Raw genomic sequence first — 72,089 nt, forward strand, 5'->3', positions numbered from 1 at the left:
AGTTTTTATGACAGCCTAAAAGATACACTAGCAATATATAAAAGAGTAAACTGTAATTTTACCCCCTGAGGTTAGGGGTCATTGGCATGTCTACCCCCCCCCAGGAAATAATTGCAATTTTACCCCCCACTGTTTGGGGTTATGTCGCAACCTTACCCCCCGGAGTCAATTTTGCTTAACAGTCAACATAACAAGGGTTGAGTCAAAGGGTAAATAGGTAATTTTGCCAAATCATTATTATTATTATTATTATTATTATTATTATATACATAAAACCATCTCCATCCCCATCGCTACCAAACAAACCCCAATCTAATTCAAATAAACCCAGATCCAAATCTGAACTCCGTCACTCAGTTCATGGCGGTCACCGACTTTAAACCCTAGATCCCTTCTTCTTGATGACCTGCAATTGTCACGGGAAAGGACGCCTATTCAGAAACAAGATGAAAACATAACATATTCAGAAAATTCAGAGAAACTAACAACAGCAAGTCGAGGAACTTGAACAGGAATCCACGAACCACGTCCTCCGAACCGGGTCACAGCCTCCTTAACCAAGCCGAAAGGAGGGGATGTATCGATCCCAACTCGAGGGGACGGAAGTGTTCCAGCCATGTTGCAGATGAAGCAATGGTGATGAATGGGGAATTTATTTATTAATTTAGTATGAGTTTGAGAGGAGTTGAAAAAAGAAAGAGAGATGGTTGTTGAATTATGAAAATGAGAATGATGGAAGAAGATGCAGGTAATAATAATGTTGGGATTGTAAGCTGGTCCCAGCGTTAGTGGCGGGTTGAGACTGTGATTTGATTTGAGTCTGTTATATCAGGTATTAATTCCTGTTCGGGTCTGTTATATCATCGTCATCTTCTCCATGGATTTGTTGGATTTGTTGGTGATTAGTTAGGGTTTTGAATGGAGAAGGAGGTGGTGGTGGTGGTGATGAACTGATGATGATGATGAACCTGATGATGATGATGATGATGATGATGATGATGATGATGATGATGAACTTGTTTCGTTGATTTTGTGATTTGTGTTGTGGATCTGGATTTGTTGTTGTTGTTAGGGCAATTAGGTTTGATGATTTGTGTAAATTTGATGTTGAATGAATTATGAGAGTAATTGTTTGTAGGTGATTTGTGGATCTAGCTTCCAACACCCAGAACTGATGATGATGATGATGATAATGATGATGATGATGATGATGATGATGATGATGATGATGAATGAACTGATGATGATGATGATGATGATGATGATGAACATGATTCTTGATTTTTTATATAATTTTAATAAGACAGGGGCAAAAACGACTTTTCACACATTATAACAGTCAAAACAAACGTTGACTGACAGAATTGGGTGTCAGGGGGTAAGGTTGCGACATAACCCCAAACAGTGGGGGTAAAATTGCAATTATTTCCTTAGGGGGGGTAGACATGCCAATGACCCCTAACCTAAGGGGGTAAAATTGCAGTTTACTCTATATAAAAATAAGGTAGCAATTTTTAACCTGCTTGCAGTATGTTTCTTCTTCAGCCTGTATCAAGCAACCATGAACATAATCTTTGTTCGAGCTATCGTTTCTAATCTCCAATCCCTCATTGTTCAAAACATTTATCTCAAATTTTACTTCTTTCAATTTTTTTAAACACAGCTTGTCTATATTCTTATTTCTATAAGTTTCAACAAACCGAGTTCATTCTGGCCCGTTTATCCTCTTACTTTTACGACCGATGCTCTGTACTGCAATCTTATACTTAAGTCCCGTATAATCAACCAACTTTATTACTTCACACTTTCTTGGTAATTGGTTACTCATTATCCTTGGAAGTACCTATGTATATAAAACACACAACATTTAATATATCTTTAATTTTATATACATTTTTTAGCATACAATTGTGATTTGAGTTAATTTGTTCTAAGAATATACCTTACCAATCCCTCACTTAGGCATGTCAATTCAGAGACATTGATAATTATCATAAACTCCATCTAAAAGTAAAAAAATACAATAACAGTTAAATACTAAAACATAAAATCAATTGTATCTGAAAAGCATTCTATTTAAGGTATAAAAAAAATATCCAACACCCTGTAGGACCAAAGTTACATGTTGTGTACTTCAATATGATCCCTACAACCAACAACATGAGTCTAACACCGTGTAAGATGAAATTTATATTGTTGTATAAAAAAAGTATTATATGACATTAAAGTTTTCAAATATCCATGTTTGTGTCAACTTCAAACTTCAATTTTTTTCAGCAGCCAAGGCTATATTCACTTACAAATCAGACATATGAGTATTATAAACTGGTTGCAGAATATTTTTTCAAAATTAAGATTGATAGAACAAATATATCAATACTACATGGCAGTTCATACAATAATTCTAAAACCATTCGTAAAATATACAACCAAATATTTATAAAAACAACATTATTTCAGATTCTTATTTAGATAGAATGAGTCAAAATGTAACTAAATAAGTTGATATAAATCTTATTATAAAATAAAGAAAACAAGTTCATATAAGTTTATCTATTTTAACATCAGTATATTATGATTTTGATGTCTGTATAATTTGAAATGAAGAAACTGAAAGGAATATGTCAAAACATAACTGTAAAATACACAAGAGAACAAAAAAAAATAACTAATCTAAAACTTTAAACTTCTGATTGTCAAGTCTAAAGAAGAAGAAACTGTAGAGTTTTTTCGCCGGAGAAGAAGAGAGAAGATTGTATTGGGATTGTTGAAAGTAAGATACTTATCTATTAACTTGTAATTGTTGATTTATTTAACTTATAATAATCTTTAATATCGAGATTTAAAAACTATTTTTAATTAGGGGAAATGGACTGTATCACCCTAAACTAAGCAAAATTGGCCAATACCACGCCCAACTTTTAAATTGGCTCCCACCACCCCTAACTGGACACTTGGATTGCTATGTCACCCTGTCGTTACTTAGCCACTAACCTGGTTAGTTTTTTATCCTATGTGGCATGCTGACGTGGATCTTAAGCATATCATTTTAGCTATTTATATTTAATAAATAAAAAAAGTAATTAAAAATAAAAAACTCTTATATATACACACAAATCAGTTTAGGTGTGTATATATGTTTTTTCACCCATCTCTCTCTCTCTCTCATACACACTTAGCACCACCACCATCCGCCCCACCCTACACCACCATCCTGTCATCTACCCCACCACCATCCTCCGTTGCCATCCACCCCACCACCATACTCCCCTGTTCAAGAACCACCATCCTCCTCTGTCATCTACCTCACCACCATACTCCCATGTTCAAGTACCGCCACCACCACCACCATGGCTCCCTTATCAACCACCAACAGGCACAGCAGCTACTTCAACCACCACTACGGCCACCACAGGAAGTGGTCTTTTTGGCTTTAGTTCTGCAACGGCAGCGGCAACTACTTCGACAGCCACAACCACCATCACCGCCACAGGAAATGGTCTCTTTGGCTTCCGTTCTCCGGCAGCAGCGATGGAGTCAAAACCAGGCAAAATCGTTGCTTTTTCTTTAGGGTTTTGATTTTCGGGAAAATGGGGATGAGGGTTGAATTTAGGATTTGGATTTTGGGCGGATTTGGTGGATCGAGAGTTGAATATAGGGTTTTTATTTTGGGGAAAAAAAGGGATGGTGATGGTGATCAGGTAGTTGCAGTGAGAATGAAGTGGTGGTGGCTGTGGTGACAAGGTGGTGGTGGTGGCGGTGGTGCAAAGGTGGTGGTGGTGGTGGTTGCGGTGAGAATGAAGTGGTGTTGGCTGTGGTGAGAAGGATGTGGTGGTGGTGATGGTTGTGTTGAGAAGGCGGTGGGGAACGATAAGTGAGAATGGTGGCGGTAGCAGGGGAGGGTTTGGGCGGTGGTTGCAGGTAGGGGGAATGTGGTGGTGGTGGAGTTGATAGCGGCGGTGGTTTTAGAGAGATAGAGACAAAGAGAGGGGAGAGAGGGAGATTCAGTGGAGTTTATAAAATCAGATCATCTTTATAATTTAAATCTTTTTATGTTTTTAAATTAAATCAGATTAAAAAGACAATAAAAATACATATTTGAAAAAAAAAATACACGTGCCATGTAAGCATGCCACTTTGGATAAAGGGTTGGCCACGTAGGATTACAATGACACGTAAGATTAAAAAACAAACAGAGTTAGTGTTTAGTTAATGCCGGGGTGACATGTACACCAAACTGTCCAGTTGGGGGTGGTGGGAGCCAACTTGAAAGTTGGGCGTGGTATTGGCCAATTTAGCTTAGTTTAGGGTGATACAGTCCATTTCCCCTTTTAATTATGTAAATATATGAATTAATAGATAAGTTTTTGTTATTTAACATTAAATTTATATTGAAGCAATGGTTGATGTCGTGCTAAAATTACATTATTTTGAAGAAAAATGGGTTAAAGTATAAATTTTACAAAACTTAATTTCAACTAACCAGTGTAAATGTAACATCTGTATTAACTCCATTTAATATGTTTTTCATCTCCATTATTGAATATAAGCTCCAGAAAACATATTCGGAAGTTTTCTCACATAACTTTCTTATCAAAATCAGAAAGGTTCTATTGCATAATATAGATTACACACTATAAAACCAAGTATTGTTTCTTTGAATTTATTGTTTGTATTATAAATGTTAGATTAATCATTGTTTGATGTTATGAGTATGTATTTCTCACCGATGGCGTTTCATATTCTTTGTTGAAGCAAATAATAGTTGCTATAATCTGGTGTACTTTTATCGATTAAGTACTGCATTAACTTAAATGAAGTTACTGATAGCATTCTCTGTCACAATTTGTGCATGCATCTTCTTGATGTTGTCTTCTACATTACGATTGATAAATCAACCATATAATTTTTCATTGATGTTCATTTGCTTAACTGTTGTGAGAGATGATGATTTTCGTTTTGTGCTTTGTTTTTGTAATACCTTAAGTGTGTGATTATACAAATAGTCCGGTTAATATTTGGTACTTTTGTTTTTTAAGTGCTGATTTAGTTTAAGGGATGTTAGGGATGTTTATTTTATAATGTTTGTCTATGACTTTTGTTGGATGTTGTTCATCTTTATAACTTGTAAGTTTAAATTCTTTATTGCAGATATGAATCCATCCAATCAAATACCATCCTTTTTAAAATGCCTTAATAAAGATGATTTTATATTCCTGGTATGTTTTTTTAACTTTCTTGCTACTATTAGGATTGTACATTAATTTTTGATGTAAGATGTTTGTTAACTACTATCACAGAACACACCGCTTGATTTTGAGAGTCTGTTGTGGGGCAAGGAGGTATCGTATGATCAAATTGTCGAACTACTTGATGGTGACAAATCAAGGTCAGTACGAGTAAGGAAGAGAGATGATCATTGTATATTTACGGATGGATGGACAAAGTTGGTTAGAGATTGTTGTTTGAAAACCAAAGATGCTGTATCGGTAAAAGCTATTGGAAGTTTGTCATTCGTTGTCTCATGTTTTAAAGAAAATGTCTACGAGAACTCTTACATTTCAGCAAATATTAGACCTGAACTTGGCATAACTGTAAGTAACGATATATTATTATGTTAGTTACTGTAAACATTTTTTGCTAGCTTAATAACTTGCTAACATCTGTTTGTCCTTTTAACATCTATTTCCTTATAATCTTAACATCTGTTGACTAACCATTTTAACTTCTGTTGACTAAGTCTTTTAACCTTGGTTGACTAACATCTGATATTTAAGATCTGTCCACGTTGCAACCTCTGCTGGACATAATGGATGACAGTTGTTACGAAACCTCTGTTGGATAGCAACAGAGGTATGTAACAGTTGATAGCCAACAGTGAACGTTGTGTGTAAATACCGTAACTCCTGTTGAGTAATTCTCATTTTAACTTTTGTTGACTAACCCGTTGTAACTTCTGTTGATCATTAGTTCATATCAAATTTGTAAGTCTGCACTAATTATTCGTTTGCTTCTTCTATAGCTAATTGCTGACAAATTTTGGAAAGAATTCTATGGTAAAAATTACGAGTATGGGATGGCAACTATCTATGTTGGCGAAAGGTTTTGGAATGTGATGATGAAAGGATGGACTGATGGATGCAGATTTACTGATGGATGGTTAAAATTGATTGAAGAAGTTCCGATAGCAGTTGAATCTTGGTTGGTTTTCACCATGATTGCATCTAAAACCTTTGAGCTTTCCGTTTTCCATCCCGAGACTGGAACTGAGGTTTCCTTCAAGAAAGCTGATGTTGTTGTTTTGGATGAATCAGTTTATGGAGATGATGGGTTTGACTTATTGGCTGTGGTATAAAATTTTGATGATAAAATACATTGTTTGATAACATGATGGTGATAAGTAATTTTTATTATATTATGCTAATAACTTTTGAAATCCCATGTTGTAGGCTAAACACAAACAAGTTCTGGATTCCGGGGAAGTTGCTTTAGATGATGATGATACTGAAGCTTCGGTTGGTAATTCTAAGCAGTTTATGAGTTTTGAGGATATTTTTTAATGTATATATACACATGTAATATTTACTTATTATTATGATTTAAAATATGGTTTCTTATATATGTTCATTCTTATAAATATAGTCTGCTGATGATGGGCTATTTGATTCAAAAATTGTGCATCTGGTTGATGAGTCAGATGTTAAAAATGTTGTAAGTTTATAATTTCCTACGGATATATTTTATTGTATAATAAGTATAACAAGGTTTTTTAAAATTTTGTTGTAGCCTGAAGATCATTCTGTAAAAATACCTGATGATGTTAACGATCCTCAACTTCAGTCTAAATATTTTTCTGTTCGTGACATTCCTGCCTCTTCAAGTGTTGTATCTAATGTAAGCGTTTATTAGTTTTATACTGTCCATTTTATTATTGTCTCCATATATTGATATTCTTCTGTATGATTGAGTCTTAAACTTCAAGCTGAGTTGAGAAGATAGTTTGTGTTGATAAAGAAAGTTACAAAATTTCAAGAATTTAGAGTTGTTATATTCTAAATTAATTTACTTAGGTTGAAAAGATGCACAATCTTCGTGGCAAGACAATTGTAGAGGATAACCAAGCTGTTGATAGACCGTGTAAAGTTCAAAAGGTTCGTTTAGTATCATCCACTTCAGAATCAGTCTTACACTTCACCACACATGCTGAAGACAGGCTTGTAAGTTTTTGTAGTCGTTACTTTGTTTCGTTATTTCAACAGTTTCAGTTATATATCAATATTTTATAAAATTCATTATTCAATTTTCTGTTTTTTAGCATCTGCCATCAGATATATCTTTTGGTGATGAACTTTCGTTAGAATTTCACAAGTCTACTCAATTGCTGAAGTTAACAAAAGTTGCGCATTTCGTGACAAAGATAAAGTCCTCTTAGTTTGTCTTGCGTTGATTGAAGATTTATAGAGAACGTTTCATGTCATGATTGTTTGTGGTTGTACATTTGGTTTGTCGGTGGTACTAATTTTGCTTCTTAGACATGTTTTATATGTAGTTATGTCTATAAACAGGTTTCATTGTCAATGGGTAGGTGCTCCTTTTTTTTGATAGGACAATAGAAATAATCATACGTAACTGATATATTAACCGATAATCTATGTTTATAGTTGTTTTTTAGCTATAATAGATAACACGTTTTGGTACAATATCTATATACCTATCTATACTTTCTATCAATATGTGTTATGCATGATTTTCTAAGAAACTACCCGTGTTTGCACACGGGTCTTACCGCTAGTACTATATAATAAAAGAAACCAATGGGGGGACACATGTCATTCATTGAAGCCATCTATTTTTTAGTTTTCTCATCTTTATCTCCTACTTAATTATAATTAATATTAATTAAAATATAATTATAAATAAAAGTTAATATAAATTTAAACAATTCGTATAGGAGATAATATAGTCTTTTGAAATATTTATTAGATTTCAAAATTATTTATCTTGAAATTAACAAAAGACGCACACTAAATATAAATTAATATAATGTAAAGAGTTAAATGTCATTTTAGTCCATGTGGTTTGGGTCATTTTGTCAGTTTAGTACAAATGTCTTATAATACACAGGGTTTATAAAGATACAACAAGATATAACTTTTTATTGATTGATATATAAAATTACATGTGCTCAACTCATACAATATACGAGATTCTTAAAAATGTAACTTTTTTCATTATTTAATATATAAAATTAAATTTACTAAACCCATACAATACACAGGGTTCTTAAAGATATAACTTTTTTATTATTTAATATATAAAATTACATTTATTGAACCCGTGTAATAAACGAGGTTTTTGAAGATATATTTTTTTATTATTTGGTATATAAAATTACATTTATTCAACCCGTATATTACACGGGGTTCTAACCTAGTATAATATAATATAATAGTAATGGGCGGGTTAATAATTTGTGAAATCATCAGATCAGTTTTGAACGTGCAAACTGCAAAGGATGCATCTAATAAGTGTTTGCTAAAAGGCTGCTTGAATAAAGTTGGTGAAAAATCTTTTCAAGAAGTTGATTGAAAACACAGTTGTCTAGAGCAACTTTGTCTCACAAAACTTGTAGATGTGTTCGTTAAAATCTAACTCATACTTTCCTAAATAACTAAACAATACTAAAAATATTTTGCAAGAAATAGAATGTCATTTGATCACATCATATTGAAAAACCCTTAGCCTAGTTTGCAAGAGTTATTTGTTCATAGCCGTAAAATATGAGTTCAAACATTCACAAAAAAAAAAATTACCATTTACAACTAAATAGACAAAGACATCACTTCATGATGGGTTTAACTTTCCAAAATAATCTACATACAAAATAATCTTTATCTTGCTTATATCAAGTTTGATATGTTTTATAAAAGATATTCGCAATCTATAAATTTAAATTTGAAGGATTGTTATTTCTTGAGAATTGAGATAAATCCTTTACTCAACTTGAATGTATACCGAATGTGTACATGCTTGACATTGACGTTTTGTAAAAATGAGGGATGGTCGGTCCACAGTCAAGTCATACATTGACCATGGTTCTTCGCGTGGTTCTTTCAATTCACGGTCAAACCATGGATTTACTGTCTGTCTCTTTTTTTTTTTTTTGATCGGCAAACCACTATATATACTCCGGTATCTGTCTCTTGTCCTTAAGTTACTCCACTTCGATTTTATTGGAGCCAACTGGCAACTTGAATTCTCTAGTTTGTACTTCATCTTAATTTACCGGATCTTTACATGATTAATTAATGGTGAGAACATGCAAAAAATTTAGCTTTTATTATGATTATTTGATATTTGGAGTGTTTTGTGCTTTTACCTTCATTAACAGTAAACTATGAATATACCATTTTCAAAATTTTATATTCATATATAAAGTGTTACAATTTTTTTCAACATGTGAATTGTCACATGAAAGAACACCTTATGGCCCAACCTCCTTGTGGCCCAGCCTCTAATTATATAAATGGAATAGGGTGGGCCCGAGGTCTGCCCACCGTTATGTGCCTATGATCCGATAAGTCCCATCTCAAGATTGTTCCTTGCATGAATGGCCACACAGAATATCAATTATCAAATATTAAAATAGGAATGAGATCAGTATGGTACCAAAAAATACAGAAACCAAAGTAGAGCACAACCCTAAACCAAATACCATACCATACCGATGATAATCGGTCTCCGTATTTGATGTCGCAAATATACCCAAACAGACTAATACCAATACCCATAGTCGTTGAAAACAAATACCAATACTGATACCGAAACATACTGGTACCAGTATCGGTAATATGCCGGTATTCGTCAAGAAATCTCATCTCTATATTAAATCAAACATTTTAAATGAAAATATCAAATAAAGACAAAAGAATTAAAATTGTTAAATTATCAAATATTCTATTAAATTAAATTATATATCAAATATTCAAAATGAAAATAATTTTCTAAAAAGTGTATATGTTTTGTTGATTGAATAGGAGGAAGGACCACAAAGGTGAATAGTATATGGTGTTGCATAATAAATACATATGGCCCTCATTTTGAGTTCAATAGACAAATGGTCAAAAGCATCTCCACATTTAATTTAGCCTGAATATAATTGTCCTGAAATTAATGATTATATAACAAGGATCACTCTGTTTGTTTCTTCCTACCCTACTTTTGTTAGTATGTGATGCTTCTCACAGATACTAGGCCCCATTTGCATTCATTGCTGGTCCAACTCCAACTCCAACTCCAAACAGCAACTTAGAATAGATACATCACTTTACAAGATTAAATGTTTTATACCCATTTTATAATTCACATTGTAACAAATATATTTATAATCAATATTGTATTTACCAACTATATACATAAATTCAGTCCAAAGAGGAAACTTACATGTCAGCTGTTTTTTACTGTTCTTGATCTTGAGCAAAATTTGATCTCACCGAAGATGGTCAAAATTAGTCCAACTAATGGTCAAAAGCTAGTCCAATTCCAGCCTGATCATCGAATACTTCATTTAGTGACATGAAAAATGCTTCTATTGGTGTTCTTTAAGCATCCGGAAATCTCAAATAAGAAAGGTTTAGTCAATTTACGGCACCTCCTAATTCTGGTTCGATTTGCTCTTCTTCAAAACCATTGATATGATGTCGATCGTTTCACGCGTCACAACATTACCACCCAAAAGCCAATCCAAAGCCTTAGAAGCCGCATCTTTCTCAGCTTGTTTCTTGTTGTTACAAGGACGGCCCATGATTTGCACGCCATTGAATTCACAAACGGCCATAAACTGGTTGTTTGACAAGTTAGTCTTATAGATTGGTGTACTATAGCCTGCTCTAGCAAGTAATGTTTGGAGTTGACTTTTGGAATTGTCACCTCCTGGTCCACTTTCTGTCGCAGAAACTAGGGGCGGTGGCAGCGGTGGTGAGGCAATAGAAGGTACTGAATTGCTACGTATCACCTGGTGGTTGTATACAAACCTACCACTGCATTGATCTCCTGAGAGCAGCAATTGTATCGCAGATAAAAGCTCATGGTGGGCTTGCAGGTTCATTTTTGGATTCATTAACTGAGACAAAAAAAAAAATTAGAAAAATGTGATCATAGCTCTAAAGGTAAACAACGGTCTGATTTCTGTTTTACGTACTTTAGTCTGGAATAACTCATCGAGCTCTCGTTTTAAAGTTCGATATGTTATTGCTATTGCGGGTTCCATGAAGAACTCAAAGTATCCTCCCAACATTTTCATGTGTCCCTCCTGCTTAGAATAAAGGTTAGATTATCGTTGTAATAATATATTTTAGCAATCATGCAAAATTTAAAAATAAAAGAATAGAAAAAGTAACATGACAAAGGGGATATAGACTTACAACATCACCTATTGAAATGCTTCCCCCAAATAAAAGCAGCGTTGAATCAGATACAGCTGTTGAATCTTGAAGGTAAACAGAGTTGACTTTGACCTTTTTGTTGAAGACCAGCCATGGGTATGGTATTTTAAAATCACGTGCATTAACCGATTTCTGCAAGTAAGAAAAACATATCGACTTTATAGATGATGATGCACATCGTTTATCACATAAGAATACAGTTTGAAAAAATGTATAAAAAGTGGTGAACTTACGGAATGTAGAGACACCTGACCGTCTTCCATTGTTTTTAGTGATAACGAGTTATCCTTGTGCTGGAAACGTATTCATGTTAGTAGATATAATTATTTAAAGATAAGATTGATAAATAAGATAGATAAAAATAGAATATTTTGATATAATGAATGCATATAACTACCACAACAGAGCAGACTCCTGGATACAATCCCGAACAGATAACTGCACGGACGAGATTTTCATCATAGCTATAAGTGTTGTAACTGCTCGCCTTGTTGTCAATAAGACGGATACTTTTAAGCACAGATTGAAATTCCCTTCGAAGAGAATCAATAGCTTTCATTGATTGTGGAGAGAGAAAGTTTTTCCAACAGTATTTATGACCGATTCGCTTTCGTTCAGCTACTTTCCAACCGTTGTATGCCCGTACAAGAGCAAGATGATCACTAAATCCATGGGAGAATTGTGCTTTAGCAGCCTGTGCCAACTGTAAAAGGCATAAGAATTATAATACTATGTAATAAACATTTATTTTTGTAATAAAACAGGAAGCGTAATTAACCTCTTTTATTTCCAAAGGTGCCAGAAAAGGATCCCTAACAGTAAGACCAGCCACGATGGTCAATATCGGGTCAAGGCAATTTAAAAATGCACCCATTACAAGCATCTTTCCATGTTTCGGCTCCATTGGAAGCATTGCCAAGTAGCCACCTGCAACGACTCTAGTTTAGAAAAAAATATTATATATACGATAGATGGAGGTGACAAGATGGGTGGTAGTTTCGGGTTTAAATGGCCATTTAGTAAAAGTGAACAAACCGGTTCAAGCTGGGTTGACCCACAAAAAATGCCATTTTCGTCCCTGAGGTTTGGCCAGTTTTGCGACTTTCGTCCAAAGGTTTGATTTTTAGCATCTGGATCCAAAAGGTTTGAAATTTTCATCGGCTCGTTAACTCCATCCAAATTTCTCCATTATGTCAGGGATATTTTTGTCTTTTTTGTTAACTTAAAAGGCAATTCGGTCTTTTTCACTTTATGTACAAGCATTTAGCATAATGTGCAAGTATTCAAAAGACCAAATTACCCTTTTAAGTTAACAAAAAAGACAAAAATACCTCTGACTTAACGGAGAAAACTAGATGGAGTTAACGAGCTGGATGAAAATGGCAAGATTTCAAACCTTTGGACGAAAGTAGCAAAAGTGGCCAAACCTCAGGGACGAAAATGGCATTTTACTCTTTGATCAATTTTAAACTAACTTTAAATTGTTAATGTGTTAATTATGATTGCAAAATATTGTAAATACATCAATACCGTGCATCATGAATAGAAACGACCTAGGAAGTTGTATGCACTAAAGAGTCAAGTAAACTTTGGGTGACTTTCAATGTGTTCGACGTGTTCGAACCATTGATCAATTTCCCACTTAGCTATAAAAAACTGATTTAGCCCATTTGAAATGAAATTACAACCTACACCCGACCCATACATAAGTAAATTGGTAAAATATGCCACCTGTGATGAAATCCAACATACCCAATATGGTCAGATTTTCCTTCTCGTCCAAAGCACCGATTAGCTTGAGATATTCAACAGCATTTTGAACCTACAAACAAATGAATGACAGCTGTTAACTTATATAACTATGAAAGTAAATTTTGCATCAAATTTGAAATAAGAATGGATTTGAAAGTTAGCATTACCGCTAGCGAGTCAGGTGACTGCAACGCCCTGGATAAGAATCCAGAAATACTACCAAGATTCAAACTTTTGATTTGCAAACAAAGGGATTGCAAAGGAGTCCGCAGTATTTTTGGCAATTGAAAATCAGCAAAAGAATCGTAGACGCATTGGGGATATAGATGGTAACATTCTCCTGGTTGAACACGGCCGGACCTTCCTCTCCTCTTAATGCCCAGTAACAAAGAAACACTAAATCAATATACTTTTGTAATACAAAAATAAGCATTGATACGGGTAACTTTTATACGGGTCAGGTTAGGTTGACCCAAAACTTATTTGTTCATTTTCTTAAAAAAGGTTTTAATCAGTTAACGTGTAAATTATGATTAAAAAAAAAACAATATTATTACGATAATAAGGCACGTGTTTAAGATAAAAATGATTTAAGAGGTAAGAGACTAGGGTTGTACTCGGGACATCTGAAAATCCATATACTCCTTGAACTAGTATCATATTTAATTAGTGCATATTCTTCTCTGCTAAAAGCAGATGCTCATGATCGTACGTATTTGTGATAAACAAATTTCTTATAACGAGTTTATTTAGTTAATAATATGTTTAACAAAATGAGGACGGATATTCAATTGGTTGTCGATTACATGTGACAAATAAAGAAAACGTATATACGTCATAGTTGTTAATAGCGAACGATAGCGACAAGCTGCCTATACACTGCGTGATGAAATAGCATGTGCTATTTTATGTTTAGCGATACACTAGAAGAAAATTTTAAAAATATTTTATATGTATATGTTATCAAAATACGCTGTATATATATGTATATTTTTAAAATAAACTAAAATCCCGCTATCATGTGGTGGCGTTGATAGCCGAAAGACAAGGGAGTACATGCACTAATCGGCCTTTGTCTTAATTGCTGAGTGTTATGTGCCTTATGTCCAAGGCTGTCTACATCTTACCCTCCTCTGACCCTACCTTAGCTTTGCTATTGGTGGGATTTACTGAGTATGATGATGATGATGATGATCATGATGATGATGATGATGATTTTATTGCTATTTATATTAAAAAAAAACCCTATAATCCCGCTATTTTCACGCTATGGAGGCACCAAAATCAGATTGCGACCTATTGCCGCATCGCCACGCTAAACGCTATAGTGGGTGCTATGCCCAGTATTAACAACAGTGATATACGTTGCTTATTACATATTATAGATTTCTAACACTATTATTACTGCATCATCCATATCGCTCTCGTCAAACAAAGACATGCAAATGAATACAATGTCTGAATCTATGTCCAAATACTGGAGACATTCATATCCACATCCGATGCAAATGGATATGAACATGGATCTGATCGTATATGATCCATATACAAGGCAAACTTAAATATGAATAAAACAGTTTATGCAATAAACTAATTATCCAATGATAGACAGTGAGAAATCACTGGAGAAATTACTGGATAAATTACAAGAAATCAAATAATTAGATTGATTACGTTTTCTTTATTATTTATTTGTTTCCTTTTCTGTAATGTCCTATATATAGGACTTTATGTTTTGTATTGCAACTCAATCAATAACAACTCAAATTCTGTGATTTATCTTGGTATCACAGCCTTCTTTTTTTTTTCTTTTTTTTTAACCCTAAAACAACCTGCAGGCCGCTTTTTTTCCTTACCACTCTTCTTCTTTCTGATCAACAGCAAACCACCCAACCGGCTCCATGGCAATGATTTCTGCCTTCACCAGTACTGAGAAAACAGCACATAACTCCCACAAATTTGCCTTTAAACTTACCCCTACCAACTATGGCCTCCGGAAAAACATGATACACCCCTTCTTAATCACCAATCACCTCTTTGGTTATGTTGACGGGACCATCCGCTGCCCTCCATCACGGACTGCTGCCACCACTGAAACAGCAGCCATGGACAACCCGAGCTACTCCAATTGGCTCGCGAATGATGCTCATGTTCGCATGGTCATTATTTCAACCATCTCCGAATCCTCTTTTCAACATGTTCAAGGTGAAACCTCTCGTGACCTTTGGCTCTCCTTGGAACGGGCATATGCTCCGCATAACTCATCTAGAGAATACACCCTCAAAACTCAGTTGCTGAAAATAGAGATGAAGCCTGATGAAACATCTGCTGCCTATCTCACCCGTGCCCAAGATTATGCCACGGCTCTAGCGAACATTGGGGAACCATTTAAGGACAAGGATATCACCATGTTGGTACTCTCTGGCCTACGTGATGAATATGATGGCCTCAAAGCTAATCTCCTGGCTCGCTCTCCGCCAATTACTTTTAATGAATTACATGGCCTTCTAAGTGACCATGAGTTCATGATAAATAGGAAGCCACCAAACTCGTTGCAGGGCTTACTCGGCTGCTGCACAGCCTGCGATTCTGCCCTCCCCCTCGGCAGGCCTGCTGCCTCTTCCTCAGCACAGCCCTGCCCTCACTATGCTGCAGCAACAAGCCGCCCTTCTTGGGTACCAACTCAGCCCCGTAATTAATCAGGCCAACCAGCAACCACAGGCCTATTTCTCCAACCGCTCCCAAAACAATTCTCGTAACAACCGGCGTGGAAATTACCGTGCTAACTCACGTGGTGCTAACACCAGAGGTCGCGATGAGTACCGTGGATCCAACAATCAAAACCGAAATTCTCAGTTTGCTTGGGCATCCACCCAAAACACCGTTTACGGTCATTGCAATCGTTGTGGCATAGGACACATTCCTGCTCAATGTCCAACTCAGTCCACATCAGCCCGGGAGTCTTCTCCGGCTAACTATGCTGCTTTTGCTGAAACTGGATCCCCATCAGGCTCACTTTGGAAACCAGACACAGGTGCGAATGGCCATGCTACTCCTGATCTTGCAAGCTTGGATAACTCTGAAGCCTACTTTGGTAACCATTCACTTCATGTTGGCGATGGTAATCCTCTTCCAATCTGTCATATTGGCTCATCAAAATTTTATTCTCCTAACAAAACCTTTACTTTAAATAATATTCTTCACGTACCCCAACTCAAACAAAATCTCTTATCAGTCCAGCAATTTTGTTCAGATAATAACGTGTTTTTTGAATTTCATTCTTCTTTCTTTGTTGTGAAGGACGAGTCTACACATACCATCCTACTCACGGGCCCAAGTGATAACGGTCTCTACTCGCTTTATCTTCCAAAGATGAAGTCCCTATCACATGTCTCCTTCACAGCAGTCAAAGCTCCTTCAACAATTTGGCATCAACGACTCGGGCATCCCATGCACGAGTTTTTCATTCTATTTTGTCTAGCAATAATTTACCAGTTTTAAATAAATTGTCTTCTTCATTGTGTTCTTCTTGTCAAATGGGGAAATCCTCCAAACTGTCTTTGAAACTTTCCAATTTTCGTAGTACTAATGTTTTGGATTTAGTTTATTGCGATGTTTGGGGCCCCGCTCCTTCTGTTTCTTTCACCGGCTATCGATTCTTTTTACTATGTGTGGACCATCACTTGAGATATATGTGGTTTTACCCTTTAAAACATAAATCTGATGTTTTCTCTACCTTCAAATTGTTTGTTAAAATGTCCGAAAGACAATTCAACACTAAACTCAAACGGGTTCAATCCGATTGGGGCGGTGAATTTCGTCCTCTTGCGCCTTTTCTTTCTTCACTTGGCATCATTCACCAACACTCGTGCCCACACACGAGTGAACAAAATGGTATTGTCGAACGCCGGCATAGACATGTTGTTGAAACCGGTTTAACCCTTCTTGCTCACTCTCACACTCCCCAACATTTTTGGGATTTTGCATTTGAAACAGCGGTTTATCTAATCAATCGCATGCCCTAATCTCCCTTTGAATGCCTATTTCACCGACCACCTGATTACTCTTTCCTACGAGTTTTTGGGTGTGAATGCTTCCCTTACCTACGACCTTATAACCCTCACAAAATGGACTTTAGGTCCATACCTTGTGTCTTTCTCGGTTACAGTTTAATCCATCATGGATATCGCTGCCTAGACCTACAAACTGACCGCATCTACATTGCTCGTCACGTACGATTTAACGAGCACCTCTTTCCTTTCAACCCACCTGACACAACCACCTTACCGGAAGAATCCTCACCATATTACTCTTCATATCCTACTCCACCTCCACCAAACTGTGAACCCAGCCCTGTCCCACATCCTATCACCGAACCTGTCAACCAGCCCGTACCCGAATCTGTCCAGCAAACTGCTTCTGTCTCTATCACCGACCCTCTTCCTGACTCGAACCCATGTTCCTCAGGTGAACATGTCCTCACTTCCCAGCCCTCGACTGCCTCCCAGCCCTTGGCTCACACTAATCCACCACCTCGTGCTCGTCCACCCAATCTCCGTCAAAATCCCAAACCTACCATTCGTTATAATCCTTCCGCTTATCATGTCTCTACCGATCCTCCCAATTCTGTTGAGCCATCTTCCTTTACTGTCGCCAACAAATCTCCCGAATGGCGCCAAGCCATGGCTGAAGAGTTTGATGCTCTTGTTAGAAACGAAACATGGTCACTTGTACCTTGTGTTAAAAACACTAACGTTATTGATTCTAAGTGGGTTTACAGGATTAAAAGGGATGCAAATGGTAATGTTACACGCTATAAAGCGAGACCGGTTGCTAAGGGCTTTAACCAACGGCCTGGTATTGATTATCAGGAAACTTTCAGCCCTGTTGTCAAAGCAACAACAATACGAGTTTTGTTGACTCTTGCTGTAACGAATCAATGGTCGCTTCGCCAACTAGATGTTCAAAATGCTTTTCTTCACGGCGAATTGAACGACACTGTTTATTTACGCCAACCACCTGGCTTTATTGATGCATCCAAACCTGATCATGTATGCTTGCTGCATAAGTCCCTCTACGGACTCAAACAGGCACCACGTGCATGGTTTGAACGTCTCAGTAACACTTTGCATCATCTGGGTTTCACTGGCTCCAAAACGGATCCCTCACTCTTTATTCTTAAAAATGGTGGAACTTTGGTCTATGTTTTAGTCTATGTAGATGATATTATTGTTACAGGCAACAACACCAATGCTATTAATGATGTTATTGCAAACTTGGGCACCTCCTTTGCAGTCAAAGACCTGGGAGACCTGCACTATTTTCTAGGTATTGAAGTTATTCGTCATGGCAGCCACTTAATTCTCTCCCAGCAAAAATATATATCTGACCTGATCCAGAAGGCAGGTTTGTCAGATTGCAAACCAGTTCCCTCTCCTATGAGTACCTCTCAGATTCTCACTCGCAATGACAGTCCAACTCTTGCTGACCCAACCAAGTATCGTCAAATAGTGGGGGCTCTTCAGTATGCTTCCTTGTCAAGACCTGACATTACTTTTGCTATCAACAAAGTATGTCAGTATATGCACACTCCCACTGAAAACCATTGGTCGGCTGTTAAGCGTATATTACGCTATCTGAAAGGTACTTCTCACTTTGGCCTTTGTATTCGTCATGGCTCGGGTTCCACCCTACACGCCTTTACCGAAGTCAACTGGAACTCAACTTTGAGGGCTTTCTCTGATGCTGATTGGGTTGGCTGTCCCGATGATCGTCGCTCCACGGGGGGGTTTGCCATATACTTGGGATCGAACCTCATCTCATGGAATGCTAGGAAGCAACGCACAGTATCTCGCTCCTCTACGGAATCTGAATATAAAGCCATGGCTGATACTGTGGCTGAATTAACATGGCTAGAGGCCCTTTTACAGGAACTTGGAATTGCCTCAATAGTCACTCCTACGCTTTGGTGTGACAACTTAGGTGCCACGTACTTGTCTGCCAATCCCGTTTTCCATGCTCGGACAAAGCATGTTGAGTGTGATTATCATTTTGTTCGCGAGAAGGTTTCTCAAGGAAAACTACAGGTCAAATTCATTTCAACACATGACCAGCTAGCCGATGTGTTCACTAAGCCTCTACCTACTCAAAGATTTCTAATGCTTTGGTCCAAGTTGCAGGTCGTTCCCCGCCCTCAACTTGCGGGGGGATGATAGACAGTGAGAAATCACTGGAGAAATTACTGGATAAATTACAGGAAATCAAATAATTAGATTGATTACGTTTTCTTTATTATTTATTTGTTTCCTTTTCTGTAATGTCCTATATATAGGACTTTATGTTTTGTATTGCAACTCAATCAATAACAACTCAAATTCTGTAATTTATCTTCCAAAAAGGAGCTTACTTGTTTAGCAGAAACCTTGGATATCCAAGAAGGAAGCAAGCAAGGAGTATTGTTGAGCGCATCATATGATGCCTCTTTGGCCTTACCACAATCGATGACAAAAACCAAGTCATCAATCGTAATACTGGTTTCCGCAATATTCGTAGCCAACACTATCTTCCTCACTCCATCATCTACCTTCTCAAATATTAACCTCTGCATTCATAACAAAAAAAAAATATAAATACTAAAAAACAGATAGAAAGTCTAACGATGCGCATTTGGAGTTTAGGACTACCTGCTCAGAGCTGGACATAGAACCATGACATGTCAGTAACAAAACTCGATTTGGATCTCCCAAAACCGAGTGAGCTTGTAGCTTCTCCTTTAAGGAGATTATGTCATCCCACCCGGTCATAAAAACTAAAATACCCCCAGGTTTTCCGTTCTCGCATATGTTGCATAGTAGGTATTCTATGAGGTTGAAATTTATGCAATTGGGATTCCAGCAGAGCAAAGAGTCTTGTGTCTGTTGACTGTATTCACTGTAGTCAGCAGATCCAAGTGCTTCCTATTTTCAAATTTACACATGTAAATAATAATTGTATACCTCAACATAAACCATGAAGGAGAGTAAATTTTTATAAATAATAATTGTATACCTCGACAGATGAAGCAATATGGCTCTTCCTTTTGTTTGAAGTCTGTTTATTTAATTTCCATACTTGACCGTAATCATCGATTTGATTGTCAGCTGTCAATCTGTATCCGGTGGATTCCAGGATATTTTCCAGAAAATAGGTACGTACAGGATGCGTAATACCCTGCATGCAAGAAAAAAAATATATATATATAAAAGAGGCAGTTTTTATCACCAAATACCTGACTTATGAAGTATACTTCATGCAAATACACATAAACAAAAGATTAAAATGCCATTTTCGTCCCTAAGGTTTGGCCAGCTTTGCGACTTTCGTCCAAAGGTTTGTTTTTCTGCATCTGGATCTAAAAGGTTTGAAATCTTGCCATTTTCATCCGGGTCGTTAACTCCATCCATTTTTTCTCCGTTAAGTTAGAGATATGTCCGTCTTTTTTGATAACTTAAAGGGCAACTCGGTCTTTTTCATTTTATGTAAAAAGATCGAATACCCCTGAAAAAGACCGGATTGCCCTTTGAGTTAACAAAAAAGACGGAAATACCCCTGACTTAACGAAGAAAAATGGATGGAGTTAACGCTCCAGATGAAAATGGCAAGATTTCAAACCTTTTGGAACCAGATGCGGAAAAACAAACCTTTGGACGAATGTCGCAAAACTAGCCAAACCTCAGGGACTAAAATGGCATTTTACTCAAAAATAAATAATTAAAGATTACCGGTATCTGAATCACCGGAGCACCATTAAAGTAAGAAGAGAAAATCTCCGCATTTATGGTTGCACTCATCAACACAAGCCTTAGTTCAGGCCGGCAAGGAAGTAATTCTTTCATAACAGTAAGCAGAAAATCTGGCACGAATAAGAAAAAAATATTAAAAATGCATTTCATATCCAGATTTTTTTTGTATACGCTTACCTTCATCAATTCCACGTTCATGAACCTCATCCATGATAACATGAGTCACGCCTTTTAAATCTCTATCAACTAACAATCTCCTCAATAAAACGCCACTGGTACAGAACAACAGGCGGGTGTTCTTTCCTTTCATACCCTCTAACCTAACCTTATATCCAACCTTCAAACGGAAGAAGATTTTAGAAGACGGTAAATTTTCAATTTAAAAAAAAAATTAAAAATAATATGATTACGTTTTCACCCAATTTTTCCCCTCTTTCAATGGCAATTCTTTCAGAGACAGACATAGCAGATATTCTCCGGGGTTGAGTACAAATGATGCTACATGTGGCCCCTCGCATAGAATTAATCTCGGATTCTAGAATAAACTGGGGAACTTGTGTTGTTTTCCCGCAGCCGGTTTCACCTGAGATGATAACAACCTGTAACAAGTACATTATCTTACAATTGAACCAAAACTAATTATCGATAATGTACAATGGCAGGACCATGCACAAAGATCTCAAACACTGAAATACCTGATTCTTTGAAATAGAATTCAATATAGCATCCTTCTCTTTGTAAGCAGGGAGACTCCTGCGGAACTCAAGCATCTTCTGACCTTCTGAAGATTTCTATAGAGAAAAGACAATTATCCTAAAACTATCATATAACTCGTAAATAACACGTAAACACATAAAAAAGATTCAAAAAGTCATGCAGTGAAGGCTTTCCCATTGCACATAGAAAATATGAAATACATGTAAATGGCCAGTTAAATCTTGAAATTATATAACATTGTTTAGGGTAACCGAACCTGCCAAGCTTGTTGCTCCATGCTCAATTGCATACTTCTTCGAAAAAGGGTATCGTCTGATACAGCTTTATTTTTCGGGAGTGACTCTTTTTGCTCAAAGGGTCCAGTATTAGCAATGTTATTATTAACAATTTCAGTTGGAAACATGTTATCTTGAGAGCCATCGATGCTCTTAGGCTTCTGGGAAAGATATTTTTCAAGATGATCATCAACTCTCCTATGCAACCCAGGAGACAAAATCACCTGCTAATTCTGGAGAGTTTCAGTATATGCTTGTAGAATGCAGATATTCGACAACTACATTCAATACAATTTATATTTAATTAGGAAAAACAAAGTTTTAAAATCAATACCTCCCTCTGTGGCCGCTTATCATCCAGTTCAAATCTGTAATTTGGCAATGGGACTTTGCTGACAACGACCACTTTGGCATACAAACGGCTGCAAATATTTACAGTCAAAAAGCCACTTCAAAGTATATAAAAACGCATATAACAAAGCTGATGGTGGTGCCTAATTACCTGTATAAACCTAATTCACTTGCCAGAGATGCTATTTGATCATAATCACGCCTGTCCTTCTTTTCCTTTAACACCAGCTCTTGTTTGTCATTGCTGTGCAGTAATGATGTTAGCTTCCATTTCCAAGAATCTACGACGTCAGACCCAAAAGCACCCTAGAAATGTATGTTAGATTGTTTATAAATATGATGATAACATGTAATGCAGCTAGAACACAAGATGTGTGTTATGCTGACTAGAGCAATAAAAAGGATAGCCGAAACTCAAGGTTGCTTGACAATTTCTCATGGAGTATGGATCATTATTATGAACAACGCATGTGTAAAAACCAAAAATCATATAACACAGGGTTGCTTCGATACTTATTTCTCTCTTTAGTTATTACTTGAGTTAGCTCTTTTCTTGGCAGCTATGCAGTTAATATCGGTGATATATCGGTTATATCGGTCCCTTAGTAAAATATCGGTCAAAATATCGGTACCGGTATTATCGGCGATATTGACCGATATATTACCGATATTTAACTGATATAACCGATATATCACCGATATTTGACCAATATAACCGATATCTCACTAATATAACACTGAATTATTGGTGTTAAATTGCTATATATATAAATTCTGCATTATATTAAAATTACCGATATCCCACCGATATCTCACCGAGATAACCTATATTTCAAATATCGGTCCTTGATCGATATCCGATATTTTACCGCATTAACTGCATAGCTTGGCAGCATGACAAATGTTCTTTCAACAACAGAGTCTGATTGACCAATTAATAGCATTTACATAGTCTAAGTAGTTGGTTCAAAATTTCAAATAAATACACATAGCCTAATAATGTAGGTGTAAAGATAAAACATCATAGCACATAGAGTTACATAACTAACACCAACTACCCCTAAACTTTTACATAAAAAAGTCTATTTCACAATTCAAAACAGGTTCAAAGGCAACATAAATTCAACTGTCAATTAATGGCAACAGATTCGAAGGATGCCTTTGCTTCACAAGGGTGTAATACTCTATTATTAAGGCTCACCCAGGCGCGCGCTTCAAACCCCCCACTTTCAGGCCCTCAGGCGCATTTTTCAGGCCAAGTTCTGACGAAATTGTGGCCAACAATCGTCTGAACAGATCAAAAACAATTATAGCAACCCTAAACAAGCCTGGAATCAACCTAAACTAGCCCTAAAGAAGCCTAAAACGTGTCTAAAGCCCCTAAAAACTGTATATTTGTACTATACGCCTCGCATAAAAAAGCCCTGACTTTCTAAACGCCTTGCACTGAGGCCACAAGAAAGTGAATTGAAAAGCTACTGCTAAAAATTAAAGATAAAAGTAAAGGAAATTCAATTCTTGTAGTCATAGAATCAAAAATGAAAAATGTAGCTTTAAAGCTACATTGAAACCATCAATGCATAATCAGTAAATATCATCCAATTAATAATAAATGTTCCAACACAACTCACATGATTAACAGAAAACTCGAATTCGGGAACATAATCCACACCGCCTGCGTCATCAACAGTCGATATCTTCTTCTGGTGGTCATAAATAGTTGACAAACTACTAGTATTACAAGATGAATTAACATTGACAGTAGAGTTGTTTAAGTTGTGTACAGCAACACCAGTTGAAGTGGACGAAATGTTAGGGACAGAAGCAGAGGAAGTAATGACGAAGCGACGGTGGTGGTAGCGGTGAGAAGAAGGTGGCCGGAATTTGACGGTGGTCAGGCGGTGTAATGAGGAGGTTGTTCGAAGGGTTTTAGGGCACGAAAAGTCGGTGGATAGGTGGAGTGAACCGAGTTCCATATACACGGATGTTGATTGATTGTGGTATCGGAGGGCTGGGTTGCGCCGGTGGTGTGAGAATGGTGGTGGTTAGAAACAGAATGGCGGTGGTGTGGCTGGGGATACGGTTATTTCTATAACGGCCCGTACGGCTTTAACCTATATCCGTTTTCACTTTCAGTCGGGTCGAATACACAGAAAAATAACTTTCATTTTTTTTTCTTATGAGCTTATAATTTGAAATATTGAGTAGTCTTTCGGAAAATTCGGAGGTAAGAAATTAAGAACCCATAAATAAGTATATGATACACATATTTTATCTGAACACATATACAGACACAGTGACTGTGGTGTCGCGCTTGTGAATACGTTGATGGAGACGAAAATGGTGGCCGATGTTAACTAATGGCGGATTCAAGTGTCACACCCCCAAAATCCCACACGCGGAGTACCACCGCTTGGAGGCGTGACTGACCAGGATCAAGCCACCAATCATATTGAACATGTAAATAAATAGTAATAATTATCCAACAATACGAAAGGTGTTTATCAAACCAACATAATTAAGTGTAGCGGAAGCATTAATGTAAAACCCAACATAAGTATTAATGTTTGAAACGTCATAAGTGTTTAATAAGTAATCACGATCCATTTGCCCACAACGACCTGCTCCTCCTTGTGCAAGCTCCATAATGTACCTAAGGTCCTGCAAGGCATGCATCAGATAATCAACAACTAGTTGAGCGAGTTCACAGAAAATAAGTTCGTAACAGTAATGCGTAAGTTCATCTAATAGGGCTTCCCAAGCCTTGTATATATGTTACTAGTGGGGGATTCCCACGTTTATCTTTACTAAGGGGACTTCCCATTATGGTACTTACTAGACTATTTGCAACCATGTGTTCTTCTTAGACCGAGAACAGGAATACGTACAAGGTCACGCAGGATTTACGTGAGTGCCCTTCCCCGAGGACAGTGGTACGTGTGGGGTTTACGCAGGATTTACGTAAGTGTCCTTCCGACCCGGAAGACAGTAGTGGGTATTAGGTTATGCAGGATTTACGTAAGTGTCCTCCCGACCCGGGAGACAATGGTAGATACTAGTTTACGCAGGTTTTACGTAAGTGTCCTGACTATCCCGAGGACGATGGTCTATAGTCTAGCAATAGCGTAAGTACGAGTAATCATTCCATATCAAACATTCCAACCCAATTCCCAACCCGGGAATCCCATGCCTTGGCTGTGTGAACTCACCTTGGGTTGCTCGGCAGATACACAAAAGAGAGGGTTCTTGAACTAACAGTGGTCAACCACGTCCTAACAGGGTTACCACACAAGTCAGGTTTTGACTTAAATAATGCACGTATGTTTCATACAAGTAATCACGTTACTAACATGTATTGATCATGGCAAACCACGTAGCAATCATAACATAACATTCTCAACTTGTGCGAGTCGGATGGTTGGGCCATTGAGCTTGTGCGAGCCCAACCATCTTGTGCGATCTAGGTGTCTAAGCCCAACAATCCCGGCCCAGCATATAAGAAGTCCAACATAAAGGTCTCGGCCCAAATAAATAAACAGGGACACTCTTGTGCGATCAGAGCTGGCCCAATAGAAGCCGGCCCAAATTCACTAACATGACATGTGCGGTCCAACTTGGGTTGTGCGACTGACTTTGGGCTTGTACGGCCCAAACAGCATAACGGCTCAACTTGTGCGATTTATGTGGGTTGTGCGATCTGACCAGCCCAACCCAACATGTCCACCGGCCCAACAGTTAAACTAATCCGATAACCTTGTGCGATCAAGACATCTTGTGCGGCCGGATGACTCGTGTGATCGGATCAGCTTGTGCGAATGGACCTCTTGTACGATCAAGAGGTCTTGTGCGACCGACTGGCTTATGCGATTGGGCTCTTTGTGCGATTAGTTCAATCATTCCAACAATCAAGCAAATTCGGTTACAACAATCACTAACAGTTTCCTTATTTTCATATCAATCAATTAACACAATATCCAATCATATGATTAATCTAATATCGATCAAACAGGCCATTACATCATGAATTCTTATGAACCCTAGTTCGATTCAATCATGAACACAACTTATAAACATGTAATCGAGTTAAACCTGATCATCTATCCGAGTTCTATTATATCACAGCCGATTGCTTATTTATTCGGTAATATCACAAGGTCATCAATTCTTATGTTAATCATACATGACATTTATGCGAGCCAATTAGCAAGAACATCAACAACAATCAAACATTATCAATCCGCATGCAAGGCATAGCAACATCAAATCGGTTTAGCTTAATATCACATGAACGGTCCTAATCGGTTTTGTCTAGCATGGTATCATATCAACATTCAACAAGGAAACAATAACAAAAATACTAACCGACTAGAATCAAACGACGAGAGAGTGATCCGATTGAGAGGCAAGACCTTCGATTGCCAAGGGGGTGCTTGCCGTCGGCTTAGGGAGAGGTGAGAGCAAGTAGGGTTTTGTGTGTGTTGTGAGAATTGTAACAAATGAGAGAACAACCCCCCCCCCCTCTAAGGGTGTTTGTTTGCGTGAAAGGGAAATGGGCCGAGCCCAACTCGGCTACCCATTGATCCGAATGCAAGGTGTAGCCCAAATGGGCTTGTGCGATCAAGTGGTGTTGTGCGTTCGGGCCGTTTACATAGATATATACATACAAGCATGCAATACACGTTACACATAATATCATTCAATAATTCAAAGTTCATGTAAATTATAAAACGTTCACATACGTTACATACGTTACAAAGACGGGTTCGAAATACGAGTTGTCACATCAAGCCTTGATATACATATTAATTTACATCAAAATAGATGGTAAACGGTCAATAAGCTGCGTCACTACCACTTTTTGAATAGCAAAACTACGTCCATAGCGGATGGGTCGGGTAAAAATAATTAATACTTATTTACATTACGATATAATAAAAATATTGATATCTATTTACTTAGAGGTTTGAAGATAATTTGATTATACACAATAACATGCCACAAATAAGGAATAAAAATACTTATAAACCAAAAATAAAAACACTGAAAGCATTTATATATCAATAATAAAAGAGTAAATTGCCATTTTAGTCCCTGAGTTTTGTCCAAATTTGCTATTTTAGTCAAAATAGTTTTTTTTTGCCTCTGGGTCCCTGACTTTTCCCTTTTGTTGCCATTTTGATCACATACACTAACTCCATCCAAAAACTCCATCTTTAACCAGGGGTATTTTGGGGATTTTCATTTTAAATGTTTTCAATTGCCATTTTGATCCAATTCCAAAAAATCAAAAAAATTCCAAAAAATCTAAAAAATTCTAAAAAATCATAAAAATTCTAAAAAAAATCTAAAAAGTCCAAAAAAATCCGTTTCGGCGTGAACCGTTTTGAACCCGAACCGTTTCGAGCTGAACCGTTTCGACACGAACCGTTTCGACCCGTACCGTTTCGACCCGAACCGTTTCGAGCTGAACCGTTTCGACGCGAACCGCTCGAAACGGTTCAGCTCGAAACGGTTCGCGTCGAAACGGTTCAGCTAGAAATGGTTCGGTTCGAAACGGTTCAGCTCGAAACGATTCGAACCCGAACTGTTTCGAGCTGAACCGTTTCGACGCGAACCGTTTCGACCCGTACCGTTTCGACCCGAACTGTTTCGAGCTGAGTCGTTTCGACGCGGACCGTTTTGACCCGTACCGTTTCGACCCGAACCGTTTCGAGCTGAACCGTTTCAACCCGTACCGTTTTGAGCTGAACCGTTTCGAGCTGAACCGTTTCGAACTGAACCGTTTCGAGCCGAACCGTTTCGAGCTGAACCGTTTCGAACCGAACCGTTTCGAGCTGAACCGTTTCGATGCGAACCGTTTCGACCCGTACCGTTTCGAACCGAACCATTTCGAGCTGAACAGTTTCGACCCGTACCTTTTCGAGCTGAACTGTTTCGACCCGTACCGTTTCGAGGCACGGTTCGCGTCAAAACGATTCAGCTCGAAACGGTTCGGGTCGAAACGGTACGGCTCGAAACGGTTCAGCTCGAAACGGTTCGGCTCGAAACGGTTCGGCTCGAAACGGTTCGGCTCGAAACGGTTCGTGTCGAAACGGTTCAGGTCGAAACGGTACAGGTCGAAACGGTTCGCGTCGAAACGGTTCGGGTCGAAACGGTTCGGCTCGAAACGGTACGGGTCGAAACGGTTCGGCTCGAAACGGTTCGGGTCGAAACGGTTCGGGTCGAAACGGTATGGGTCGAAACGGTATGGGTCGAAACGGTTCGCGTCGAAACGGTTCGGCTCGAAACGGTTCGGGTCGAAACGGTACGGGTCGAAACGGTTCGCGTCGAAACGGTTCAGCTCGAAACGGTTCGGGTTCGAAACGGTTCACGCCGAACGGATTTTTTTGGATTTTTTAGAATTTTTATGATTTTTTAGAATTTTTTTGAATTTTTTTGATTTTTTGGAATTTTTTTTGATTTTTTGGAATTGGATCAAAATGGCAATTGAAAACATTTAAAATGAAAATCCCCAAAATACCCCTGGTTAAAGATGGAGTTTTTGGATGGAGTTAGTGTATGTGATCAAAATGACAAAAAAGGGAAAAGTCAGGGACCTAGAGGCAAAAAAAAACTATTTGGACTAAAATGGCAATTTTGGACAAAACTCAGGGACTAAAATGGCAATATTAGTTATAGGGTTGGTTGTAAATCAAATCAAACTAAAATATTTTAATTTGTAATTTTAGTCTTAAAAAAAGTTAATATGAAAGTTGTCTTAATTTTTAAAGGGAAAATTACAAAATTAGCCACTGACCACACTCTGTTTTAAAACTAGTCATCTCGTGCGTCTTTGGAGCGACCTTTCAAGCACGAGATGCGTCTTTGGAGCGACGTCACTGAAACCCAATAAAAAATGGACACGTGACGTGAAAGACGCATAGGAGAAGTCCCAGACGCATATAAAAGACCTTAAAAGACGCATCTTTGAAATCCAATAAAAATGAACACGTGGCATGCAAGACGCATGGGAGAAGTCTCAGACGCATGGAAAGGACCTTCAAAGACGCATCCCAGCACCGGACTCTTCAACTTCCAAAAGACCTTTAACGACGCATCCCATACTTGAAAGGTCGCTCCAAAAACGCATGAGGTTGCTAGTTTTGAAAGAGGGTGCAATCGATAGCTAGGTTTGTAATTTTCTCAATTTTTTTAAATTACCCGATAACACTTTTGGGTTAAACCTACCATTTTCATCATTCATTCTCTCTCCCTTATCTTTTTACTCTTCACTCAACCTTATTTCTCTCTAGTTTGTTGAAAATTGAATGTCTGGTGCCTCTAGTCTTACCCATCATAACTCATTGTTTAATTAAGTCGACTCATTCTAAGTGGTTGTCTAGCTTTCACCTGTGCGCTCAGGGGTGGGCCTAGAGTGATAGAAGGGGTAACTTCCGTTGTCCCTTGACGCTTCGGTGACGTTTCGACGCTAGTGTGCATTTTGGAAAAATCAGACGTTTTTTTCAATTTCATTACCCTTTTTATTAAAACGTTACCCCTATACGGTATTACGGATTTTCTAGAACCGCTACTGTGTGCGCTTTCGGGTGGAGTAAAAACTTAGCTGTAAATAATATCATCATTTCATGGGTAATTTAACAAATATCCTGAAAGAAAAACCTCCAACTCACTCATGACTCAACAACAGGCTCGCCCTAACATGCACTCATCGTCTTCACAACATCTAACCCTAGCATTCTAGTAGCAGCATGCACTAGTTTCTCCCATTCAATCTCATCCAACAACAATCATGCCTTCCGACGGTACTCTCCCCGCCGGCAACGGAATTGTACAACTTCCGACGACCTCCAATCTCCGTCTCCAATCGAATCCTTGGCAAAATCACAATCCAGATAGCTACGAAGATCTTCAATCGGAGTTCACTCCTCTGCTTTTCAGCTCACTGGAGCGATATTTACCGCAGAACTTATTGAATGCTCCTCGAGGTACGAAGCATAAGTACATGCGGGAGATTCTGCGTCGTTATTCCAATGAAGGAGACCGTAATCGAGTGAGTATGAATTATTATTAGTGTACAGTGTCTTCACAATTACACAAATAACCTTATGAATTGCTAGTATTGTATGCCACAGATTTGAAAGTTGTACTTGTATGCTGTTCTATGCTGAATTGCATCTAAGATTATACTTCAAGTCTTGACCTATGCAAGTGTAGTTAGGTATGAATTAGAAAAAACTAGGGGTCAGTTTTGGCCATAATCATAACCATAACCGATCGGTTATGGTGGTTTCAGTTAATTGGTTTTGACTGTTGAAGGTTATAGCGGGTTGGTTATGCGTTGGTTAACTGTGAATTTGAGTCCGGCTAAAAATAGCTCAAAACAATATGATTGTGCATTATTTGGGTCTAAAGTTTGGACTTGAAATTTTTTACCATGTAATAAATTGTTATTACACATTTCTGTATATAAAGCATTAGAATATACACCTAACCTATAATAATAATACCAAATATTCAAACAAAACAATAGGATATAATCCATAAATTCAAATAAACGTTCAACCCAAACGATATGATAAACAAACGTTCAAGCAAAAACATCAAATGTTGAAATAAATGGTGAAAAGTCCCAAATCCGAAAAAGAATATACTACATGTCGGTTTGGTTCGGTTATGGCGGGTATGGAAACATTGACAACCATAACCGACCCACCAGTTTGTTAATGGTTTGTTTTTTTTTTTTTTGTTTGGAATTTTGTCGGTTATTTTGGTTACGGGTCGGTTAATTTGGTTTTTTGCACACCCCGGAAACATATCAAAAGTTTGATTGATGTAATGATGATAGCATGTGTATTGGGATGCCAAACTGATGGAAAAATATGTGAACTGGGAAGTAGGTAGTCTTCTTATGTTGTGTTTGTTTTTCTAAAAAAGATCTGTGCAGGCTCTTCTGTCTGCGCGGCGCAGACCACGTTCAGACATTGCCATCTGCAGACTGTTTGTTTTTCCGAAGACGTTTCATTAAGAAACGTCTGCGCGAGCTTTTCTTGGTGCAGACTTGACCCAACCACTTTTAAGATCTTCTAAGGTCTGTAGAGGGTTAAATACAACCACCCACCACCACCGTCCACCACCCACCGTCCACGTCCACCACCCACCACCACCGTCCGTACACCACCAGTTTATTTTAGTAGTCTACATATGTTAAAAAACAAACAACCTTCTTGCAGACTGCAGAGGTTTGGTCCACCTCTTCTTCTACAAATGTTTGCAAATGTGGTCCGCAAAGTGCAGACATTTTACCTCTTAAAAAACAAATTGCACCTTTATTGTTGGTGCTTCTGTAGCTGACAAGCTTATGTTTAGTGTTTTGTGTTGATTCGATATGTAATGGATGCTAATTGAACTACTGAAGATACTTGTCCTACAGGGATTAGGATTAAGATACCATCTACTTACAAACAGGGCATTAAGGGTGTACCTAATTTTGCTTAATTTGATTAGTGGTTTTGACGTCATTGGAGAGTTGGTTTTACCTTCCGAAAGTAAACCATGGAAGAGCTGGTCAACCTCTAGACGTTTTAAAGACTTTAATGACAAACCAGAAGAGAACAAACAAATGATAAACCAACTCTCCAATTGATAACTTATAAACGTACAATATGCTCATGCAGTATTTTCTCCAAATCTATGAAGACTGTTTTAAAGACTTTATGTTGAAACTTAATGTTGTAGCCAAGCACATATGTCTATTTCTATGAAGATTGTTTTCAAGACTTTATATTTAAATTTAATGTGGTAGCTAAGCATATTTTTCATCACCTTATTTCCACAGGTTCAGAAGCACAGAGAATACAGGGAGAGAATTACATCCAATTATCAGGTAAATCTTAAAGTGTCCCCGTAGCTTATCTATCTTTGAAGCGAGATATTTATATAGCTCTATATTATATCAAATGTTGACTTGTACTGGATATAAGGATTCTTAAACCATTTAAATTGACACAGCCTTTGTATAGAAGTTTATATGAACTGAATGCCACAACCTTCTTCGTGCCATCCTTCATAAACGCATTCATGGTCAATGATAACAACAGAGACGAAAGGATTAAAAGCATAATGTCTCAACCTGCTCCAGGAGTGTATGCATTCGATATGCTGCAACCTCGTTTCTGTGAAATGTTACTAGCTGAGGTAATAGCGTAATATTTACTTATTGTCACATGGTGTTATGGATGCTAATTCTGATTTTATTTTATTTTTAATTTAGATTTTATGTTTTCTTATCAGGTTCTAATTGCATAGGTAGAAAATTTCGAGAAGTGGATTTGTGAAACAAATTTCAAAATTATGCGACCAAATACGATGAATAAGTTCGGTGCCGTTCTTGACGACTTTGGAATGGATTCCATGTTGGATAACTTAATGGAAGATTTCATACGGCATATTTCAAAACGTAAGTTTATTATTATACAAAGTGATATCAACTAAATTGACGTTTACTTTCGAATTTTTTGCAGTTTTCTTTTCTGATGTTGGGGGATATGCGCTGGACTCACATCACGGATTTGTGATTCAATATGGATTTAACAGAGACACTGATCTAGGGTTCCATGTGGATGACTCAGAAGTGACGCTGAATGTTTGCTTGGGGAAGCAGTTCTCGGGTGGAGAGTTGTATTTTAGAGGTGTGAGATGCGATAAACACATGAATGCTGAAGCACTACCTGAGGTACATGATTACATCTGCAAACCACACATGATGTAATGTTATGTTGTGATATAAGTAAAACTATGTATTAAAACTGTGTACGCAACATGACAGTTGTTTGGGTGAGAACTTACCTGAAATTGCGTATACTGATCGACAGGAGATCTTTGATTACTCTCATGTACCGGGGCACGCGATTATACATCGTGGCCGCCATCGCCGTGGTGCCAGACCTACCACAGCTGGCCAGAGAGTCAACTTGCTGCTTTGGTGCAGAAGGTACATAATCCTTTCGACTTTGCAGTGTGTTATTGTGGGATTTGATATTGATTCAAGTTTCATTAAGAGCATAACAAATCATATTTCTGGCTCCACTCTTAATTGGTAGTAGTTTTTTTATAGAATATTTTTCGGTTAATAAATTTAAAATGGATTGGGCCACTGACATTTTTTGTTTCATCTTATTTGAACATAAATATTTAATGTATTGAATATGGTTATATAACTATTATTTTAAAATGCTGTTCCAACTTTTTAAATAAAGAGATTCACTTGGTGGCTTTTTATTTGACACAAACTGTTTCTAACCAAGTTCTAATATCTGAAAAAGATTGCCCGTCAGGCCCGTTAGATATAATATAATTTAGTGTCATTGCATATTACTGACTAAAATGTTATTTCTTTGCAGTTCTGTGTTTAGAGAGTTGAGAAAACACCAAACGGATTTTGTAAGCTGGTGTGGAGAATGCCAACAGAAGATGAGAGAACGTGTTCATCAGGCTGTCACGGCAAAAAGAGTGGTATCGTTTGTCTTCGTAATCCAATTCCCGATTAGACATTTATTTAATCTAAAAACCAGAAAAAATAAAGGGTATAATAGTCTTGTTTTCTTTTCGCAGAAGTTGTTTAGAGGTCAAGAAGAATCTGCTTCTTGAAAAGGCAGTGGAATCAATTCGCTATTGTTTTGTTGCTAGATCAATGTACATTTATATCCTTTCCCAAAAATATTAAAAGCTTATTCATCAAGATCGTGATCGCGATGAATGTGACAATCACCTCGTGATCCTGTGACAATATCAACTTGAAAATGTTTCTAATGTTTCAATGAATTTAAAGTGGATTCGTGAACATTTGTTAGAACTTTTGCAAATGTAAATACATAAACATAAAATAGATATATTTTGTAGTAAAAACTTAGTATGTGAACATGGTTAATGTTTTATTAAATGAGATGTTGGAGTGAATCAATTTAGGTGGATGTGGAAGCTAAAGACTTTTGAGACATTGTTGGCAGTAAAAGAGCATTGTCAAGTCTGCTTTTCTTTTAATTCCAGCAAAACACGTCTCTTCACTTTATTTTTCCTTGAAATGGCAAAGAAAAAGATACCCTTGTTGATCTTGTAGGCTCTATTCCTATGTAAAATAAACATTAGGATTGTGTTTCAGAACATTTAATGGGTTTTCTATTTGAAGTTTATAGTTTAGGGTATCAGTTGAAAATTGAATTCTTAGATCATCTACAACATGGAAGTAATGTTTCATAAACTTTGACCAACAGTTGGTAAAAATCCACTAATCAACATTTGGAACCTGAGTATCCGAATCCTAGTTACATGTAATCTATAATCGAGAATCAAACAGATAAACTCTAGTCCGAAGCGTGTTATGTACCGAATATCAATCCTTAACATTATCTAACATCGCTCTGACTGTTTACAACCTAATGAAAAATCAAAACATGGTATACAACTGACAGGTCCAACCTTAGGGCTAATAATTTTTAAAAGTTTGGACTGATTAGAGACTAATAATATCATTTTTTGCAACCCTGCAATCTTATTTTATTTGATCTTTTTTGTTTATAAATCTAGTTGGAGATATAAAAGTTAGAAATAAAAAAAAAAGTCAAATTTCTAACCCGACCTGACCCAAATCTAGCCCCATTCAAATCTGACCCAATTCAATTTTTGCCACCTCCGAGTCCTCCCCTACCAAAAATTACTGCATCCGTCACTAATCACCACTAGTCGTAGCCGAGTCAAATGTAGACTCCTCGCTCCCTATATAATTATATGTATTTACTCTCAGTCGTAGCCGAGTCAAATGTAGACTCGTCGCTCCCTATATAATTATATATATTTATTCTCACCATGTTTAAGCTTTGTTACGATACATAACCCGTGTGACGAGGCTAGCGATATTCTTTAATTTCTAGAATAAAGAAAGTGAAAATATCCATTATTGGAGCACAAACACACTAACAAAACATATCCATCGCTCTTTGTTTCAACACTTGTAAGTGCTGGCTTGCAACACAGACATACACAAACACTGGTATGAGTAGATGATACAGAAATAAGGCTAAATTATCAAATACCAATACATAAAGATTTTATATTTTAAATAAGCTCAAAACTACATGATTGTTGTAAGTGATGCATACCTAGTAAAACTACAATACCTTATACAAAACAAAACTAAACATAAAAGAAAAAAACCTTAAATTTGTCAACCTAGTATGCATCTCTTACATCCCCATGTTACTTCACTATACGACATCAAAATAACAAAATGACCAAAGGGTAGAAAGGTCATTTCACTCCGGTAAAAGCTAACTAATATTCGGACCGTTGGCCTCAATTCCTCAAAGCAAATGCAATGTAGCATTCCTCTTCCGGTTTTGCCCTTCTTCATTTCCATTTTCTTTTAAGCAAATGAAGAAAAAACATGAAACTTAGAAGAAGAAGAAATTAACATTGCAAAGCTTTTTTTTGTTGTTGTTGAGTAGTGGACTTTTCTTCTAACGGCGGAGATGTACCACCCTCCACCTCCGCCGGAGGAGTTCGCCGGACTTCCTCCGGCAACCACCACTCATTTTTTTTTTTATTTCTTGGTAAGAGTAATATTAAAGGCCATGGGTGTTTATAAGCAGGCTATGAAGCTAGGTGGGGTGATAAATTGAGAGAAGAGGGGAGATGAGAGGTTATATATAAAGGTGAGATTTCTGATCTTTATTATTTTATTATATAATATTTTTGGGGTCTATAAAGCAATTCGTTTTCACTTTTTGTTTTTGTTTATCTTAAAGGGGGGTTAGATGTTATTAGACCATGTGTAGTGGGGCATGATTTTTAAAAAAATTGAAAAAAAACGCCCTAAAACGCCCCTCCCCCACTACACCCGGCGTTAGCCGGCGTTATTTTCAAAAAAAAAGGATGGTGGCGTAATTTTTAAAACGCCGAACTGTTTGTATGTAATGAAATGGAGACCAATGGGATTGTGCCACCACACTTTGACTAGCTGACAAAGTTTACTTTTTTTTTAACCCTTTTCTCTATAAAAAATAATAATTATTTATTGATTGAATGGGGGTTATTGGCATAATGCCCCACTACGCCACTTTTGCTATAATGTCCCAACACTGACTAGGATGCCACGTGTCGAATAATGCCCCATGGTGGGGGCATTATACCAACATACCACTACACATGGTCTTAGTTGCATGTACATGCCTATTAATGTGGCTATGTAAATGGAAGATGGTGAGTTTATTGTATGTAAATTAACTGTGAAATAATGATTTAATTAGTTCATTGGGTGTGGGAGGGGGAAAGGGTCGGGAAGCCGACGTGGCTTTTGGCCCGACGAGGAAAAGTCCCCCCTCCCCCCTCGTGTTTTCTTTTGCGCCTTTGATGGCTTCTGCACGTCCTTTTCGATGTCATGTTGTGTGGTGAAGGTGATGATTGGAAGGGAAGGGAATGAAGGGGAACCATCCCTTTTGATGGAGATAAAATGGAAGATGGTGAGGTGGAGATGATGTGGAGGTGGAGGGAGGGGGTCCACACCCTACGGCTTTAGGGTATACGTAGTGGGTTAAAGCTTCCGGCCTCACCCCACATTACCTTTTTGGAGCGCCAAACACCACGTCGTGGGTGTCAAGAAAGGGCGCCAAAGGCTCACCCGTGAGTGGGTAAAAAGTGGCACGTAGGCAATGAGTACCATCCTCCAAATAAGATTGAGGCACCACACCACAACAACTAGTCTATAACTTGTATGTAAGTGTGGTGTGGTATGTCTCGTAATTTTGATGGTATATAGATAAATATGATCATTGAATTACTAGACAAATTTAAAGATATAACTTAAAGTAAAATATAGCCAAATCTTCTTAATGGTAAACCCAGGTCGCGTCCCTTTATTTATCTTGTCTAAACGTTGGGGCAAACATGAATTTAGTGAATAATTAGGCACCGGTAATTGAAACTTTTTTCCTCAAGGCTTACTTTGGAAAGCATCCACGCTTTCTATAGGTGGGATAACAATACTTATAAAATCGGTTTTGGACTCATTACCCTTATACTACTTTTCCCTAATTCAAACACCTTGCATAGTTATTAAGAAACTTGAAACCTTAATAGGAAATTTTTGAGTAAACTGCCAAAATGGTCCATGATGTTTGATAACTTTTGCCACTTTAGTCCAAAACTTAAACCTTTTGAATCTGGGTCCCTGTGGTTTCAATTCTTTTGTCATTTTCACCCAAAAGCAAAATCTGGTAAGATTTTTCAGTTAACATCCAGTTTTTTTTTTTTTTGTTTTTTCCCTCCTTTTTACTGAAGAGCAAAATGGTCAGATTTTTTTTAATTTGTTCTAATAAAATGTTAAAAGACCATTTTGCCCTTCATTAAAAGGGAGAGTTAATTACTGTTTTCGTCCCTGTGGTTTGTCAAAAATCACTATTTCAGTCCATTAGTTTAAAAATTGCGATTTCAGTCCCTGTGGTTTCACTTTCGTAACCATTTCAGTCCACCTCGTAACCATTTCAGTCCCTGTACTAACAGAATAAACGGGATTGAAATGGTTACGAAAGTGAAACCACAGGGACTGAAATGGTTACGAAAGTAAAACTACAGGGACTGAAATCGCAATTTTTAAACTAATGGACAGAAATAGTGATTTTTGACAAACCACAGGGACGAAAACAGTAATTAAATCTTAAAATGGATGAAAAATAAAAAAAAACAGGATGTTAACTGAAAAATCAGATTAGATTTTGATTTTGGATGAAAATGACAAAAAAATTGAAACCACAGGGACTCAAATTCAAAAGATTTAAGTTTTGGACTAAAATGGTAAAAGTGAACAAACCTCAGGGGCCATTTTGGCAATTTACTTGAAATTTTTTTTGGTGGAAATGCGTCTAGAAATAAAATGCATTGGGTTCGCTGGGAAAAGGTCATTGAGCCAGTTGCAAATGGGGGTTGGGATCTTTAAAAGATATGAATAGCTAGTTATTGGCTAAGTGGGCATAAAGATACAAAGTGGAGGTTTGAAGGCTATAGAGAAAGGTTATCTATTGTATACACTATGAACCAAAACAAAGCAACTTTCTACAGTCTAAGCGAGGCCTATCATGTGTCTGGAATAATATCATTAGAAAGGAGGCGGCACTTAGGAGAGATAATATTCATCTAATCCGCCACAATAAGGGATTAGTGGGTAATGGGAGGGATGCTGAATTGTGGATCGAAACTTAGGCTTCCAATCTCCTTTTTCAATGCCTATTTCCAGCTTTGTTCTCACTTGAAAAATTCTAAGGTTGCGTGGTTATGGATAGAAGTAGTTCCCCAAGTCAGGCAACCAACATCGAGTGGTGCTAAAAAAGGATCCCTACAAAAAATATCGAAATGGTGAAGCTGAATGGTATCAATGAAATTTTGTCACAGATTAACATCACTAACCATAACAATTGTTGGGTGTGGCAAGCCGATGACTTGGAACCTTCACTGTCAAATCACTTAGGAAGATCATCACAGGTGTTAATCTAATGCCAAGTGACTTTGTCTTTGTCTTTGAATGGAACAGGTGGATACCACGCAAGGTGAACATATTTGGCTAGAGAATGAGTATGGACCGTCTCTCTACAAGAATGGCGCTGAAAAAAAAAACAAATAACAACCCACGACTCTATGCCCCTTATGCAACAAAACGACTGAGAGTGTTGATCACTTGTTTACATATCGTCATGGTAGCTGTGACACCCCGTTAAAACACGCTAGCTTGGCAGTGGCTGCTTCAACTTTCGGGACGAAAGTTCTTAAAACTTGGGGATAATGTGACACTCTAGGTTTTTCCGAACGAACACCTTGTAATATTTTGTGTATATATAAATATTATTAAATGAAAATGTGACTTTTACGTGATATGTGCGATATGTATGTAATATATATATATATGTGTGTATGAGGGTCGAGACCACGACTCGCAACCACCCGGTTGCGAGTGGGCCGCTTGGTCCCGAGTGGGCCTTTGGGCCGTAACCGGTTTGGGCCGAAACCCTTAGCCTATGTTGAACCTTGTTATATAATCCCACCTTTCCCCACTTCTTTCATTTTACACACACAAACACTCCTTAAACTCTCTCTCAACTAGAAACCCCAAAACAACATTCCATCTCTTCCAAATCACGGTTCAAGCAAGGATCTCGGACAAGAACTCGGTCAAGATCATCACTCGGACACTTCATCTTCTCTTATTTTCTTCTTTTCTTTCGGCTCCTTCTTCTTCTTCATAACCGGTTAGTGTTAACTTTATGATTTATGAAATGTTCATGAACTAGAATGCTTGGTTAGTAATGTTATGCATGATTTTTAGGATGTTTTGTGAAGTTTGGCATTATGTGTAAACCACTATGTTTGAATGCTTGATGACATGTTCAAAATGACTAACAAATGGTAGTCTAAGGATGATTATGGCTAAACACACTATGCTTCATTGTTTCTTGCAAAATGATAATGCTAAACATAAGATTTCGGCTATATATTGTATGTTCTTTGTTCTTGCCATGATAATCTTGTTAAAAACATATGGTTTTGGTTCATAAAATATAGTTATATTTGACATGAAAACCCTAGAAAACTTTGAATATAGGATGAACTTCTTGAATGTGGTTTGAAGATTTAAAAATGGCAAAGTTTGATCTAAGTTTACTAATATTCAGATTAGGCAAAGTGTTAGTAGGAACCTTATTGGTTGTTTCCTAATCTGGGTCTGATTTCTTGGTACAAATTGGACTGTCATATCTGCATCATCACGTGTGCATGAAAGGGACATATTACGACTCGCAACCATGGCATGGCAACTCGAAACCACACGGTTGCGACTCGCAACCATAGCAGGACAACTCGAAACCACGAGATTGCGACTCGAGACTACGACCGTTGCGACTCGCAACCACAGCGTGATGACTCGAGACCACGCGGTTGCGACTCGCAACCACAACGTGACAAGCCGAAACCTCCTGGTTGCGACTCGAGACCGCCTGGTTGCGAGTGGGCTGTCCATTTTGGTTATTGGGCCAATATGTGTTTAACTTGGGCTATCTGTTGACTGGATTATGTGTTGCTGTTGACTGCTTAATTGTTTAGGCCGGCCCAATAACCCCACGACTGTTTATTTGTATGTATGTTACGTGCCAGTATGTGTTTTACGTGAATGCTTGTATACTGAACCTGACCTATACCGGTAACCATGTTAGGACGTGGTGACCAGCGTGTTTGACCAAGTAACCTAAATCTACCGAGCAACCCAAGGTGAGTTCACAACTTAAAAGCATGCGTCCCGGTGGTTTGGGACACGAGACTAAAACAACCCTATCCCCTTGAAAAGGGGATACCATTTACATACCTTCCCTAGTTATTGGGAACAAAACTTACTTTCCTTCCCTGGTATTGGGAAACCTTTTGGTTAATTACTGTTTATACGGATTGCAACTAACGGCACTAAACGAAACTCTATCACTCAAGTCCCTACTACAAATACCGATTAGTCGCCGGGGTCAGGCGAACGGGTTATTAGTTGATAGCGCTATTTAGGTGTTTACCAGCCTCACACCGTGCCCTGGTTTGGGATCGGTCGTGAACTAATGTACTCAGGCATCCGTCAATGATGATAGAACATTGACATCGGGGCATCCTGCGGAAACGCAACGGTTACCTAGTGTTCGGTATTGGAAAAACAGTTTAGTCGCTAACTTTTGGGGTAGCTCCCCATGGCATGTATAAACGGATAAATTAACTGGTGAAAACAAGTTTTTGGAAATTAAAACTGGACAACTAGTGAACTCACTCAGCATTATTGTTGACCCCTTACTGCATGCTTTGCAGGTAACCCGTGACGAAGGAGCTTGCTGCTTGGGAACGTGTAGTGTCTGTTCACCCTTGTGTTGGGTGTCACCTTATTTTGAATTATGAACTTTGTTTAAACTGCCTTACTTATGCTTCCGCTACTTATTAACTGTTTGAACTTAAAACCTTAAACTCTGAACTTGATATTTGCTAATCTTATGGTTAGTAAGTATTACTTTTGTTATCAACTTAATTATTCAGTATAATTGGTGGCTGGATCCTGGTCAGTCACGCCCTCGAAGCGGGTGTTATCCGCAGGTGGATTTTGGGGGTGTGACAGATTGGTATCAGAGCCATTGGTTATAGTGAACTTGGTTTTAAAAAGGGAAAAATCTTTTTGGAGAAAACCAGACTATAACCCGTGACTCGTAACGACACTACACTCCAAGTGCAAGGCTCGACACATTTAACCTCATAGCTCGGACCAGTGTTTACCTGTTTGCTTATGTTTCCTGATTTGCTATACGTACTAGTATGCCTAAATCAGATAGATACACCTCTCTCTTCTATCTCATTCTCGCTACACTACGACATCACACTCATATTGTGTTTTCTGGTTATGAAGACAATGAGTGGACGCGGAAGGGGAAACATCAACATGACTCAGGCTCAGTTCACTAACCTACTCAACACAGTGGCTGCAGCTTTCGCAGCTCACCCTATAGGTAAGCTCGTTGTTTTAGGATGTATAGATCCTACCGCCACATCGACTTTTCGCCTCTAAACCTATACGTTTCGCTTCTCACCCTATAGGTCAGCATGCACCTGCGCAACCACCAGTGTGTACTTTCAAAACTTTCATGGATTGCAAGCCTCTCCCTTTCAACGGCACTGAGGGTGCCATAGGTCTTCTGCATTGGATTGAGAAAATTGAAGCTGTTTTTGCTGTTTGCGAATGTCCCCCTGCGAATTGGGTGAAATTTGCTACTGCTACGCTTGAAGGAAGCGCGCTTTCTTGGTGGAAGGCGCAGATTCAGATGTTTGGATTGGAAACTGCAAATGCTACTGCGTGGGAGGATTTCAAGGATATGATTAAGGATGAATACTGTCACCGGGATGACATCCACAAGCTTGAGAATGAGTACTATGAGCTCAAGATGGTTGGGTCGGAAATTGAAACTTACACCAAGCTGTCTAATGACTATGCTGCTCTTTGCCCAAACATGTCTCGACCTATGTATCGAAGAATCGAACTGTACATCAAGGGTTTGGCTCCAGAAATTCGAAGCCATGTAACTTCAGCCAACCACACTACCATTCAGCCGATCTTCGACTTGCCCACAAACTTACTGATCAGGCCGTAGAAGAGGGCCGGTTGCCCAAAAAGGATCAGTGCTACTGTCGGAACTTCTAGTGACAGCAAGCGTAAGTGGGAAGGAAGTCAAAGCAAGGATGCTAACCCCACTCAGGCCCCAGCACAGCAAAGGAAAACTGAAAACAACAAGGGCACTCAGCAACAGGGAGGCTACCGGGGAAGCTACCCTAAGTGCAACAAGTGTAACAGGCACCACAATGGGGCATGTAACAAGGGCCAGTGTCAGCGATGCCACAAGATGGGGCACGAAGCCAAGGATTGTAGAAGCCAGTTCCCAGCAAGACAGAATCAGCAACAACCTCAACAGCAACAGCAGCAAGGAAACGACCGAGCATGTTTTAAATGTGGGGCAACAGGGCACTTTAAGAAGGATTGCCCTGAACTGAATCAGAACCGCAACAATAATCAGGGAGCTGGGAACAACAATCAAAACAACAATGCTGGGAATGCAAGGGGAAGAGCTTTCGTGATTGGAGCTGGAGAAGCAAGGAATGACCCCAATGTCGTGGCGGGTAAGTTCCTACTCGATGATCGTTATGTTTCTGTGTTATTTGATTCCGGTGCCGATGCTAGTTATGTATCCCTACGTATTAGTAAGAAGCTTAAGCGTCCGCTTTCGTTACTAAGTTCTCCTCATATCGTCGAGTTAGCTAATGGTAGAAACATCGAGGCCTCACATGTTGTCAAGGGCTGCAAACTAGAGTTGTCTGGTCAGACATTTAGTATCGACCTTTTCCCTGTTACTCTTGGAAGCTTCGACGTCGTTATTGGTATGGATTGGTTATCCAAGCATCGCGCTGAGATCCTCTGTCAAGAGAAAGCAGTTCGTATTCCTCGCCGTTTTGGCAAACCCCTCATTGTACAAGGTGGCAAAGGTGGAGAAATCTCCGGCGTTATCTCGTTCTTGAAGGCCCAGAAGTGTTTACGAAAAGGGCACACCGCTATCTTAGCACTTGTCACCAACACGCAGGAAAAGGAAAAGAGGATTGAAGACTTTCCAGTAGTGCGTGACTACCCCGAGGTATTTCCTGAGGAATTACCTGGACTCCCTCCCCATCGTCAGGTCGAATTCCAAATCGAGCTAGCCCCCGGAGCAGCACCCATAGCTCGTGCGCCTTATCGACTAGCCCCCGCAGAACTGAAGGAACTCTCTACTCAACTACAGGAACTCTTGGATAAAGGGTTTATTCGTCCTAGTTCATCACCCTGGGGAGCACCGGTACTCTTTGTTAAGAAGAAGGATGGCACGTTCCGAATGTGCATTGACTATCGTGAGTTGAACAAGGTTACCATCAAGAATCGTTACCCTCTCCCGTGAATCGATGACCTATTCGATTAATTGCAAGGATCAAGCTACTATTCTAAGATTGACCTGCGATCAGGCTACCATCAGTTAAGGGTCCGTAATGAAGACATCTCCAAAACTGCATTCAGAACTCGTTATGGTCATTATGAATTCCTCGTTATGCCCTTCGGAATGACCAACGCCCCTGCAGTGTTCATGGATCTCATGAACCGGGTATGCAAACCCTACCTCGACAAGTTCGTGATCGTGTTTATAGACGACATCTTGATCTACTCGAAAAGTCAGGAAGAGCATGAACAGCACCTGCGCCTTATCCTCGAACTGCTTCGCAATGAGCAACTGTATGCCAAGTTCTCGAAATGCGACTTCTGGCTTCGAGAAGTCCATTTCCTTGGGCACGTGGTTAACAAGGATGGGATCCACGTCGACCCTGCAAAAATCGACTCAATAAAGAATTGGCCTACCCCTAAGACTCCGACTGAAGTCCGCCAATTCTTGGGACTGGCGGGATACTATCGAAGATTTATCATGGGATTCTCCAAGATCGCTCAGCCTCTCACGGCTCTTACTCAGAAGGGTATGGTTTATAAATGGGGTGAAGCTCAGGAAACTGCATTTCAGAAACTAAAGGATAACCTCTGCAGTGCTCCTATTCTCTCGTTACCTGAAGGAACGGACGACTTTGTGGTTTACTGCGATGCGTCTATTCATGGGCTCGGTTGCGTGTTGATGCAACGCGAGAAAGTTATTGCTTACGCCTCTCGACAACTCAAGACGCACGAAAGGAACTACACAACACACGACTTGGAACTAGGAGCGGTGATCTTTGCGCTTAAGATATGGAGACACTACCTGTACGGTACCAAGTGCACCATTTACACCGATCACAGGAGTCTCGAGCATATTTTCAAGCAAAAGGAATTAAACATGCGACAACGTAGATGGGTCGAACTTCTGAATGATTATGAATGCGCCATAAAGTATCATCCGGGCAAGGCCAATGTTGTGGCAGACGCCCTCAGCCGGAAGGACACTATACCAAAGCGCGTGCGAGCATTACAACTTACCATCCAGTCTAATCTCCCTACCCAAATCCGAAATGCCCAGATTGAAGCTCTGAAACCGGAAAACATCAGGGCTGAGTCCCTGCGAAGATCGAGGCAGCAACTAGAACAAAAAGAAGACGGCGCCTACTATGTGGCAGGGCGCATTTGGGTCCCACTTTACGGAGATCTACGAGAGCTTGTGATGGACGAAGCCCATAAGTCCCGTTATTCAGTACATCCTGGTTCAGATAAGATGTACCACGACTTAAGAACCATATACTGGTGGCCTGGCATGAAAGCCCATATAGCAGCCTATGTTGGCAAATGTTTGACCTGCGCAAGAGTCAAGATCGAGTATCAGAAACCAGCAGGTCTACTACAGCAACCGGAAATCCCGAAGTGGAAATGGGAGCAAATTTCCATGGATTTTGTTACAGGACTACCTAGATCCCAACGCGGGAATGATACTATTTGGGTGATAGTAGATCGATTGACTAAGTCTGCTGTCACACCCCAACCGATGGCGGAATCATCGGGGCGCGGCACTGAGCGAAACAGATTGTTCAGAAGCTTCCACAACAACTATTATACAATTCAGTTATATAACACGTCCCATACCGTGTCCCAAACAATAACAAGTTATCATAGAAAGCAACTAAACAATATGGGAACTGTTCCGACAACTCGGATTCTTAATTATTACAAACCAAAAGTAAATATTGTTTTAAGACCTCTAGACGACTACTGTGGATCTTACTGACTACAGGTGCCAGTGCAAGATCTACAGATAATTATGGCCCTGGAACAGGTACGTGGACACTGTCCTAAGGACACAGACTCCTAGAAGTTTATTATTGCCTCGCTTCCCTAGCACGCTAGTAGCTTAAACACCTGTCACATACGTTAAAATAAAAGTCAATACATATAATGTAAAGGTGAGTACACAAGTTTGATATAGCATATAAAGTTCGAATAGTTTACGCATAACCAAGCACGTACACAAGGGAAAACGATGCATGTAAATTATCAACATGGGACCATCGATACCAACGACTGCGGGTTGACTGTCCGAGACAGTTCGCAATACATGATTACCACCGTAATCCATGCAAGTAATTGTCCTTAGCAACCCCCGTGTGAACGGGCGCTGAGTCCAAACTATAGTACTATGTTGCTAAAGCAGGTAGATAGCACTCCACGTGTAAACATAATAAACAGCAGTCATTTAGTCAAGTAGCACATGCAAATAGGTTAGCGTTCAAATAGTTTGTGTTGGTGGTGATTTTGATAGTTTACGTATGTAACACCCAAAAGTGCTGAAAGCAAAAAGGGATCGAGTATACTCACAGTGGTTGATTGTGGATTGAAGGGAGCACTGAGAATAGGTTAGCCTGAATAGTTCGATAACACAACGATGAGTAACGCGGAAAAAGTAAACAAAGGAAACTGGATCGGATAGACCAATCGATCGGACAGCAGTTCGATCGAGTGGGCTGTTCGATTGGTTTGAGAGTCCGTTCGAACATCCATTCGATCGGCTGGCTGGCTCGATCGGTTGGTTCCTTCAAGTGGATTGTTTCTTCCTTTGATGTGAAGGATGTGTTTGTGTATGATGGCTTGTACTACCTTTCAAGTTGGTCGATCGAACAGTTGTTCGATCGGTTAGCCCAACCGATCGGTTAGCATTGCAGACTTGGCAAGATGTCACTCGATCGGTTAGCATGCTCGATCGGGTGACATTCCATTGTTTCAAAAATCTAAGTGATTTAAAGTATAGTATCTCATGATCCGAGCAGTAATGATTACAATCGAGTGGCGTAGTCGATCGAACAGTACCTCGTCAATACTGCACTTTTTGTGAGCTGGTGGGTCTAAGTGCTGGTCGATCGGTTAGCCTAGTCGATCGGCTGGCATAGTCGTTCGGTTGGGCTGTTCGATCGAGCAGCCTAGCCGTTCGGCCAGCTTCTCGATTTGGTTAACTTATCACCTAACACTTGGTTATTCCCGTTGTTTGTTGGTGTTTTAGAGATATTTTGACTACGAGTTGAACCACAAAACTGAAGTCCCCATTTAGCCTACTGACTTGAGCAGGAATCACCCAAACTCGGTCAGAGACGGTTTGGAACCCAAGTTTAAGTTTAACCCGGAATCGGTATATCTCTTGGTAGAACCCGAATCTTGAACCATGTGTTTGTTTAGGTTGATTTGTAAATCGGTTCAAGTCTCGTTTTCACCTTCTTGAGTGTAAAAGAGTTGAAAGATAGATGAAAACCCATCTTCCAATCCTTTTCCACCGTGAAATGTTAAGATCTATGGAAGATTTTAGGTTATTGATGTGGAAATCGGTTAGATCTAGCTTATTCATGGTTGAATGAAGTCAAGAACATGAAGTTCTTGATGAACACCAAGAACACCATGATGACATCACTCAAGAACACCTAGATCTTGGTGATTTCATGGATGAAATTCAGATTTTGAAAGATAGAAGGATGGAGAATCGATTAATGAACAAAAACGTACAAAGATTAGAGTGAAATACTTACAGGTTTGAGAGAAATCTTGGATTTAGTGAGAAGAAGAGGCTGGTCGGTCAGAGCTTTTCCAAAAGTGGAAAGGTTGACAAAGACAGCCCTATTTATAGGCTTCCAAAAGAGGAAAGGTCAGCTGATCGAACAGCATTCCTGCTCGAGCAGGTGTCCGATCGAACAGTCCCGTTCGATCGGCTAGCCTGTTCGATCAGGTTGCCCTGTTCGATCGGCTAGCCTGTTCGATCAGGTGGCCCTGTTCGAACAGCTTGCCTAGTTTTGAGTGTTTCGCGACGATTTTTGATATTTCGAGTTCGATGAATGATAATTTGAGAATGATAGAATTCCTAATCAAATTACTTTTAGTCCCAACTACTATATCTAACATACAAGCATCCTTACAACTTGTTTCCAAGGTCGGTTTTGATCGAGTTTGATTCACCTTCGAGTCTTGATTGGTTTGATTGATTCACCACACACTTTAACATAAAAATAAACATGCACAAATAACACATAAGGCACACACACACGTATAAAAAGTACTAAAATCCCCACACTTGAGTTTGATGATTGATTTGATTAGCTTGATTATTGATTGACTAGCTTTATTGCGTTGTTACTTCCTATTATTCACAGTCGATCGTTGACTCACTGTTCGATTATCGGTCGATTTAGTTTAATTATACAACACTTACTCCAAATAATACGAAAATCAAAATGAAACTAAAATGAAAATAATCTTTATTAATCTTTAATTCCAATAACAGTCAACACTTGACTTTGACTTTGACTTTGGAAAACACGGGGTGTTACAGTCTCCCCTCCTTTAGGGAATTTCGTCCCGAAATTAGGCCGAGAACCGTACATCGCCGTGTGATTTTACCTATTTGATGCTTCAGATCTATCTGAACAACTGCGGGTACTTGGCCTTCATGTCACTTTCGAGTTCCCAAGTGAACTCCGCGCCTCGTTTGCCTTCCCATCGTACTTTTACAATAGGAATGCGAGAGCGTCTGAGTTGCTTGGTCTGTCGGTCCATGATTTCGACAGGCTTTTCCACGAAGTGTAGAGTCTCATTGACCTGAAGATCGTCGAGTGGTATTATTGCGTCGTGGTCGGCTACGCATTTTCGAAGATTTGAAATATGGAAAGTCGGGTGGACATTGCTGAGTTCCTCCGGTAATTCGAGTTTGTAGGCAACTTTACCGATCCTTTCCAGAATCTTAAAAGGTCCAACAAATCGAGGCGCAAGTTTCCCTCTTTTGCCGAATCGGACTACTCCCTTCCAAGGTGATACCTTTAGGAGCACGTAGTCGCCAACTGCAAATTCGCGGGGCTTGCGTCGTTTATCGGCGTACATCTTTTGTCTATCCCGGGCCTTTACCAAATTTTCCCTTATCTGGTGGATCTTGTCAGTCGTTTCTTGCAGAATCTCGGGTCCAGTCAGTTGTGAATGACCTACCTCGTGCCATACAATAGGCGAGCGACATCTCCTACCATACAAGGCTTCGAAAGGTGCCATTTCGATGCTGGAGTGATAGCTATTATTGTACGAAAATTCGACCAACGGTAGGTGTTTGCTCCAACTACCACCAAAATCAATAACACACGCACGGAGCATGTCTTCAATAGTACGAATCGTTCTTTCAGTCTGCCCGTCGGTTTGCGGGTGGAATGCGGTACTCAAATTCAGCGTCGTACCTAGAGCTGCTTGAAAAGTTTCCCACAATCTCGATGTAAACCGAGCATCGCGATCCGAAATGATGTCTCGAGGCGTACCATGATTCTTAATGATCTCGTCGGTGTAGATTTGGGCTAGTTTGGCCACCTTATAGTCTTCTCGTATTGGCAGAAAGTGGGCTGATTTGGTTAGACGGTCGACTATAACCCAAATACTGTCGTGACCTGATGGCGTGGTCGGAAGCTTAGTTATGAAATCCATAGCTATGCTTTCCCACTTCCATACGGGTATCGGCGGTTGTTCGAGTAAGCCTGAAGGTCTTTGGTGTTCAGCCTTGACTCTTGCACAAGTTAAACAGCTACCAACATATAGAGCAATATCCCTTTTCATCCCAGGCCACCAGTACTTGTAGCGAAGGTCCTGGTACATTTTGTCCGCACCGGGATGAATGGAATATCGGGATTTGTGGGCTTCGTTCATGATAATCTTTCGCAAATCTGTCCTCCTCGGAACCCAGATTCGGTCCAGATAATAAAATATCCCGTTGGCTTTGCTCACGAGCTGAGTTCCATCGTGATAGATTCGTTCTTTCTTCAACGTACGCTCGTTGAAGCATGCGTGTTGTGCTTCGCGGATGAGAGCTTCGAGGTTATACTGAGCCTGGATGTTTCGAACACCTATCACGTAATTCTTTCTGCTGAGGGCGTCTGCAACTACATTCGCCTTGCCTGGGTGATAACGGATCTCACAGTCGTAATCGTTGAGAAGTTCTACCCATCGGCGTTGACGCATATTGAGTTCCCTCTGGTTAAAGATATGTTGTAGGCTCTTGTGATCGGTGAAGATCGTACACTTTGTACCATATAGGTAGTGTCGCCAAATCTTTAAGGCAAAGACAACTGCGCCTAGCTCGAGGTCATGGGTTGTATAATTCTTCTCGTGGATTTTGAGCTGTCGAGATGCGTAAGCTATAACCTTGTCTCGTTGCATGAGAACACAGCCAAGTCCAAGGTTTGACGCATCGCAATAGACAACGAAGTCATTGCTTCCGTCCGGCAGTGTAAGAACTGGTGCATGGCACAGCATGTGTTTGAGGGTTTGGAAAGCAGTTTCCTGCGCGGTTCCCCACACAAAAGGCTGGTCTTTATGAGTAAGGGAGGTAAGTGGTACGGCAATCTTTGAGAATCCTTCGATAAATCGCCGGTAGTAACCAGCTAATCCGAGAAAAGAGCGAACTTCTGACGGATTCTTTGGCGTAACCCATCCCTTGACTGCCTCGATCTTTGCAGGATCAACGTGTATACCCCGACTATTCACAATGTGACCCAGAAATTGAACTTCCTCCAACCAGAATTCACACTTGGAGAACTTGGCGTAGAGTTGGTTTCCCTGAAGCAACTCGAGAACCAATCGCAAATGCTGCGCATGTTCGGCCCTCGATCTGGAATAGATCAGGACATCGTCGATAAATACAATGACAAAACGGTCTAAGAATGGCTTACACACGCGATTCATCAGATCCATGAAGACCGCGGGTGCGTTGGTCAAACCAAAAGGCATGACAACAAATTCGTAGTGGCCGTATCGGGTTCGAAAAGCGGTTTTGGGTATCTCTTCCTCTTGAATCCGCAACTGATGGTAGCCTGAACGTAGATCAATCTTGGAGAAACACTGAGCACCTTGTAATTGGTCAAACAGGTCATCGATTCTTGGTAAGGGGTATCGGTTCTTGATGGTCAGCTTGTTCAATTCTCGGTAATCGATGCACATCCGGAACGACCCGTCCTTCTTTTTGACAAAAAGGACTGGCGCGCCCCATGGAGAAGTGCTCGGGCGAATGAAGCCTTTTTCAAGTAACTCTTGGAGTTGGTTCGAGAGTTCTCGCATCTCAGATGGAGCGAGTCGATACGGAGCTTTGGCTACTGGGTTGGCTCCTGGAATAAGGTCGATTCGAAAGTCGATATCACGACTTGGAGGTAATCCAGGAAGATCATCAGGGAACACCTGAGGAAATTCTCGGACAACAGGAACATCATTGACTTCAACTTTCTTTTTCTTGTCCGTCTCTGCTACAACAATGTTGGCCAAGAAGGCTCGATATTCCTTGCGGAGATATTTGCGAGCTTGAAGACAAGACATGAGCTTGAGATCTTTCGCAGCAGTTTCACCATAAACACATAGAACATCACCACTAGCTAGCACAAAACGAATCATCTTATCGGAACACACAATTTCAGCACGGTTTTCACGAAGAAAGTCCATGCCTACTATGACATCGAAACTTCCGAGTTGCATTGGAATGAGATTAATCGGGAATATATGATTGTTGAGCTTGAGAGTACAATCACGGAGCACAGAATTGACAGCAATGGTTCTCCCGGTAGCGACTTCTACTTCGAAGGGTGTCGAAAGATAAGAGCGCTTACGTCTAAGAAGCTTCTCAAATTCAAATGACACAAAGCAGTTATCGGCTCCAGTATCAAACAAACATGATGCATATATACCATTCACAAGGAACGTACCATTGACCACGTTGTTGTCAGCTTGAGCCTGGCGTGCGTTGATGTTGAAAGTTCTGGCGTGAGCGGCTTGTTGTTGAGGCTGTTGTTGTTGTTGCTGGGGTTGTTGAGCTTCTTGTTTCACCACCCTGTTCGGGCACCGGTTTGCGAAGTGGTTAGGGTCACCACATGCAAAGCAGGTCCGAACATTGTTTGTTGGAGCCTGTGCAGCTTGAGGAGCTTGAGGAGCAGGGAGTAGAGCTTGGTTGACAGCGACTTGAGCTTGAGCTTGACGGGGACCATAGCGACAACTCGCAGTGAAATGGCCGTAGACATTACAGTGGGCACAGAATCGGCAGGCCACACCCACCGGGTGATGATAAGAACATGTAGCACAGAGTGGGTGGGGGCCGGTGTACGCACGCTTTGCTGGCGGCGCATTGATCACTGGCGCTGAACGCTGTGGCTGTTGCTGCTGCGCGGGTACAGACTGTAGTGGAGTAGCAGTGGTTGCTGCAGCGCAACTCTTCTTCTTTCTTCTCCTTGAGGACTTGGAGGCTTGAGCAGTAGGGTTGTCGGTTGATGCTGCGGTGACTTGATGCAACGATTTGGATGGCTTATCCCAGACACCAGCCTTAACTCGCTTGTCGTTAATCTCAGCAGCGAGTAGGTAGGCTTCCTCGATCGTTGCGGGTTTGGCGGCGTGAACAAAATCTGCAACACAATCCGGAAGAGCACGGATGTATTTCTTGATGGTCATGTCAGAAGTCTTGACCTGGTCTGGACAGATAATGCTCAACTGCTTGAAACGGGCAGTGAGACCAGCATTGTCTCCCTCCTTTTGCTTGATACTCCAGAACTCATCCTCCAACTTTTGGCGTTCGTGGGGAGGACAGAATTCGTCCATCATGATCGATTTCAACTCCTTCCATGTCAGCTCGTATGCAGCGTCGTTCCCGCGCTTGTTCCTTTCTGCGGTCCACCAGTCCAAAGCTCGCGACTGGAAGACACCGGTAGCATTGAGAGTACGGAGGTGATCTGGGCATCCGCTTTGACGAAGGGTGACTTCCACAGAGTCAAACCAATGAAACAGAGCCGTAGGGCCATCTTCACCGGTAAACTCTTTTGGCCCACATGCCTTGAATTGTTTGAAGCTAAAAGTAGCTTTGTTGGAGTCTTTGGGCGTGAGGGTGCGGGATTCCTCAGATGACTTGCTTGCGTTCTCGAATACTTCACTCACAGCCTTTGCTACTGTTTTAGAGAGGATAGCAGCAAGACGACGATCTCTCTTCTCCCGACGAGTAAGACGTTGACGAGGCCTTGATGATGACGACATGGTCTGCAATAGACATCGCCATAGGGCTCAACACAACGAATTCGAATCTCGCACGTCTTATTTTACTAAAGCTTAGAATCACATCGCATCTCACGTCACGTAACACATATAAACGCATAAACACATAATCACAGAGACACATAAGCACAGAAGCAACTCAAGCACAGAAGCAATTAAGCAAATAGAGCACTTAATTTCCTAAACACGTACGCAATTTCATCACAGAAGCAGTCAGAAAACAGAAACCTATAACCATAAGTCGAGTGTCATTCGTTCTGCGTATCGGATAGCACCACCTTGTATCGTCTAACTTAATCGTATAGCGTAGCCTAGCACACTGGTTTCGTTTAGATCACATCAACAGGGATTCGAATCGAGATAGGGTAGCAACAAAAGTCACGCTGATTGATAGCAAATGGAGCAATCAATAAATCTTAAAGCACGTAAACAGATAAATCATAAAAATCAACAAAGCAACACTCAAAATCGGAAAATGGATTGTCTGCGGCTACTAGACTTCGACTAACCATGGCAATTTAACTATTCACAGTTGACTTGTCGTCACTTTCGACTCTAGGGGACATGTTTCTGCCTCGATTCCTGGGCATTACGCATGCGCATTCTAGGTCATACTCGTGAGTTCAGGTCGTTGGAGTCCGTCAATTGCCTTGGCGAGATAAAATTAAAGTCGGAATAACTGCCAAGGTTAGGGTTTCACCCCTAGCTTAGCAACTTCTTCCTTGTTTTAAGAAAATTTAGAGGAAGTTTTCATCAATTCATGGGTTTCAGCCCCGAATTTGGTATAACTTTCCCCCGTTTGTTGATAGAAAATCACACAAAATAATTAGCAAAATTTTGTATTTTCAGGCAGGAATTTGCGGATTTCACTCCTAATCCCGTCCAAATTACAAAATTTGGCTCGGAGTTCGGATGTAATGATAGAATAGAAGGAAACAACATAAATCAAGCACATAAACTTGGTCTCTTGGTTCCTAACTATAGTCTAGGTCTCTAAGACAGCGATCCGGACTAGATCGTGTCTAGCCTAATTCCCTATAGTTATGGCTCTGATACCAATCTGTCACACCCCAACCGATGGCGGAATCATCGGGGCGCGGCACTGAGCGAAACAGATTGTTCAGAAGCTTCCACAACAACTATTATACAATTCAGTTATATAACACGTCCCATACCGTGTCCCAAACAATAACAAGTTATCATAGAAAGCAACTAAACAATATGGGAACTGTTCCGACAACTCGGATTCTTAATTATTACAAACCAAAAGTAAATATTGTTTTAAGACCTCTAGACGACTACTGTGGATCTTACTGACTACAGGTGCCAGTGCAAGATCTACAGATAATTATGGCCCTGGAACAGGTACGTGGACACTGTCCTAAGGACACAGACTCCTAGAAGTTTATTATTGCCTCGCTTCCCTAGCACGCTAGTAGCTTAAACACCTGTCACATACGTTAAAATAAAAGTCAATACATATAATGTAAAGGTGAGTACACAAGTTTGATATAGCATATAAAGTTCGAATAGTTTACGCATAACCAAGCACGTACACAAGGGAAAACGATGCATGTAAATTATCAACATGGGACCATCGATACCAACGACTGCGGGTTGACTGTCCGAGACAGTTCGCAATACATGATTACCACCGTAATCCATGCAAGTAATTGTCCTTAGCAACCCCCGTGTGAACGGGCGCTGAGTCCAAACTATAGTACTATGTTGCTAAAGCAGGTAGATAGCACTCCACGTGTAAACATAATAAACAGCAGTCATTTAGTCAAGTAGCACATGCAAATAGGTTAGCGTTCAAATAGTTTGTGTTGGTGGTGATTTTGATAGTTTACGTATGTAACACCCAAAAGTGCTGAAAGCAAAAAGGGATCGAGTATACTCACAGTGGTTGATTGTGGATTGAAGGGAGCACTGAGAATAGGTTAGCCTGAATAGTTCGATAACACAACGATGAGTAACGCGGAAAAAGTAAACAAAGGAAACTGGATCGGATAGACCAATCGATCGGACAGCAGTTCGATCGAGTGGGCTGTTCGATTGGTTTGAGAGTCCGTTCGAACATCCATTCGATCGGCTGGCTGGCTCGATCGGTTGGTTCCTTCAAGTGGATTGTTTCTTCCTTTGATGTGAAGGATGTGTTTGTGTATGATGGCTTGTACTACCTTTCAAGTTGGTCGATCGAACAGTTGTTCGATCGGTTAGCCCAACCGATCGGTTAGCATTGCAGACTTGGCAAGATGTCACTCGATCGGTTAGCATGCTCGATCGGGTGACATTCCATTGTTTCAAAAATCTAAGTGATTTAAAGTATAGTATCTCATGATCCGAGCAGTAATGATTACAATCGAGTGGCGTAGTCGATCGAACAGTACCTCGTCAATACTGCACTTTTTGTGAGCTGGTGGGTCTAAGTGCTGGTCGATCGGTTAGCCTAGTCGATCGGCTGGCATAGTCGTTCGGTTGGGCTGTTCGATCGAGCAGCCTAGCCGTTCGGCCAGCTTCTCGATTTGGTTAACTTATCACCTAACACTTGGTTATTCCCGTTGTTTGTTGGTGTTTTAGAGATATTTTGACTACGAGTTGAACCACAAAACTGAAGTCCCCATTTAGCCTACTGACTTGAGCAGGAATCACCCAAACTCGGTCAGAGACGGTTTGGAACCCAAGTTTAAGTTTAACCCGGAATCGGTATATCTCTTGGTAGAACCCGAATCTTGAACCATGTGTTTGTTTAGGTTGATTTGTAAATCGGTTCAAGTCTCGTTTTCACCTTCTTGAGTGTAAAAGAGTTGAAAGATAGATGAAAACCCATCTTCCAATCCTTTTCCACCGTGAAATGTTAAGATCTATGGAAGATTTTAGGTTATTGATGTGGAAATCGGTTAGATCTAGCTTATTCATGGTTGAATGAAGTCAAGAACATGAAGTTCTTGATGAACACCAAGAACACCATGATGACATCACTCAAGAACACCTAGATCTTGGTGATTTCATGGATGAAATTCAGATTTTGAAAGATAGAAGGATGGAGAATCGATTAATGAACAAAAACGTACAAAGATTAGAGTGAAATACTTACAGGTTTGAGAGAAATCTTGGATTTAGTGAGAAGAAGAGGCTGGTCGGTCAGAGCTTTTCCAAAAGTGGAAAGGTTGACAAAGACAGCCCTATTTATAGGCTTCCAAAAGAGGAAAGGTCAGCTGATCGAACAGCATTCCTGCTCGAGCAGGTGTCCGATCGAACAGTCCCGTTCGATCGGCTAGCCTGTTCGATCAGGTTGCCCTGTTCGATCGGCTAGCCTGTTCGATCAGGTGGCCCTGTTCGAACAGCTTGCCTAGTTTTGAGTGTTTCGCGACGATTTTTGATATTTCGAGTTCGATGAATGATAATTTGAGAATGATAGAATTCCTAATCAAATTACTTTTAGTCCCAACTACTATATCTAACATACAAGCATCCTTACAACTTGTTTCCAAGGTCGGTTTTGATCGAGTTTGATTCACCTTCGAGTCTTGATTGGTTTGATTGATTCACCACACACTTTAACATAAAAATAAACATGCACAAATAACACATAAGGCACACACACACGTATAAAAAGTACTAAAATCCCCACACTTGAGTTTGATGATTGATTTGATTAGCTTGATTATTGATTGACTAGCTTTATTGCGTTGTTACTTCCTATTATTCACAGTCGATCGTTGACTCACTGTTCGATTATCGGTCGATTTAGTTTAATTATACAACACTTACTCCAAATAATACGAAAATCAAAATGAAACTAAAATGAAAATAATCTTTATTAATCTTTAATTCCAATAACAGTCAACACTTGACTTTGACTTTGACTTTGGAAAACACGGGGTGTTACATCTGCACACTTTTTGGCCATTAAGGAAACAGACAAGTTTTCTACCTTGGCAGAAATCTATTTAAAGGAAGTAGTCTCCAGGCACGGGGTGCCAACTTCTATTATTTCCGACCGAGACGCTCGTTTTACTTCCGAGTTGTGGCAAGCTATGCACAAATCCTTTGGCTCACGTTTGGACATGAGCACCGCTTATCACCCGCAAACGGATGGGCAGTCTGAACGCACCATCCAAACCCTGGAAGACATGCTTAGAGCATGTGTGATCGATTTTGGCAAGAACTGGGAGAAGCATCTACCGCTGGTGGAATTCTCCTACAATAACAGCTACCACACTAGCATTCAGGCGGCACCTTTTGAGGCATTGTACGGTCGTAAATGCCGATCACCTCTTTGCTGGGCGGAAGTAGGTGACAGTCAACTCACAGGCCCAGAACTGGTGGTAGATACAACGGAAAAGATTTCTCAGATCAGGCAACGCATGGCGGCAGCTCGTGACCGTCAGAAAAGCTACGCTGACAAGCGTAGGAAACCGTTAGAATTCCAGGTCGGGGACCGGGTTCTACTTAAAGTCTCACCCTGGAAGGGTGTGGTTCGTTTTGGTAAACGAGGCAAGCTGAATCCACGATATGTTGGACCATTCGAAATTACCGAGAAAATCGGTAAGGTGGCGTATAGATTAAACCTGCCTGCAGAGCTGAGCGCGGTACACAACGTATTTCACGTATCTAACCTGAAGAAGTGTTTGTCGGATGAAACACTTGTGATTCCTCTTCAGTCAGTACCGCCACAACAGCAACAACCACAGCGCACTGCGCCAGTGATCAATGCGCCGCCGGCTAAGCGTGCGTACACCGGCCCCCACCCACTCTGTGCTACATGTTCTTATCATCACCCGGTGGGTGTGGCCTGCCGTTTCTGTGTCCACTGCAACGTTTACGGGCATTTCACTGCGAATTGCCGCTATGGTCCTCGTCAAACGCAAGCTCAAGCCGCTGTTAACCAAGCCCTGCTACAAGCTCCTCAAGCTCCTCAAGCTGCACAGGCCCCGGCAAACAATGTTCGGACCTGCTTTGCATGTGGTGACCCTAACCACTTCGCAAACCGGTGCCCGAACAGAGTGGTGAAACAAGAAGTCCAACAACCCCAGCAACAACAACAGCAGCCTCAACAACAAGCCGCTCACGCCAGAACTTTCAACATCAATGCACGCCAGGCTCAAGCTGATAACAACGTGGTCAATGGTACGTTCCTTGTGAATGGTATATATGCATCATGTTTGTTTGATACTGGAGCCGATAACTGCTTTGTGTCATTTGAATTTGAGAAACTTCTTAGACGTAAGCGCTCTTATCTTTCGACACCCTTCGAAGTAGAAGTCGCTACCGGAAGAACCATTGCTGTCAATTCTGTGCTCCGTGATTGTACTCTCGAGCTCAACAATCATATATTCCCGATTAATCTCATTCCAATGCAGCTCGGAAGTTTCGATGTCATAGTAGGCATGGACTTTCTTCGTGAAAACCATGCTGAAGTTGTGTGTGCCGATAAGATGATTCGTTTTGTGCTAGCTAGTGGTGATATTCTATGTGTTTATGGTGAAACTACTGCAAAAGATCTCAAGCTCATGTCCTGTCTTCAAGCTCGCAAATATCTCCGCAAGGAATATCGAGCCTTCTTGGCCAACATTGTTGTAGCAGAGACGGACAAGAAAAAGAAAGTTGAAGTCAAGGATGTTCCTGTTGTCCGAGAATTTCCTCAGGTGTTCCCTGATGATCTTCCTGGATTACCTCCAAGTCGTGATATCGACTTTCGAATCGACCTTGTTCCAGGAGCCAACCCAGTGGCCAAAGCTCCGTATCGACTCGCTCCATCTGAGATGCGAGAACTCTCAAACCAACTCCAAGAGTTACTTGAAAAAGGCTTCATTCGCCCGAGCACTTCTCCATGGGGCGCACCAGTCCTTTTCGTCAAAAAGAAGGACGGGTCGTTCCGAATGTGCATCGATTACCGGGAATTGAACAAGCTGACCATCAAGAACCGATACCCCTTACCAAGAATCGATGATTTGTTTGACCAATTACAAGGTGCTCAGTGTTTCTCCAAGATTGATCTACGTTCAGGCTACCATCAGTTGCGGATTCAAGAGGAAGACATACCCAAAACCGCTTTTCGAACCCGATACGGCCACTACGAATTTGTTGTCATGCCTTTTGGTTTGACCAACGCACCCGCGGTCTTTATGGATCTGATGAATCGCGTGTGTAAACCGTTCTTAGATCGTTTCGTCATTGTATTTATCGACGATGTCCTGATCTATTCCAGATCGAGGGCCGAACACGCGCAGCATTTGCGATTGGTTCTCGAGTTGCTTCAGGGAAACCAACTCTACGCCAAATTCTCCAAGTGTGAGTTCTGGTTGGAGGAGGTTCAATTTCTGGGTCATATTGTGAATAGTCGGGGTATACACGTTGATCCTGCAAAGATTGAGGCAGTCAAGGGATGGGTTACGCCAAAGAATCCGTCAGAAGTTCGCTCTTTTCTCGGATTAGCTGGTTACTACCGGCGATTCATCGAAGGATTCTCAAAGATTGCTGTGCCGCTTACCTCCCTTACTCATAAAGACAAGCCTTTTGTGTGGGGAACCGCGCAGGAGACTGCTTTCCAAACCCTCAAACACATGCTGTGCCATGCACCAGTTCTTACACTGCCGGACGGAAGCGATGACTTCGCTGTCTATTGTGATGCTTCAAACCTTGGACTTGGCTGTGTTCTCATGCAACGAGACAAGGTTATAGCCTACGCATCTCGACAGCTCAAAATTCACGAGAAGAACTATACAACCCATGACCTCGAGCTAGGCGCAGTTGTCTTTGCCTTAAAGATTTGGCGACACTACCTGTATGGTACAAAGTGTACGATCTTCACCGATCACAAGAGCTTACAACATATCTTTAACCAGAGAGAACTCAATATGCGTCAACGCCGATGGGTAGAACTTCTCAACGATTACGACTGTGAGATCCGTTATCACCCAGGCAAGGCGAATGTAGTTGCAGACGCCCTCAGCAGAAAGAATTACGTGATAGGTGTTCGAAACATCCAGGCTCAGTATAACCTCGAAGCTCTCATCCGCGAAGCACAACACGCTTGCTTTAACGAGCGTACGTTGAAGAAAGAACGAATCTATCACGATGGAACTCAGCTCGTGAGCAAAGCCAACGGGATATTCTATTATCTAGACCGAATCTGGGTTCCGAGGAGGACAGATTTGCGAAAGATCATCATGAACGAAGCCCACAAATCCCGATATTCCATTCATCCCGGTGCGGACAAAATGTACCAGGACCTTCGCTACAAGTACTGGTGGCCTGGGATGAAAAGGGATATTGCCCTGTATGTTGGTAGCTGTTTAACTTGTGCAAGAGTCAAGGCTGAACACCAAAGACCGTCAGGCTTACTCGAACAACCGCCGATACCCGTATGGAAGTGGGAAAGCATAGCTATGGATTTCATAACTAAGCTTCCGACCACGCCATCAGGTCACGACAGTATTTGGGTTATAGTCGACCGTCTAACCAAATCAGCCCACTTTCTGCCAATACGAGAAGACTATAAGGTGGCCAAGCTAGCCCAAATCTACACCGACGAGATCATTAAGAATCATGGTACGCCTCGAGACATCATTTCTGATCGCGACGCTCGGTTTACATCGAGATTGTGGGAAACTTTTCAAGCAGCTCTGGGTACGACGCTGAATTTGAGTACCGCATTCCACCCGCAAACCGACGGGCAGACTGAAAGAACGATTCATACTATTGAAGACATGCTACGTGCGTGTGTTATCGATTTTGGTGGTAGTTGGAGCAAACACCTACCGTTGGTCGAATTTTCGTACAATAATAGCTATCACTCCAGCATCGAAATGGCACCTTTCGAAGCCTTGTATGGTAGGAGATGTCGCTCGCCTATTGTATGGCATGAGGTCGGTCATTCACAATTGACTGGGCCCGAGATTCTGCAAGAAACGACTGACAAGATCCACCAGATAAGGGAAAACTTGGTAAAGGCCCGGGACAGACAAAAGATGTACGCCGATAAACGACGCAGGCCCCGCGAATTTGCAGTTGGCGACTACGTACTCCTAAAGGTGTCACCTTGGAAGGGAGTAGTCCGATTCGGCAAAAGAGGGAAACTTGCGCCTCGATTTGTTGGACCTTTTAAGATTCTGGAAAGGATCGGTAAAGTTGCCTACAAACTCGAATTACCGGAGGAACTCAGCAATGTCCACCCGACTTTCCATATTTCAAACCTTCGAAAATGCGTAGCCGACCACGACGCAATAATACCACTCGACGATCTTCAGGTTAATGAGACGCTACACTTCGTGGAAAAGCCTGTCGAAATCATGGACCGACAGACCAAGCAACTCAGGCGCTCTCGCATTCCTATTGTAAAAGTACGATGGGAAGGCAAACGAGGCGCGGAGTTCACTTGGGAACTCGAAAGTGACATGAAGGCCAAGTACCCGCAGTTGTTCAGATAGATCTGAAGCATCAAATTGGTAAGATCACACGGCGATGTACGGTTCTCGGCCTAATTTCGGGACGAAATTCCCTAAAGGAGGGGAGACTGTAACACCCCGTGTTTTCCCAAAAGTCATAGTCAAAGTCAAGTGTTGACTGTTATTGGAATTAAAGATTAATAAAGATTAATTTCATTTTAGTTTCATTTTGATTTTCATATTATTTGGAGTAAGTGTTGTATAATCAAACTAATCGACCAATAATCGAACTGTGAATCAACGACCGACTGTGAATGATAGGAAGTAACAATGCAATAAAGCTAGTCAATCAATAATCAAACTAATCAAATCAATCATCAAACTCTAGTGTGGGGATTTTAGTACTTTTTATACGTGTGTGTGTGCCTTATGTGTTACTTGTGCATGTTTACTTTTATGTTAAAGTGTGTGGTGAATCAATCAAAATCAATCAAGACTCAAAGGTGAATCAAACTCAATGGAAATCAAACCCGAAATGGTTGTAAGGATGCTCGTATGTTAGATATAGTAGTTGAGACTAAAAGTAATTTGATTAGGAATTCTATCATTCTCAAATCATCGTTCATCGAACTCGAAATATCAAAAATCGTCGCGAAACACTCAAAACCAGGCAAGCCGATCGAACAGGGCAACCTGATCGAACAGGCTAGCCGATCGAACAGGGCAACCTGATCGAACAGGCTAGCCGATCGAACAGGCTGTTCGATCGGGCAGCTGCTCGATCAGGGATGCTGTTCGATCAGCTGACCCTTTCCTCTTTTGGAAGCCTATAAATAGGGCTGTCCTTGTCAAACTTTCCACTTTTGGAAAAGCTCTGACCGACCAGCCTCTTCTTCTCACTAAATCTCAGATTTCTCTCAAACCGGTAAGTATTTCGCTCTAATCCTTGTACGTTTTTGTTCATTAATCGATTCTACATCTTTCTATCTTTCAAAATCTGAATTTCATCCATGAAATCACCAAGATCTAGGTGTTCTTGGGTGATGTCATCATGTGTTCTTCAAGAACACTAAGTTTTGGCATCATTCCACCATGAATAACTTAGATCTAACCGATTTCCACATAAATAACCTAAAATCTTCCAAAGATCTTAACATTTCACGGTGGAAAAGGATTGGAAGATGGGTTTTCATCTATCTTTCAACTCTTTTACACTCAAGGAGGTGAAAACGAGACTTGAACCGATTTACAAATCAACCTAAACAAACACATGGTTCAAGATTCGGGTTCTACCGAGAGATATACCGATTTCGGGTTAAACGTTAAACTTGGGTTCCAAACCGTCTCTGACCGAGTTTGGGTGATTCCTGCTCGAGTCAGTGGGCTAAGTGGGGACTTCAGTTTTGTGGTTCAACTCGCAGTCAAAATATCTCTAAAACATCAACAATTAACGGGAATAACCAAGTGTTAAGTGATAGGTTAACCGAATCGAGAAGCTGGCCGAACGGCTAGGCTGTTCGATCGAACAGCCCAACCGAACGACTATGCCAGCCGATCGACTAGGCTAACCGATCGACTAGCACTTAGTCCCCCAAACTCATGAAGTGTAATATTGACAGAGTTCTATTCGATCGATCGAGCCACTCGATTGTGATTATCACTACTCGAATCATGAAATACTCCACTTCAAAACACTTAGACTTTTCGAAACATTGGAATGTCATCCGATCGAGCATGCCAACCGATCGAGTGACATAATTGAAAACATTGAAGTGCTAGCCGATCGGTTGGGCTAACCGATCGAACAGCTGTTCGATCGGCCAACCTGAAAGGTAGTACAAACCATCATACACAAACACATCCTTCACATCAAAGGAAGAAACAATCCACTTGAAGGAACCAGCCGATCGAGCCAGCCGGCCGATCGAATGGATGTTCGAACGGACTTTCAAACCAATCGAACAGCCCACTCGATCGAACTGCTGTCCGATCGAATGGTCTACTCGATCCAAGTACATTGTTTACTTTTTCCGCATTACTCATCGTTGTGTTATCGAACTATTCAGGCTAACCTATTCTCAGTGTTCCTCTCAATCCACAACCAACCACTGTGAGTATACTCGATCCCTTTTTGCTTTCAGCACTTTTGGGTGTTACATACGTAATCTATCAAATTCACAAACAACACAAACTATTTGAACGCTAACCTACTTGCATGTATTACTTGTCTAAATGATTGCTGTTTATTATGTTTACACGTGGAGTGCTATCTGCCTGCTTTAGCAACGTAGTACTATAGTTTGGACTCAGCACCCGTTCACACGGGGGTTGCTAAGGACAATTACTTGCATGGGATTACGGTGGTAATCATGTATTGCGAACTGTCTCGGACAGTCAACTTGAAGTCGTTGGTATCGATGGTCCCATGTTGATAATTTACATGCATCGTTTGCCCTTGTGTACGTGCTTGGTTATGCGTAAACTATTCGAACTCTATATGCTATATCAAACTTGTGTACTCACCTTTACATTATATGTATTGACTTTTATTTTAACGTATGTGACAGGTGTTTAAGCTACTAGCGTGCTAGGGAAGCGAGGCAATAATAAGCTTCTAGGAGCCTGTGACCTTAGGACAGAGTCCACATACCTGCTCCAGGGTCATAATTATCTGTGGATCTTGTACTGGCACCTGTAGTCAGTAAGATCTACAGTTAGCCGTCTAGAAGTCTTAAGACAATATTTAATTCGGTCTGTAATAATTAAGAATTTGAGTTGTCGGAACAGTTCCCATATTGTTTAGTTGATTTCTATGATAACTTGTTATTATTTGGGACACGGTATGGGACGTGTTATATAACTGAATTGTATGATAGTTGTTGTGGAAACTTCTGAACAATCTGTTTCGCTCAGTGCCGCGCCCCGATGATTCCGCCATCGGTTGGGGTGTGACAGATTGGTATCAGAGCCATAACTATAGGGAATTAGGTTAGACACGATCTAGTCCGGATCGCTGTCTTAGAGACCTAGACTATAGTTAGGAACCAAGAGACCAAGATTATGTGCTTATTTTATGTTGTTTCCTTCTATTCTATCATTACATCCGAACTCCGAGCCAAATTTTGTAATTTGGACGGGATTAGGAGTGAAACCCGCAAATTCCTGCCTAAATTACAAATTTTTGCCAAATATTCTGTGCAAATTTCTATCAACAAACGGGGGAGAATTTTACCAAATTAGGGCTGAAACCCGAAATTTGATGAAAACTTTCCTCTAATTTTTCTTAAAACAAGGAAGAAATTGCTGAGCTAGGGGTGAAACCCTAACCTTGGCAGTTATTCCGACTTTATTTTATCTCGCCAAGGCAATTGACGGACTCCAACGACCTGAACTCACGAGTATGGCCTAGAATGCGCATGCATAATGCCCAAGAATCGAGGCAGAAACATGTCCCCTAGAGTCGAAAGTGACGACAAGTCAACTGTGAATAGTTAAATTGCCATGGTTAGTCAAAGTCTAGTAGCCGCAGACAATCCATTTTCCGATTTTGAGTGTTGCTTCGTTGATTTTATATGATTTACCTGTTTACGTGTTTTAAGATTCGTTGGTTACTCCATTTGTTATCAATCTGCGTGACCTTTGTTGCTATCCTATCTCGATTCAAATCCCTGTTGATGTGATCTAAACGAAACCAGTGTGCTATGCTACGCTATACGACTAAGTTAGACGATACAGTATGATGCTATCCGATATGCAAAACGAACGATACTCGACTTGTGGTTATAGGTTTCTGTTTTCTGACCGCCTCTGTGATAAAAGTGCGTACGTGTTTAGGAAATTAAGTGCTCTATTTGCTTAATTGCTTATGTGCTCTAATTGCTTCTGTGCTTATGTGCCTCTATGATTATGTGCTTATGTGTTTATATGCGTTACGTGACGTGAGATGCGACGTGATTCTAAGCTTTAGTAAACTAAGACGTGCGAGATTCGAATTCGTTGTGTTGAGCCCTATGGCGATGTCTATTGCAGACCATGTCGTCATCATCAAGACTCGCCAACCTCTTACCCGTCAGGAAAAGAGAGACCGACGTCTCGCCGCGATCATCTCAAGGTCCTGTGGCAAAGCCGTCAGTGATGTGTTCGAGAACGCAAGCAAGTCATCTGAGGAATCCCGAACCCTCACGCCCAAAGACTCCAACAAAGCTACTTTAGCTTCAAACAATTCAAGGCATGTGGGCCAAAAGAGTTTACCGGTGAAGATGGCCCTACGGCTCTGTTTTCATTGGTTTGACTCGGTGAAGTCACCCTTCGTCAAAGCGGATGCCCAGATCACCTCCGTACTCTCAATGCTACCGGTGTCTTCCAGTCGCGAGCCTTGGACTGGTGGACCGCAGAAAGGAACAAGCGCGGAAACGACGCTGCATACGAGCTGACGTGGAAGGAATTGAAAGCGATCATGCTGGACGAGTTCTGTCCTCCCCACGAACGCCAAAAGTTGGAGGATGAGTTCTGGACCATCAAGCAGAAGGAGGGCGACAACGCTGGTCTCACCGCCCGTTTCAAACAACTGAGCATTATCTGTCCAGACCAGGTCAAGACTCCCGAGATGACCATCAAGAAATACATCCGTGCTCTTCCGGATTGTGTTGCAGATTATGTGTTCGCCGCCAAACCCGCATCAATCGAGGAAACCTACCTACTCGCTGCCGAGATTAACGACAAGCGAGTTAAGGCTGGTGTCTGGGATAAGCCATCCAAGTCGTTGCATCAAGTTACTACCGCATCAACCGACAACCCTACTGCTCAAGCCTCCAAGTCCTCGAGAAGAAGAAAGAAGAACAAGAGTTGCGCCGCCGCAACCAATGCTGCTCCTCTTCAGTCAGTACCGCCACAACAGCAACAACCACAGCGCACTGCGCCAGTGATCAATGCGCCGCCGGCTAAGCGTGCGTACACCGGCCCCCACCCACTCTGTGCTACATGTTCTTATCATCACCCGGTGGGTGTGGCCTGCCGTTTCTGTGTCCACTGCAACGTTTACGGGCATTTCACTGCGAATTGCCGCTATGGTCCTCGTCAAACGCAAGCTCAAGCCGCTGTTAACCAAGCCCTGCTACCTGCTCCTCAAGCTCCTCAAGCTGCACAGGCCCCGGCAAACAATGTTCGGACCTGCTTTGCATGTGGTGACCCTAACCACTTCGCAAACCGGTGCCCGAACAGAGTGGTGAAACAAGAAGCTCAACAACCCCAGCAACAACAACAGCAGCCTCAACAACAAGCCGCTCACGCCAGAACTTTCAACATCAATGCACGCCAGGCTCAAGCTGATAACAACGTGGTCAATGGTACGTTCCTTGTGAATGGTATATATGCATCATGTTTGTTTGATACTGGAGCCGATAACTGCTTTGTGTCATTTGAATTTGAGAAACTTCTTAGACGTAAGCGCTCTTATCTTTCGACACCCTTCGAAGTAGAAGTCGCTACCGGAAGAACCATTGCTGTCAATTCTGTGCTCCGTGATTGTACTCTCGAGCTCAACAATCATATATTCCCGATTAATCTCATTCCAATGCAGCTCGGAAGTTTCGATGTCATAGTAGGCATGGACTTTCTTCGTGAAAACCATGCTGAAGTTGTGTGTGCCGATAAGATGATTCGTTTTGTGCTAGCTAGTGGTGATATTCTATGTGTTTATGGTGAAACTACTGCAAAAGATCTCAAGCTCATGTCCTGTCTTCAAGCTCGCAAATATCTCCGCAAGGAATATCGAGCCTTCTTGGCCAACATTGTTGTAGCAGAGACGGACAAGAAAAAGAAAGTTGAAGTCAAGGATGTTCCTGTTGTCCGAGAATTTCCTCAGGTGTTCCCTGATGATCTTCCTGGATTACCTCCAAGTCGTGATATCGACTTTCGAATCGACCTTATTCCAGGAGCCAACCCAGTGGCCAAAGCTCCGTATCGACTCGCTCCATCTGAGATGCGAGAACTCTCAAACCAACTCCAAGAGTTACTTGAAAAAGGCTTCATTCGCCCGAGCACTTCTCCATGGGGCGCACCAGTCCTTTTCGTCAAAAAGAAGGACGGGTCGTTCCGAATGTGCATCGATTACCGGGAATTGAACAAGCTGACCATCAAGAACCGATACCCCTTACCAAGAATCGATGATTTGTTTGACCAATTACAAGGTGCTCAGTGTTTCTCCAAGATTGATCTACGTTCAGGCTACCATCAGTTGCGGATTCAAGAGGAAGACATACCCAAAACCGCTTTTCGAACCCGATACGGCCACTACGAATTTGTTGTCATGCCTTTTGGTTTGACCAACGCACCCGCGGTCTTTATGGATCTGATGAATCGCGTGTGTAAACCGTTCTTAGATCGTTTCGTCATTGTATTTATCGACGATGTCCTGATCTATTCCAGATCGAGGGCCGAACACGCGCAGCATTTGCGATTGGTTCTCGAGTTGCTTCAGGGAAACCAACTCTACGCCAAATTCTCCAAGTGTGAGTTCTGGTTGGAGGAGGTTCAATTTCTGGGTCATATTGTGAATAGTCGGGGTATACACGTTGATCCTGCAAAGATTGAGGCAGTCAAGGGATGGGTTACGCCAAAGAATCCGTCAGAAGTTCGCTCTTTTCTCGGATTAGCTGGTTACTACCGGCGATTCATCGAAGGATTCTCAAAGATTGCTGTGCCGCTTACCTCCCTTACTCATAAAGACAAGCCTTTTGTGTGGGGAACCGCGCAGGAGACTGCTTTCCAAACCCTCAAACACATGCTGTGCCATGCACCAGTTCTTACACTGCCGGACGGAAGCGATGACTTCGCTGTCTATTGTGATGCTTCAAACCTTGGACTTGGCTGTGTTCTCATGCAACGAGACAAGGTTATAGCCTACGCATCTCGACAGCTCAAAATTCACGAGAAGAACTATACAACCCATGACCTCGAGCTAGGCGCAGTTGTCTTTGCCTTAAAGATTTGGCGACACTACCTGTATGGTACAAAGTGTACGATCTTCACCGATCACAAGAGCTTACAACATATCTTTAACCAGAGAGAACTCAATATGCGTCAACGCCGATGGGTAGAACTTCTCAACGATTACGACTGTGAGATCCGTTATCACCCAGGCAAGGCGAATGTAGTTGCAGACGCCCTCAGCAGAAAGAATTACGTGATAGGTGTTCGAAACATCCAGGCTCAGTATAACCTCGAAGCTCTCATCCGCGAAGCACAACACGCTTGCTTTAACGAGCGTACGTTGAAGAAAGAACGAATCTATCACGATGGAACTCAGCTCGTGAGCAAAGCCAACGGGATATTCTATTATCTAGACCGAATCTGGGTTCCGAGGAGGACAGATTTGCGAAAGATCATCATGAACGAAGCCCACAAATCCCGATATTCCATTCATCCCGGTGCGGACAAAATGTACCAGGACCTTCGCTACAAGTACTGGTGGCCTGGGATGAAAAGGGATATTGCCCTGTATGTTGGTAGCTGTTTAACTTGTGCAAGAGTCAAGGCTGAACACCAAAGACCGTCAGGCTTACTCGAACAACCGCCGATACCCGTATGGAAGTGGGAAAGCATAGCTATGGATTTCATAACTAAGCTTCCGACCACGCCATCAGGTCACGACAGTATTTGGGTTATAGTCGACCGTCTAACCAAATCAGCCCACTTTCTGCCAATACGAGAAGACTATAAGGTGGCCAAGCTAGCCCAAATCTACACCGACGAGATCATTAAGAATCATGGTACGCCTCGAGACATCATTTCTGATCGCGACGCTCGGTTTACATCGAGATTGTGGGAAACTTTTCAAGCAGCTCTGGGTACGACGCTGAATTTGAGTACCGCATTCCACCCGCAAACCGACGGGCAGACTGAAAGAACGATTCATACTATTGAAGACATGCTACGTGCGTGTGTTATCGATTTTGGTGGTAGTTGGAGCAAACACCTACCGTTGGTCGAATTTTCGTACAATAATAGCTATCACTCCAGCATCGAAATGGCACCTTTCGAAGCCTTGTATGGTAGGAGATGTCGCTCGCCTATTGTATGGCATGAGGTCGGTCATTCACAATTGACTGGGCCCGAGATTCTGCAAGAAACGACTGACAAGATCCACCAGATAAGGGAAAACTTGGTAAAGGCCCGGGACAGACAAAAGATGTACGCCGATAAACGACGCAGGCCCCGCGAATTTGCAGTTGGCGACTACGTACTCCTAAAGGTGTCACCTTGGAAGGGAGTAGTCCGATTCGGCAAAAGAGGGAAACTTGCGCCTCGATTTGTTGGACCTTTTAAGATTCTGGAAAGGATCGGTAAAGTTGCCTACAAACTCGAATTACCGGAGGAACTCAGCAATGTCCACCCGACTTTCCATATTTCAAACCTTCGAAAATGCGTAGCCGACCACGACGCAATAATACCACTCGACGATCTTCAGGTTAATGAGACGCTACACTTCGTGGAAAAGCCTGTCGAAATCATGGACCGACAGACCAAGCAACTCAGGCGCTCTCGCATTCCTATTGTAAAAGTACGATGGGAAGGCAAACGAGGCGCGGAGTTCACTTGGGAACTCGAAAGTGACATGAAGGCCAAGTACCCGCAGTTGTTCAGATAGATCTGAAGCATCAAATTGGTAAGATCACACGGCGATGTACGGTTCTCGGCCTAATTTCGGGACGAAATTCCCTAAAGGAGGGGAGACTGTAACACCCCGTGTTTTCCCAAAAGTCATAGTCAAAGTCAAGTGTTGACTGTTATTGGAATTAAAGATTAATAAAGATTAATTTCATTTTAGTTTCATTTTGATTTTCATATTATTTGGAGTAAGTGTTGTATAATCAAACTAATCGACCAATAATCGAACTGTGAATCAACGACCGACTGTGAATGATAGGAAGTAACAATGCAATAAAGCTAGTCAATCAATAATCAAACTAATCAAATCAATCATCAAACTCTAGTGTGGGGATTTTAGTACTTTTTATACGTGTGTGTGTGCCTTATGTGTTACTTGTGCATGTTTACTTTTATGTTAAAGTGTGTGGTGAATCAATCAAAATCAATCAAGACTCAAAGGTGAATCAAACTCAATGGAAATCAAACCCGAAATGGTTGTAAGGATGCTCGTATGTTAGATATAGTAGTTGAGACTAAAAGTAATTTGATTAGGAATTCTATCATTCTCAAATCATCGTTCATCGAACTCGAAATATCAAAAATCGTCGCGAAACACTCAAAACCAGGCAAGCCGATCGAACAGGGCAACCTGATCGAACAGGCTAGCCGATCGAACAGGGCAACCTGATCGAACAGGCTAGCCGATCGAACAGGCTGTTCGATCGGGCAGCTGCTCGATCAGGGATGCTGTTCGATCAGCTGACCCTTTCCTCTTTTGGAAGCCTATAAATAGGGCTGTCCTTGTCAAACTTTCCACTTTTGGAAAAGCTCTGACCGACCAGCCTCTTCTTCTCACTAAATCTCAGATTTCTCTCAAACCGGTAAGTATTTCGCTCTAATCCTTGTACGTTTTTGTTCATTAATCGATTCTACATCTTTCTATCTTTCAAAATCTGAATTTCATCCATGAAATCACCAAGATCTAGGTGTTCTTGGGTGATGTCATCATGTGTTCTTCAAGAACACTAAGTTTTGGCATCATTCCACCATGAATAACTTAGATCTAACCGATTTCCACATAAATAACCTAAAATCTTCCAAAGATCTTAACATTTCACGGTGGAAAAGGATTGGAAGATGGGTTTTCATCTATCTTTCAACTCTTTTACACTCAAGGAGGTGAAAACGAGACTTGAACCGATTTACAAATCAACCTAAACAAACACATGGTTCAAGATTCGGGTTCTACCGAGAGATATACCGATTTCGGGTTAAACGTTAAACTTGGGTTCCAAACCGTCTCTGACCGAGTTTGGGTGATTCCTGCTCGAGTCAGTGGGCTAAGTGGGGACTTCAGTTTTGTGGTTCAACTCGCAGTCAAAATATCTCTAAAACATCAACAATTAACGGGAATAACCAAGTGTTAAGTGATAGGTTAACCGAATCGAGAAGCTGGCCGAACGGCTAGGCTGTTCGATCGAACAGCCCAACCGAACGACTATGCCAGCCGATCGACTAGGCTAACCGATCGACTAGCACTTAGTCCCCCAAACTCATGAAGTGTAATATTGACAGAGTTCTATTCGATCGATCGAGCCACTCGATTGTGATTATCACTACTCGAATCATGAAATACTCCACTTCAAAACACTTAGACTTTTCGAAACATTGGAATGTCATCCGATCGAGCATGCCAACCGATCGAGTGACATAATTGAAAACATTGAAGTGCTAGCCGATCGGTTGGGCTAACCGATCGAACAGCTGTTCGATCGGCCAACCTGAAAGGTAGTACAAACCATCATATACAAACACATCCTTCACATCAAAGGAAGAAACAATCCACTTGAAGGAACCAGCCGATCGAGCCAGCCGGCCGATCGAATGGATGTTCGAACGGACTTTCAAACCAATCGAACAGCCCACTCGATCGAACTGCTGTCCGATCGAATGGTCTACTCGATCCAAGTACATTGTTTACTTTTTCCGCATTACTCATCGTTGTGTTATCGAACTATTCAGGCTAACCTATTCTCAGTGTTCCTCTCAATCCACAACCAACCACTGTGAGTATACTCGATCCCTTTTTGCTTTCAGCACTT

At 40.8% G+C, this 72,089-nt stretch overlaps 2 protein-coding genes across 3 annotated transcripts; one reads left to right on the forward strand and one right to left on the reverse strand.

Annotated features, from left to right (window-relative positions):
- Window positions 1–10,326: 10,326 nt before the first annotated feature.
- Window positions 10,327–24,481, reverse strand: LOC110921088 (DExH-box ATP-dependent RNA helicase DExH5, mitochondrial). 2 transcript variants are annotated; one of them, XM_022165358.2, is made up of 19 exons: window positions 23,952–24,481; window positions 22,472–22,626; window positions 22,304–22,391; window positions 21,951–22,193; window positions 21,673–21,768; window positions 21,388–21,576; window positions 21,155–21,314; window positions 20,957–21,087; window positions 20,244–20,405; window positions 19,880–20,152; window positions 19,603–19,797; window positions 13,364–13,567; window positions 13,197–13,266; window positions 12,223–12,371; window positions 11,842–12,147; window positions 11,678–11,737; window positions 11,424–11,576; window positions 11,201–11,314; window positions 10,327–11,122 (listed from the first exon to the last, which is right to left on the reverse strand). In XM_022165358.2, exons 1-19 carry the CDS (start codon window positions 24,294–24,296, stop codon window positions 10,655–10,657), a joined length of 3,561 nt encoding a protein of 1,186 aa, XP_022021050.1. In that variant the 5' UTR covers window positions 24,297–24,481; the 3' UTR covers window positions 10,327–10,654. The 2 variants fall into 2 exon arrangements, with proteins under 2 accessions (XP_022021050.1, XP_022021051.1); XM_022165359.2 differs by having other exon boundaries at window positions 10,380–11,122; window positions 11,201–11,311; window positions 23,952–24,480.
- Window positions 24,482–29,945: 5,464 nt separating this feature from the next.
- Window positions 29,946–34,171, forward strand: LOC110922730 (2-oxoglutarate and iron-dependent oxygenase domain-containing protein CP2). The gene is made up of 8 exons (XM_022166949.2): window positions 29,946–30,370; window positions 32,156–32,203; window positions 32,329–32,514; window positions 32,626–32,776; window positions 32,841–33,052; window positions 33,192–33,310; window positions 33,720–33,831; window positions 33,931–34,171. The coding sequence occupies exons 1-8, from the start codon at window positions 30,110–30,112 to the stop codon at window positions 33,964–33,966; spliced, it is 1,125 nt and encodes a 374-aa protein (XP_022022641.1). The 5' UTR covers window positions 29,946–30,109; the 3' UTR covers window positions 33,967–34,171.
- The last annotated feature ends 37,918 nt before the right edge of the window (window positions 34,172–72,089 follow it).

Source organism: Helianthus annuus, chromosome 17 (assembly GCF_002127325.2).
Source record: "Helianthus annuus cultivar XRQ/B chromosome 17, HanXRQr2.0-SUNRISE, whole genome shotgun sequence".
In the NCBI taxonomy this organism is placed as follows: Eukaryota; Viridiplantae; Streptophyta; class Magnoliopsida; order Asterales; family Asteraceae; genus Helianthus; species Helianthus annuus.

What these genes read in the sequence shown, in the direction of transcription:
- LOC110921088 (XM_022165358.2), bottom strand. Translation starts at nt 24,296, where the DNA reads ATGGAACTCGGTTCACTCCACCTATCCACCGACTTTTCGTGCCCTAAA. An exon ending in ATAAGCGGCCACAGAGGGAG is followed by an intron (nt 22,194 to 22,303) that starts GTATTGATTTTA and finishes CAGAATTAGCAG; the next exon opens with GTGATTTTGTCTCCTGGGTT. An exon ending in CACCTTTGGAAATAAAAGAG is followed by an intron (nt 12,148 to 12,222) that starts GTTAATTACGCT and finishes TGCCTTTTACAG; the next exon opens with TTGGCACAGGCTGCTAAAGC.
- LOC110922730 (XM_022166949.2), top strand. Translation starts at nt 30,110, where the DNA reads ATGCCTTCCGACGGTACTCTCCCCGCCGGCAACGGAATTGTACAACTT. An exon ending in ATGAAGGAGACCGTAATCGA is followed by an intron (nt 30,371 to 32,155) that starts GTGAGTATGAAT and finishes TTATTTCCACAG; the next exon opens with GTTCAGAAGCACAGAGAATA. An exon ending in GTGAAATGTTACTAGCTGAG is followed by an intron (nt 32,515 to 32,625) that starts GTAATAGCGTAA and finishes CTAATTGCATAG; the next exon opens with GTAGAAAATTTCGAGAAGTG.